The 70874-nt window shown below is 43.2% G+C and overlaps 7 protein-coding genes across 7 annotated transcripts; 6 read left to right on the top strand and 1 right to left on the bottom strand.

Annotated features, from left to right (window-relative positions):
* Window positions 1–15829: 15829 nt before the first annotated feature.
* On the bottom strand, window positions 15830–17432 carry LOC140376634 (uncharacterized). Its single transcript, XM_072462120.1, has 4 exons — window positions 17187–17432; window positions 16697–17116; window positions 16438–16592; window positions 15830–16326 (listed from the first exon to the last, which is right to left on the bottom strand). Exons 2-4 carry the CDS (start codon window positions 17114–17116, stop codon window positions 16062–16064), a joined length of 840 nt encoding a protein of 279 aa, XP_072318221.1. The 5' UTR covers window positions 17187–17432; the 3' UTR covers window positions 15830–16061.
* A 335-nt stretch (window positions 17433–17767) lies between these two features.
* LOC140376609 (histone H4) lies at window positions 17768–18112 on the top strand. The gene has a single exon (XM_072462092.1). It carries the CDS (start codon window positions 17776–17778, stop codon window positions 18085–18087), a length of 312 nt encoding a protein of 103 aa, XP_072318193.1. The 5' UTR covers window positions 17768–17775; the 3' UTR covers window positions 18088–18112.
* A 2896-nt stretch (window positions 18113–21008) lies between these two features.
* Window positions 21009–21698, top strand: LOC140376579 (histone H1-like). The gene has a single exon (XM_072462057.1). It carries the CDS (start codon window positions 21069–21071, stop codon window positions 21681–21683), a length of 615 nt encoding a protein of 204 aa, XP_072318158.1. The 5' UTR covers window positions 21009–21068; the 3' UTR covers window positions 21684–21698.
* Window positions 21699–22999: 1301 nt separating this feature from the next.
* LOC140376580 (histone H3) lies at window positions 23000–23447 on the top strand. The gene has a single exon (XM_072462058.1). The coding sequence runs from the start codon at window positions 23021–23023 to the stop codon at window positions 23429–23431; it is 411 nt and encodes a 136-aa protein (XP_072318159.1). The 5' UTR covers window positions 23000–23020; the 3' UTR covers window positions 23432–23447.
* A 1173-nt stretch (window positions 23448–24620) lies between these two features.
* Window positions 24621–25088, top strand: LOC140376582 (histone H2A-like). Its single transcript, XM_072462060.1, has one exon. The coding sequence runs from the start codon at window positions 24652–24654 to the stop codon at window positions 25027–25029; it is 378 nt and encodes a 125-aa protein (XP_072318161.1). The 5' UTR covers window positions 24621–24651; the 3' UTR covers window positions 25030–25088.
* A 2550-nt stretch (window positions 25089–27638) lies between these two features.
* LOC140376584 (histone H2B 1/2) lies at window positions 27639–28081 on the top strand. Its single transcript, XM_072462062.1, has one exon. It carries the CDS (start codon window positions 27639–27641, stop codon window positions 28011–28013), a length of 375 nt encoding a protein of 124 aa, XP_072318163.1. The 3' UTR covers window positions 28014–28081.
* A 660-nt stretch (window positions 28082–28741) lies between these two features.
* LOC140376613 (histone H4) lies at window positions 28742–29074 on the top strand. Its single transcript, XM_072462097.1, has one exon. The coding sequence runs from the start codon at window positions 28746–28748 to the stop codon at window positions 29055–29057; it is 312 nt and encodes a 103-aa protein (XP_072318198.1). The 5' UTR covers window positions 28742–28745; the 3' UTR covers window positions 29058–29074.
* The last annotated feature ends 41800 nt before the right edge of the window (window positions 29075–70874 follow it).

Genomic DNA, 70874 nt, shown 5'->3' with positions numbered 1-70874 from the left:
ACAGGGCCGCACTCTGTACGGCTTCGGAGGTTAAACGACACTTGACTGAACACGACAACAACAACAACGGCTCTTTTAAGAGCCACACACATGTGCAGAAGAGCATTATCTTTTCTCATGGTTACACCTCGTTTGATCCTAAATTATTAAAACTGGAAAAAGTAGAATAAAACCTTAGATCTACAGCGTGGCTATGAACTGTCTCAGATATATATTGTATTTTATATATATATATATATATATATATAAATGGGAGCTCTATCTGTGACTTAAATTCACAGATAAATGACCAGTGATCACATCCACCACCAGAGAGTGAAGATAATATGGGATTTAACTGGATTTAGACAGTTTTAACTTCTGGATATAAAGACAAAACAAGACTCAAGAGTACCTGAAATCACAGCCCTTTATCATTTATATGGTGATTATATGGATGAAATGGACTGAACTGAAGTAACTGGACATTTACAAAATGAAAAGACCAACTTTAGCAGTGAACCTGAAAATGGGCACTTGGAGGTAATATTGAATGTACTGGTCAACTAAATGTATTAGAACAAAATCATAACTTGATTTTGGGCCCAAAATGAGTCCAAGACATTGTAACATCTTTCTGTTGTCTTTAGTCCACATCCAGAGCTGTCACAGCCCAGACAACCCCCTCTGCTCAAAACAATCTTCTGCTTCTTTATGCATTATCTCCCCCCGGGATGGTAAATAAGTTGGGAAGTATGAACCCGCCCAAACGTTATGAACCTGAGACTGGCCGTTGGATATGGGCCTGAGTCCGTCAATCGATCATGTTTATATGTTTGCAGACTGTGAGGATGCAGAGTTTACAACCGGCCACTAGAGGCCTGTATAGTCCAAGCTCAGGGAGCCGAGTAAAAGACCTGAGGACGGGCGAGCAGAGAGTGTGGAGCACGGGACGTAACATCGATTAGTTTATACCTGGCAAAACATTCCATTTCCATAGCATTTATTACACGGCCCTCAGACCCACGGCCCTCAGATCCACGGCCCTCAGACCCACGGCCCTCAGAGGCCCTCAGACCCACGGCCCTCAGATCCACGGCCCTCAGAGGCCCTCAGAGGCCCTCAGACCCACGGCCCTCAGAGGCCCTCAGACCCACGGCCCTCAGACCCACGGCCCTCAGACCCACGGCCCTCAGAGGCCCTCAGACCCACGGCCCTCAGGCCCGTGGTGGTCATCAGTTTGATGATATGTTCAGTTATTAAACTCATGGATCATAGTTTTACGCCTGTAGGTTATTCGAGGCATTTGGGCTCACCCACGGCACCTCGCCCGTTCACGTCACCTACACGCGCTCTGATTGGTCTAGACCAGGGGGGTCAAACTCAATTGGGTCGCGGGCCGAACACAACGTAAAAAATAAAACAATACAAAATATAAGAAATAAATAGCTTTATAAAGCCTACGCTGTTTTTCAAGCAATTACTGGATCAATTAAAAGAAATTACAAACACGTTTGTTCTCATAAACTGAAATGTATTTAGAAAAACAAGTGTCATTTCACCAACTCTGAGCTTCAGTTTATGAGCATCACAACTTCAGAGTTGATCTACAGAGATAAACATTTAGTCTATTGTTAAATATAGTTAAATATTGTATTTGAATTAACAAAATAAACTTCTCAAGATCTAAAAAAACCTTTTAAAAGTACTAAGTAACATTTCCACTTCTGTGTAGTTCTCTGTAGTTCTCTGTAGTTCTCTGTAGTCATCTGTAGTTCTCTGTAGTTCTCTGTAGTCCTCTGTAGTTCTCTGTAGTTCTCTGTAGTCATCTGTAGTCCTCTGTAGTCCTCTGTAGTTCTCTGTAGTTCTCTGTAGTTCTCTGTAGTCATCTGTAGTTCTCTGTAGTTCTCTGTAGTCATCTGTAGTTCTCTGTAGTCATCTGTAGTCCTCTGTAGTTCTCTGTAGTCATCTGTAGTTCTCTGTAGTTCTCTGTAGTCATCTGTAGTCCTCTCTAGTCCTCTGTAGTTCTCTGTAGTCATCTGTAGTCCTCTGTAGTTCTCTGTAGTCATCTGTAGTCCTCTGTAGTCCTCTGTAGTTCTCTGTAGTTCTCTGTAGTCATCTGTAGTTCTCTGTAGTCATCTGTAGTCCTCTGTAGTTCTCTGTAGTCATCTGTAGTTCTCTGTAGTTCTCTGTAGTCCTCTGTAGTCATCTGTAGTCCTCTGTAGTTCTCTGTAGTCCTCTGTAGTTCTCTGTAGTTCTCTGTAGTCCTCTGTAGTTCTCTGTAGTCATCTGTAGTCCTCTGTAGTTCTCTGTAGTCATATGTAGTTCTCTGTAGTTATATGTAGTCATCTGTAGTTCTCTGTAGTTCTCTGTAGTTCTCTGTAGTCCTCTGTAGTTCTCTGTAGTCCTCTGTAGTTCGCTGTAGTCATCTGTAGTCCTATGTAGTTCTCTGTAGTCCTCTGTAGTTCTCTGTAGTCCTCTGTAGTCCTCTGTAGTTCTCTGTAGTCCTCTGTAGTTCTCTGTAGTCATATGTAGTTCTCTGTAGTTCTCTGTAGTTCTCTGTAGTCATCTGTAGTTCTCTGTAGTTCTCTGTAGTCCTCTGTAGTTCTCTGTAGTTCTCTGTAGTTCTCTGTAGTCCTCTGTAGTTCTCTGTAGTTCTCTGTAGTTCTCTGTAGTCCTCTGTAGTTCTCTGTAGTCCTCTGTAGTTCTCTGTAGTTCTCTGTAGTCATCTGTAGTCCTCTGTAGTTCTCTGTAGTTATCTGTATCATCTGTAGTCCTTTGTAGTTCTCTGTAGTCCTCTGTAGTTCTCTGTAGTTCTCTGTAGTCCTCTGTAGTTCTCTGTAGTCATCTGTAGTCCTCTGTAGTTCTCTGTAGTTCTCTGTAGTTCTCTGTAGTTCTCTGTAGTCATCTGTAGTCCTCTGTAGTCCTCTGTAGTTCTCTGTAGTTCTCCGTAGTTCTCTGTAGTTCTCTGTAGTTCTCTGTAGGTCTCTGTAGTTCTCTGTAGTTCTCTGTAGTTCTCTGTAGTTTTCTGTAGTTCTCTGTAGTCATCTGTAGTCCTCTGTAGTTCTCTGTAGTCATCTGTAGTTCTCTGTAGTTCTCTGTAGTCATCTGTAGTTCTCTGTAGTTCTCTGTAGTTCTCTGTAGTCATCTGTAGTCCTCTGTAGTTCTCTGTAGTCATCTGTAGTTCTCTGTAGTTCTCTGTAGTCATCTGTAGTTCTCTGTAGTCATCTGTAGTCCTCTGTAGTTCTCTGTAGTCATCTGTAGTTCTCTGTAGTTCTCTGTAGTCCTCTGTAGTCCTCTGTAGTCCTCTGTAGTCCTCTGTAGTCCTCTGTAGTTCTCTGTAGTCATCTGTAGTCCTCTGTAGTTCTCTGTAGTCATCTGTAGTCCTCTGTAGTCCTCTGTAGTTCTCTGTAGTTCTCTGTAGTCATCTGTAGTTCTCTGTAGTCATCTGTAGTCCTCTGTAGTTCTCTGTAGTCATCTGTAGTTCTCTGTAGTTCTCTGTAGTTCTCTGTAGTCCTCTGTAGTCATCTGTAGTCCTCTGTAGTTCTCTGTAGTCCTCTGTAGTTCTCTGTAGTTCTCTCTAGTCCTCTGTAGTTCTCTGTAGTCATCTGTAGTCCTCTGTAGTTCTCTGTAGTCATATGTAGTTCTCTGTAGTTCTCTGTAGTCATCTGTAGTTCTCTGTAGTTCTCTGTAGTTCTCTGTAGTCCTCTGTAGTTCTCTGTAGTCCTCTGTAGTTCTCTGTAGTCATCTGTAGTCCTATGTAGTTCTCTGTAGTTCTCTGTAGTCCTCTGTAGTTCTCTGTAGTCCTCTGTAGTCCTCTGTAGTTCTCTGTAGTCCTCTGTAGTTCTCTGTAGTCATATGTAGTTCTCTGTAGTTCTCTGTAGTTCTCTGTAGTCATCTGTAGTTCTCTGTAGTTCTCTGTAGTTCTCTGTAGTCCTCTGTAGTTCTCTGTAGTTCTCTGTAGTTCTCTGTAGTCCTCTGTAGTTATCTGTAGTTCTCTGTAGTTCTCTGTAGTCCTCTGTAGTTCTCTGTAGTCCTCTGTAGTTCTCTGTAGTTCTCTGTAGTCATCTGTAGTCCTCTGTAGTTCTCTGTAGTTCTCTGTATCATCTATAGTTCTCTGTAGTCATCTGTAGTCCTCTGTAGTTCTCTGTAGTTCTCTGTAGTTCTCTGTAGTCCTCTGTAGTCCTCTGTAGTTCTCTGTAGTTCTCTGTAGTTCTCTGTAGTTCTCTGTAGTTCTCTGTAGGTCTCAGTAGTTCTCTGTAGTTCTCTGTAGTTCTCTGTAGTTCTCTGTAGTTTTCTGTAGTTCTCTGTAGTCATCTGTAGTCCTCTGTAGTTCTCTGTAGTTCTCTGTAGGTCTCTGTAGTTCTCTGTAGTCCTCTGTAGTTCTCTGTAGTTCTCTGTAGTTATCTGTAGGTCTCTGTAGTCCTCTGTAGTTCTCTGTAGTTCTCTGTAGTCCTCTGTAGTTCTCTGTAGTCCTCTGTAGTTCTCTGTAGTTCTCTGTATTCCTCTGTAGTTCTCTGTAGTTCTCTGTAGTTCTCTGTAGTTCTCTGTAGTCATCTGTAGTCCTCTGTAGTCCTCTGTAGTTCTCTGTAGTCATCTGTAGTTCTCTGTAGTTCTCTGTAGTCCTCTGTAGTTCTCTGTAGTCCTCTGTAGTTCTCTGTAGTTATCTGTAGTTCTCTGTAGTCCTCTGTAGTTCTCTGTAGTCATCTGTAGTCCTCTGTAGTTCTCTGTAGTCATCTGTAGTTCTCTGTAGTTCTCTGTAGTTCTCTGTAGTTCTCTGTAGTCATCTGTAGTTCTCTGTAGTTCTCTGTAGTCCTCTGTAGTTCTCTGTAGTTCTCTGTAGTTCTCTGTAGTTCTCTGTAGTTCTCTGTAGTCATCTGTAGTCCTCTGTAGTCCTCTGTAGTTCTCTGTAGTTCTCTGTAGTTCTCTGTAGTCATCTGTAGTCCTCTGTAGTTCTCTGTAGTCATCTGTAGTTCTCTGTAGTTCTCTGTAGTCATCTGTAGTTCTCTGTAGTCATCTGTAGTCCTCTGTAGTTCTCTGTAGTCATCTGTAGTTCTCTGTAGTTCTCTGTAGTCATCTGTAGTCCTCTGTAGTCCTCTGTAGTTCTCTGTAGTCATCTGTAGTCCTCTGTAGTTCTCTGTAGTCATCTGTAGTCCTCTGTAGTCCTCTGTAGTTCTCTGTAGTTCTCTGTAGTCATCTGTAGTTCTCTGTAGTCATCTGTAGTCCTCTGTAGTTCTCTGTAGTCATCTGTAGTTCTCTGTAGTTCTCTGTAGTCCTCTGTAGTCATCTGTAGTCCTCTGTAGTTCTCTGTAGTCCTCTGTAGTTCACTGTAGTTCTCTGTAGTCCTCTGTAGTTCTCTGTAGTCATCTGTAGTCCTCTGTAGTTCTCTGTAGTCATATGTAGTTCTCTGTAGTTATCTGTAGTCATCTGTAGTTCTCTGTAGTTCTCTGTAGTTCTCTGTAGTCCTCTGTAGTTCTCTGTAGTTCTCTGTAGTTCTCTGTAGTTCTCTCTAGTCCTCTGTAGTTCTCTGTAGTCATCTGTAGTCCTCTGTAGTTCTCTGTAGTCATATGTAGTTCTCTGTAGTTCTCTGTAGTCATCTGTAGTTCTCTGTAGTTCTCTGTAGTTCTCTGTAGTCCTCTGTAGTTCTCTGTAGTCATCTGTAGTTCTCTGTAGTCATCTGTAGTCCTATGTAGTTCTCTGTAGTTCTCTGTAGTCCTCTGTAGTTCTCTGTAGTCCTCTGTAGTCCTCTGTAGTTCTCTGTAGTCCTCTGTAGTTCTCTGTAGTCATATTTAGTTCTCTGTAGTTCTCTGTAGTCCTCTGTAGTTCTCTGTAGTTCTCTGTAGTTCTCTGTAGTTCTCTGTAGTTCTCTGTAGTTCTCTGTAGTCCTCTGTAGTTCTCTGTAGTCCTCTGTAGTTCTCTGTAGTTCTCTGTAGTCATCTGTAGTCCTCTGTAGTTCTCTGTAGTTCTCTGTATCATCTGTAGTCCTTTGTAGTTCTCTGTAGTCCTCTGTAGTTCTCTGTAGTTCTCTGTAGTCCTCTGTAGTTCTCTGTAGTCATCTGTAGTCCTCTGTAGTTCTCTGTAGTTCTCTGTAGTTCTCTCTAGTTCTCTGTAGTCATCTGTAGTCCTCTGTAGTCCTCTGTAGTTCTCTGTAGTTCTCTGTAGGTCTCTGTAGTTCTCTGTAGTTCTCTGTAGGTCTCTGTAGTTCTCTGTAGTTCTCTGTAGTTTTCTGTAGTCATCTGTAGTCCTCTGTAGTTCTCTGTAGTTCTCTGTAGGTCTCTGTAGTTCTCTGTAGTCCTCTGTAGTTCTCTGTAGTTATCTGTAGGTCTCTGTAGTCCTCTGTTGTTCTCTGTAGTTCTCTGTAGTCCTCTGTAGTTCTCTGTAGTTCTCTGTATTCCTCTGTAGTTCTCTGTAGTTCTCTGTAGTTCTCTGTAGTTCTCTGTAGTCATCTGTAGTCCTCTGTAGTCCTCTGTAGTTCTCTGTAGTCATCTGTAGTTCTCTGTAGTTCTCTGTAGTCCTCTGTAGTCCTCTGTAGTTCTCTGTAGTCCTCTGTAGTTCTCTGTAGTTATCTGTAGTTCTCTGTAGTCCTCTGTAGTTCTCTGTAGTCCTCTGTAGTCCTCTGTAGTTCTCTGTAGTCATCTGTAGTTCTCTGTAGTTCTCTGTAGTTCTCTGTAGTCATCTGTAGTTCTCTGTAGTTCTCTGTAGTCCTCTGTAGTCATCTGTAGTCCTCTGTAGTTCTCTGTAGTCCTCTGTAGTTCTCTGTAGTTCTCTGTAGTCCTCTGTAGTTCTCTGTAGTCATCTGTAGTCCTCTGTAGTTCTCTGTAGTCATATGTAGTTCTCTGTAGTTATCTGTAGTCATCTGTAGTTCTCTGTAGTCATCTGTAGTTCTCTGTAGTCATCTGTAGTCCTCTGTAGTTCTCTGTAGTCATCTGTAGTTCTCTGTAGTTCTCTGTAGTCCTCTGTAGTCATCTGTAGTCCTCTGTAGTTCTCTGTAGTCCTCTGTAGTTCACTGTAGTTCTCTGTAGTCCTCTGTAGTTCTCTGTAGTCATCTGTAGTCCTCTGTAGTTCTCTGTAGTCATATGTAGTTCTCTGTAGTTATCTGTAGTCATCTGTAGTTCTCTGTAGTTCTCTGTAGTTCTCTGTAGTCCTCTGTAGTTCTCTGTAGTTCTCTGTAGTTCTCTGTAGTTCTCTCTAGTCCTCTGTAGTTCTCTGTAGTCATCTGTAGTCCTCTGTAGTTCTCTGTAGTCATATGTAGTTCTCTGTAGTTCTCTGTAGTCATCTGTAGTTCTCTGTAGTTCTCTGTAGTTCTCTGTAGTCCTCTGTAGTTCTCTGTAGTCATCTGTAGTTCTCTGTAGTCATCTGTAGTCCTATGTAGTTCTCTGTAGTTCTCTGTAGTCCTCTGTAGTTCTCTGTAGTCCTCTGTAGTCCTCTGTAGTTCTCTGTAGTCCTCTGTAGTTCTCTGTAGTCATATTTAGTTCTCTGTAGTTCTCTGTAGTCCTCTGTAGTTCTCTGTAGTTCTCTGTAGTTCTCTGTAGTTCTCTGTAGTTCTCTGTAGTCCTCTGTAGTTCTCTGTAGTCCTCTGTAGTTCTCTGTAGTTCTCTGTAGTCATCTGTAGTCCTCTGTAGTTCTCTGTAGTTCTCTGTATCATCTGTAGTCCTTTGTAGTTCTCTGTAGTCCTCTGTAGTTCTCTGTAGTTCTCTGTAGTCCTCTGTAGTTCTCTGTAGTCATCTGTAGTCCTCTGTAGTTCTCTGTAGTTCTCTGTAGTTCTCTCTAGTTCTCTGTAGTCATCTGTAGTCCTCTGTAGTCCTCTGTAGTTTTCTGTAGTTCTCTGTAGGTCTCTGTAGTTCTCTGTAGTTCTCTGTAGGTCTCTGTAGTTCTCTGTAGTTCTCTGTAGTTTTCTGTAGTCATCTGTAGTCCTCTGTAGTTCTCTGTAGTTCTCTGTAGGTCTCTGTAGTTCTCTGTAGTCCTCTGTAGTTCTCTGTAGTTCTCTGTAGTTATCTGTAGGTCTCTGTAGTCCTCTGTTGTTCTCTGTAGTTCTCTGTAGTCCTCTGTAGTTCTCTGTAGTTCTCTGTATTCCTCTGTAGTTCTCTGTAGTTCTCTGTAGTTCTCTGTAGTTCTCTGTAGTCATCTGTAGTCCTCTGTAGTCCTCTGTAGTTCTCTGTAGTCATCTGTAGTTCTCTGTAGTTCTCTGTAGTCCTCTGTAGTCCTCTGTAGTTCTCTGTAGTCCTCTGTAGTTCTCTGTAGTTATCTGTAGTTCTCTGTAGTCCTCTGTAGTTCTCTGTAGTCCTCTGTAGTCCTCTGTAGTTCTCTGTAGTCATCTGTAGTTCTCTGTAGTTCTCTGTAGTTCTCTGTAGTCATCTGTAGTTCTCTGTAGTCCTCTGTAGTTCTCTGTAGTCATCTGTAGTTCTCTGTAGTTCTCTGTAGTCATCTGTAGTTCTCTGTAGTTCTCTGTAGTTCTCTGTAGTCATCTGTAGTTCTCTGTAGTTCTCTGTAGTCATCTGTAGTTCTCTGTAGTTCTCTGTAGTTCTCTGTAGTTATCTGTAGGTCTCTGTAGTCCTCTGTAGTTCTCTGTAGTTCTCTGTAGTCCTCTGTAGTTCTCTGTAGTTCTCTGTATTCCTCTGTAGTTCTCTGTAGTTCTCTGTAGTTCTCTGTAGTTCTCTGTAGTCATCTGTAGTTCTCTGTAGTTCTCTGTAGTTCTCTGTAGTCATCTGTAGTTCTCTGTAGTTCTCTGTAGTTCTCTTTACACCTGAACTGACTCACCATTAAACACAAACACACGTGGAGCGTTTAAGGAGGTTAAGTTTCGCCTCAGGCCTTGAAAATATAGAATAAGTTGCATGAGCCACAGTTTCCATCAAACCAAACTCTTTCTCAAATCGTGGGCCAAATATTATGTACAAAATAAAACAATACAAAATGGCCACTGGGGGAGTCTGCGACATGCTGCAGCGAGCCACGCCCTATCCAGATATTATAATAGATCCATGCATGATGATCTGGTGCCGACCATAACTTTATTCACACGTATTTACGACATAATAAGCATCATGTTTAGCATTTTGTGGCGCTGGCTTCTTCCTGGTGTATTTGTCGATACACTTATGATGCTAATGTAGACTTATTTATGTTTGTTTTTCAGTTTCATTCGAACTTTTCACACCACAATTGTAAATCATTGTAAGCTGTCTTGATCTGCGTTTCAAATACACAACTATTCAACGCGTAGAGAGCAGATCTGAGAGCAGTACAGTATCTGTGTTAGAGATAATTGTGATGTAGAATGTACCAGCTTTAGCTCACACTTCCAGGTTTGTTCTCTACTGTTATTGTCTGTGTTAAGGATAACTGTTGTGTTATTTTAACATAACGGTTGTGTTATTTTAACATAACTGTTGTGTTATTTTAACATAACTGTTGTGTTATTTTAACATAACTGTTGTGTTATTTTAACATAACTGTTGTGTTATTTTAACATAACTGTTGTGTTATTTTAACTTAACTGTTGTGTTATTTTAACATAACTGTTGTGTTGTTTTAACATAACTGTTGTGTTATTTTACCATAACTGTTGTGTTATTTACCTGCCTTCTCTTACACGGTTTGTATGTCTGCAGTGCTTCTTCATTGTTGTCATTAAATAGTTTTCCTGACATTTAGTGTATTTTTTCAGTTACCGTTGCTAAATATACTTTAACCCTTCGGGGTCCGAAGCTTTTTTGGCCGTTCTTGGGTACCTTCAATTTTGCCCTGATATACTACATTAAGAAATGTTTACCAGACCAATGTTGGGTATCTTTTTTCCAGCACAACCTCATCAATATGTTCAGTTAGTTTTTCACTTTGACATACTATTTCAACATACTGGACCTAAACACACACAGAAAACACAAAGTCTAGAAAAATTATGTTTTTTTCATTATAAAACCCTCAAACATGCTCAACCAAGCGTTTAAAAAGGTTCAAAGTGAACCACAAGGTGCAAATATGAACATATAAAAGTATTCTTGTGATATATACAAGCAATAAACAACTATTTACAATAAAAAGTTGCTAAATCCACAGGCGTTTTTCTATTTGTGCTACAACAGTTTCTGTCCAAAATGACAGAGAGCCACATCACAGGCCTTGTACTTCCATGTGAGTGATGTTCAGAAGGAGCTCTAAACCAGGTCTAAACCAGGACTAAACCAGGACTAAACCAGGACTAAACCAGGACTAAACCAGGTCTAAACCAGGTCTAAACCAGGACTAAACCAGGTCTAAACCAGGACTAAACCAGGTCTAAACCAGGACTAAACCAGGACTAAACCAGGTCTAAACCAGGTCTAAACCAGGTCTAAACCAGGACTAAACCAGGACTAAACCAGGTCTAAACAAGGACTAAACCAGGTCTAAACCAGGACTAAACCAGGTCTAAACCAGGACTAAACCAGGTCTAAACCAGGACTAAACCAGGACTAAACCAGGTCTAAACCAGGTCTAAACCAGGACTAAACCAGGACTAAACCAGGACTAAACCAGGTCAAAACCAGGTCTAAACCAGGACTAAACCAGGACTAAACCAGGACTAAACCAGGTCTAAACCAGGTCTAAACCAGGACTAAACCAGGACTAAACCAGGACTAAACCAGTTCTAAACCAGGACTAAACCAGGACTAAACCAGGTCAAAACCAGGACTAAACCAGGACTAAACCAGGACTAAACCAGGACCAAACCAGGTCTAAACCAGGACTAAACCAGGACTAAACCAGGACTAAACCAAGACTAAACCAGTTCTAAACCAGGACTAAACCAGGACTAAACCAGGTCTAAACCAGGACTAAACCAGGACTAAACCAGGACTAAACCAGGTCTAAACCAGGACTAAACCAGGTCTAAACCAGGTCTAAACCAGGTCTAAACCAGGACTAAACCAGGACTAAACCAGGTCTAAACAAGGACTAAACCAGGTCTAAACCAGGACTAAACCAGGTCTAAACCAGGACTAAACCAGGTCTAAACCAGGACTAAACCAGGACTAAACCAGGACTAAACCAGGACTAAACCAGGTGTAAACCAGGTCTAAACCAGGACTAAACCAGGACTAAACCAGGACTAAACCAGGTCAAAACCAGGTCTAAACCAGGACTAAACCAGGACTAAACCAGGACTAAACCAGGTCTAAACCAGGTCTAAACCAGGACTAAACCAGGACTAAACCAGGACTAAACCAGTTCTAAACCAGGACTAAACCAGGACTAAACCAGGTCAAAACCAGGACTAAACCAGGACTAAACCAGGACTAAACCAGGACCAAACCAGGTCTAAACCAGGACTAAACCAGGACTAAACCAGGACTAAACCAGGACTAAACCAGGTGTAAACCAGGTCTAAACCAGGACTAAACCAGGACTAAACCAGGACTAAACCAGGTCAAAACCAGGTCTAAACCAGGACTAAACCAGGACTAAACCAGGACTAAACCAGGTCTAAACCAGGTCTAAACCAGGACTAAACCAGGACTAAACCAGGACTAAACCAGTTCTAAACCAGGACTAAACCAGGACTAAACCAGGTCAAAACCAGGACTAAACCAGGACTAAACCAGGACTAAACCAGGACCAAACCAGGTCTAAACCAAGACTAAACCAGTTCTAAACCAGGACTAAACCAGGACTAAACCAGGTCTAAACCAGGACTAAACCAGGACTAAACCAGGACTAAACCAGGTCTAAACCAGGACTATTTGTCATGTGACTAATGTTTACATTACTCGTGTGCGTCCTGAACATCCGGGTTAGCACAAGCTAACGTTTTTTTCAGATCCTTTTTATCACAAAAGACGACAAAGTTATTATAATAAATGCAACGCGCGCATAAAAGAGCGCATATTTTTCCGCACATTTTTAATGGAATTGAAATGATCATTACTTCGGTTTTATTAGGTGGATTTACACAAAACTTTACTCAGACGTAGCATGTTCATGAGTGTGAGTTGGTGGGCGGAGCATGTTCATGAGTGTGAGTTGGTGGGCGGAGCATGTTCATGAGTGTGAGTTGGTGGGCGGAGCATGTTCATGAGTGTGAGTTGATGGGCGGAGCATGTTCATGAGTGTGAGTTGGTGGGCGGAGCATGTTCATGAGTGTGAGTTGGTGGGCGGAGCATGTTCATGAGTGTGAGTTGATGGGCGGAGCATGTTCATGAGTGAGTTGGTGGGCGAGCCATCTCTAAGGACACTCGCACTCTTGATCACTCCCACAGCTACAGTTAGGCTCTTTGACAATGCCACTGAATTCCACTCCTTAAAGGATGCACTATCCTGTGCAAGCTTTATGATCACCTTACAGTCTCTGCTCTCACCCCGGATATCAATAGCTTCAGCCTCATCCTGCTGCTCATTCCCAGAACCCTCGGACGAGCTAAGGGACTTTTTACGTTTCCGGGCACGTGCAGGCAGAAAAGGCTGCTCCTCCACGCCGTCCAGAATGTCTTCCATCCCCGATCCACTCTCCTCCGCCATCTCCCGTCTCTCCAGACCGGGTGTTGAGCAAGGTTTATGTTGTTGTTGTTGTTTTATGGCGGTTGGCATCCAAGTGTTGCATTACCGCCAGACTTTATTCCTCAGACTTTGTGTTGTTGTTGTTGTTTTATGGCGGTTGGTTTCCAAGCGTTACATCGCCTTCCATTACTTTGGTGTTTCAAAGCCCATGAGTTCAAAGCACGTTATAACATCCTCTTCCTCCTCATCCTCAATGCTCATTCCATGGCTCGAGCCGAACAAGAATAAAGTCTTTACTACACATGTAGTACTTTTATGCAAGAATGCAGACACTCTCAATGGCTTCAACCATTGCACAATATCTAGTTAGGCCCGAGCGCCACAAGCTGGCGAGAGGCCTATTAATCTCGTAAGGCCGTGCGAAGCACGGCTGCGAAAGTGCGCACGTAGTGCGCACGAAATCGAGCGCGAAGCGCTCGCCCACTTCCAAACACTCACTAACACACTCCTTCACTCATGCACGCCCCGTGCATACTAATTAGTAGTAGGAAAATGGAACATTACCGTTGTAAACGGGCGAAGCCCGTGCAAAAGTGCGCACTAAACGAGCACTTTACATTGAGATGACGACCGCGAAGCGGTCGTCATCCCCATATAAAGCACTCATTTGCGCTAAGTAGCTCACGAATACGTTCCCCATCTCTTGCATGTTCCGTGCATATAAGCATGTAATGCAAAAATTGAACATTATTACTGTATAGAGGGCCAAAAACACAAAGTGGGCGGAGCCCACTCAAAATTAACGAAAGTACCCGTCAGTGACCAGGGACCCACACCATGAGGTAGGAAAGCGCGAGCGCTTTCCGAAAATGTATAGTTTATGATATTTGAAAAATGGGAAACATTGTTTTCGCATCGGAATATTATTCTTTCTTCTCGGGACCAACCCCCCTATTTTTCACCCAGTGAACATTGACGAAAAGTCACAAAAATGTTCACACCTCTAAAAATCGTGCCTCTCTACATTCTGGCTATTTCCCTTTTCTAAAATAAAAAAAATTGGCGCGTCAGCGCCCCCAAATGTACCAAAAATGCATTGAGAGATGGGAAATGACCCAAAAAAAATCTGATCGTAGAATCATGAAATTTGGCGCCGAGGTAGATGGTGACAAGAGAAGTAAAAAATATTATTACGGCAACGCCGTCCGCCCAACCAAATGTCGGCCATATTGCTTCAAAAATGGCTAAACATGACTTCGGAGTTTTTCCAAACGTCGTACTTTTACGAACTCCTCCCAGGGCGTTGGCCCTAAAAAGCTGAAATTTGGTGAAAATGCTACTGAGGAGTGGGACATCAAAAGTTATCCAAATTACATTGATACCTCTCACGGTCTCTGTGCGGCGAAGCCGCAAACTGTAGCTAGAATTTCAGAAATCTCCCATATTTAAAATTTCTGCCGTTTGCGCAGATAAAGTCCGAATTGCGTCAAATTAGAATCAGTTGTTAAACTCTTTGCCCTAAACCTACTTGAAGTGAAATAAATTCATTTGGCGCCACAGCGCCCCCTACAGATTTTATATGGAGGTTAAATGTTTAGTTTTGCGAAATTATATGAAATTTGACACACAACTCAATTTTAGCATCCCCATCAAAAAAGTCAATGAGACCCATGTCATAATTGTTATGGCGTTGCCGTAACGATGACCGAAACCTTTCATGTTATTCCAATGGGGAAATCGCCAGAACATGTTTACACTTTAGACTTTCACAAACTCCTCCCAGGGCGTCAGCCCTATTAACCTGAAATTTGGTGAGACTCATCTTCAGGGGTGGACCATCAAAAGTTATCCACATTTTCATTCAAAGAGTCACGGTGTCTGTGCGGCAAAGCCGCACATTTTGCCAAGAATTCAAAATAAAATTGCTTTTTGATGGTAAAACAAAGGGGAGAAGATGTGACAGCGTCACAGATTCAGCAGTAGGCGTAATAAAAGGACAATTGGGGCGCGTTAGCGCCCCCTCCTCTTGCGGCGTGGCGGCGGTGTGGCGGCGGCGTGGCGAGGGCCGATCATTGCCGCTTGCGGCTATATTTTATATATATTTTTGTAAAGGTGGATTTATTGGTAGGAGCTGTACGCCAAAAAGTTTTTTTTTTTCTTATGCCATGTGTTTATTTCTATACTGCACATTTTCAGTGATTCAATAGTGTCACTCAAATCCGAAACAATTAAAATGTATTTAATGAAGTTGATTGTTTTATCCCTTTATTGGAGGGAAAAAGGGATATTTTTTGTCGACTTTGAATTTGCTGAATTCACTCACACATATAATTTAGAATATGTTTACAGCAGAAGAGACAGTTTAGGTCTAAAACATGAGATCTGGATCGTGCTCCTCAAAAACATCTTCACCTTCTGTCTGCGCCTCCTTGTGGTTTGAATCAGAAATGTCTGTTCTATTGTTGTTTCGCTGCAGTAAGTTAGATTCAGATTTGACTGTAGATTGAGACATTTTGTTGTTTGAAGATAAAATTCCATCTAAATAATGTCAGCCTTTGCGATTTGATAATTGTGCCGAATCAAATGGTGATTGTCATATTTTGTGGTCTTATTGAGGACATTTGCAGAGGGTCTGGTGGATGTCGCCCTCTTGTGGCAGAACAGAGTAAGTTTCACACACGCTGCAGACTTGAATGTATAAGATTGATAATGATGAAGGTAAACTTTTAAAAGTGATCTCAGAGGATTTGACTGACGTTTTTTTAGAGAACTGTTTAATTGATCAAAATAGCTAGAATTATTTTTTTTCAATTCAAATTACTAAGTCTAGAATAAATAGAATATACAGGACTCTAAATATACTGCTCAGAATGGGCCACGTACACGTAACACAAAGCTTCTTATTCTATTTCTTCATCTTTATTTGAGGGGTCCCTTGGGATTACTTTAAATTAATAATTTGATCGATCACAGATTATTCATATTCTGGACATGATCGAGGCCGTCTCTAATGGACAGGAATACTGTCCATGTTCAGTTTTTCTGCAACATGTTCCAAGCAAAAGGCTCTGTGCAGGTGAAAGGACCAGGGCAGCAGTGATAGAGCCAGTGATTCTCTGGGTGATAAAGTACAAATACAGAGGCATTCATCCAAGCACAGTCACTACCAAAGACTCAAACTCCTAGTGGCCAGAGAAGTTTGTTCCACCTCTGAAGACCGTGAGTACATTATAGGTTTGAACAGTTAGTCAGTGTAAACTGTGACTACTGTCATTAGTCACACTGACATCTGGTATCTGTAGTTCTTCCCTCTACAGGTGTCACTGAAGACTCAAGAATTGTAGTGTTGTTAATATTGATGTAGTGTTATTTTCATTAGGACTTGAATCAGAATTACAAGGTACTTTATTAAAATGGAAATGCTTTGATTGAATAACATGCATTAATACACAGTGCAGTTTTAAGTCAGTAGACTTTGGAGGCAACACAATAAGTCAGAACTAGAGTAAAGTGAATTTAGTCCAGGCTGTTGGAGGGAGAGGCTGTGCATAAGGGCTAACATAGCAAGCAAGAGGTTGTGAAGGAGAGTCCAATTACATCAGAGATCACATCCGCATCCTCTTCCGCATATTCTTCTCTGTAGTGACTCTTGGAGCTGGGCATGTGATGTCTTTAGCCTGGTCAGCACAGAAAGGCCTGATTTTTTCATGCAGATAGGTCTGCCTGTCAAAGTTCAGTCCAGGTGGGACCAGGACAGGAAGACAGTCAACCGGAGGCAGATCAGCTGAATTGCGCAGTAGCTGAAATTCCACAGGTTCTGCTTCACAGTGACTTTTTGCAAGCACCACACCTGGTCTCTCGGCATCAAAGCTGTAAACAATTAACAGGACATTTAAGAAATAGCAAACTATTTATCATAAAACACCATCATTAACCAATTAATTTTATATGAACACAATATGAGAGTTTCAATATAAACACCTGAAGTGCTGATAACTCTTGATCTTTGGAAGCCGTCTGAAGAAGGGACTCAGATGCTTCTGCCAGTCCAAGTTCTTGACAAACACTTTGCCATCCGCCGTTCCAACAAGCTGTGGGATATTGAGGTGAGACTCAGGAGAGCTGTTTTCCACTACCTGATGACAAGAGCGACAAATGTAAAAAAAATGAGAACAGAAGAAAAATAAGTTTTGCCAGGCTAATGTTTACACATTATAGTAGTCAAATAATATAAACTAACCTGAGCGATGTCTTCCAGAGTGTCGACCCTGGTCTTCATGTATGCTCGCTTGATAAGTCCAAAGCCACAATCAGGGGAGAATTTGGTGTGTCCAGCAATGGGGAAGTGGATGTCCATTGTGTGGTGAAGCTTGTGTCCAACACGCCAGGCAGCATACCACAACATGAAACTGTTTTTGTTTTGGCCACTGCAGTTGTCACAATGAAGATCCACGTATTTTTCTCCAACACCAAAGTTGTTGAAGAAATGATGCATGTAGCTTATGACTTCATTGCTTCCCTTACTTGACGACATGCCTTCATCGATCAGGAAATTGACCTGCTTCTGCATCCCTTCACAGGAGACACCAAAAAGGCCACATTGTCGTGGAGACAGGAAATACATTGGCCCCGGCTGCAGAGGGTTTGAGGGAAAGTGCATCTGTAGAAGACAGAGAGAGATTAGATTAAGACATGTGACATTTGATTAAGACATTTGTGTTTATTCATACAGTAACTGTCTAATATAGTTGTGATTCTGCATTTGCACTATTATTCTGCGACTCGGTTCAATGCTTCTACAGTAGTGCTAAAGCCAGAGCGTGAGCCAGAATAAGTAGCCATGTGTATCGCTTTGTGCAGCTGATTGGTCGAAAAATAACAAAAGCGCTGCAGCAGTTCATATGGAAATTAGGTAACACGTTTATAATGAGGCGTACACTGTGATAGTAATACGCGCGCCGAAAAACACGACCAAAAACAACAGCACACTTCCGGTTACCCACAATGCCCCGCTCTCTCTTAAAGGGTCAGCCAGGCCGGTAACACAGTTCAGCATATTAATATTAATGTGGAGTATATTTATGCTGTGAACAGTGCATACTTAGATAAATACAGCTTTATTGTCATAAAAGTCATAAAAGCATTGTCGAAAAAAGCAAAAGTATTGTTTTTTCCGGGACATCTCCCCTTCGCCCGTTCCTATTGGTGGAAGAACTGCCCCGCCACAGACTGTCTTCACCTACGTCCGGAAAAGCAGTTTAAATTCCATGGAGCGGCCACTGGTGCCACATCCGACTCTTCTACTACGAAACAGTAAACATGAGTGGACGCGGCAAAGGAGGAAAAGGACTCGGTAAAGGAGGCGCCAAGCGCCACCGCAAAGTTCTCCGTGACAACATCCAGGGCATCACCAAGCCCGCTATCCGCCGTCTGGCTCGCCGCGGCGGCGTGAAGCGTATCTCCGGTCTGATCTACGAGGAGACCCGCGGAGTGCTCAAGGTTTTCCTGGAGAACGTGATCCGTGACGCCGTCACCTACACCGAGCACGCCAAGAGGAAGACCGTGACCGCCATGGACGTGGTGTACGCCCTGAAGAGACAGGGCCGCACTCTGTACGGCTTCGGAGGTTAAACGACACTTGACTGAACACGACAACAACAACAACGGCTCTTTTAAGAGCCACACACATGTGCAGAAGAGCAACTTCTAGACTTTCGCGTTTCCACCCGCAGAATTGTCACATCAATGTAAACGAATCTCTTAAAGCAAATCTAGAAATAATCGTGTCATTAAACCATTCTCTAAATCACGCGCGAGTCGTTTCTCACTTGACAAAAACTGAGTGTTTTGTGCTTAACAAAGCTACTTTACTGAATTCACTAAAACCGTCAGCAGACGATCTGGTTGATGTCGCCATCTTGTGTATGATGAAGGTAAACTTTCAAAAGTCATCTCAGTTCTCTAACATCAAATGCAATGGTATTTATTTTTATCTTTATTTTTTCAGTGCTTTTCAAACTTCCTATAAGTGATCTGTTCTCTTCCTCTGTATCGTCCTGCGTTGCATCAATGAAATTTCCCCATGTGGGACAATAACGGAATATCTTATCTCATCTTAAATCTTCTGCTTATTAATGGATCTAAGAGCCACACACAGAACATGAAGAGAAACCTTCTGGTCCGAATGAGACACTAATCCTGCTTTACAGGGGAAACATAGTATATAATTCTTTATAAATTTAATGTCTTAAGTAAAATATTGCATTACCTCCAACAAGTCTATAATATGAATATTGTTGCTTATCTGCAGTTTATTTATGAAAATGCTTCAAATTCAAAACTGAAGCGTCTGGATCAGAGGAAAACAAAGACCTCAGGAACTGTAAATGACACAATACAACATTATTTAATAAATGGGAAAACGGACAAATAACTTTGCAATTAAGAATAATTATATTTTATTTTTGTTTTCAAAACTAATTTGTTATGTTCAATCTGTACATTTCATCAAAATCAGAAACATGTGGGTGTGTCCCTCATTCGTCCAGGAGTGTTCCATTGTAGTTCTGACTCTGATACGTTTCGACTCATCCGAGTCTAGATGACTACAACTGAATATTTTTCTACATTAATTAATTTAGACATGAAACTTTAAGAACTCCTTGGGTGGGGAACCTCAAACTCTGGAAAAAGATGGTGGGCAGGGACAAACTTATATATGGTGATTTTACTCATTAACATAAACTGGATTTACAGAGGCTTAACTTCTGAAATGCTATACAAACTAATAATAGAGGCAATTTATGGTGCTGAAAAATTCATCTATAAACGTTGTAACTGTCAGTAAATAGTTAATGCATTTTTGTTTCATAGATGGGATTGATTATCACGCACATGCAGGAAAGGCAGAACCAGTGCCACGCTGAAGGCAGCACAAGCAATAGCCCAGCCCAATGATCAAGGAACCTTTTGTATGAAAAAATGATGTGATTGCGAATTTGTGTCATGTTAACTATATCAAGTCATAAACAGCATGAAATGCACTTATATGGTACCAGCACGTAAAAGACCTCCGCAGTGACAGGCGGCCACGAGGTAGCTGTTTGTATTATACTGTGTTTAACAATGATTATGGGGAGTGTCTAAATGTACTGTTTTTGTTCTGTCTGTAATTTTCACGGCGTTTTACTATCAAAAAGGCTAATAAATATCTCGAGATCCATGTGCAGCGTTGTTTCTGAGGAGCTACAAACGTAATCAAGCGTCTAAATACGTTTCCTGACCTTAGGCTGATGGCAGTGAACACATAAAGTTGTTGCTGCTTTTTTAATATTGAGGAACTTAGTTTTTTTAAAGTTTATATTCACTTTCAAGCGTCATCTAAGTTTTTCTTATGCCTTTGTCTTTTTGATGATAAACCAGAATTGGACAATTATAAAAGCCACGTTGGCTTCATTTGGATCATCATCAAAAACACCTTCAATCAATATTTAATACTTCTGTTTAAAAGGCCTCGATTGTTACAGCTGTCCTTAGACAATGGAGCGGTATATATTTTTAACACTTTTTGTTTTTTTTATTTTGACAATTTGACACCAGGAAATGATCATTAACATATGATCACTTATGGTCGTATCATAACTGTTTGTAAAATATATGATCCTATTATATTATAGCACAATCTCCACTTATTTGTGTTGGTTTGGGTTTTAATCCAAAACTGAACATCTCACTTTACATCTTAATACTTAATTTGTCATGCACCGTTGGTAACTCATGTATAAAATGTGCCCGGGCATGGACGTATACTTTGACTGTCATCTGTTTTTAAGGCAAATGTTCCATTACTTAATGTATAACTGAGCCATCAGTGATTTACCTACAATATTGTGCTTGTACTTACAATGCCTGTGTACATCAAATACATTATATCCTTCTAACACAAATTCAGCAATTAACCAAGTCGCCATGGTTTGAAATGTACATGTTGATTTCTGATATTCCTTAATTTGTTCCAAAACCTTTCTCCACACAGTTTCCACACATCACACTCGTGTAAACACATATAGTTATGTACATGAACAGAATTATACCATTGCCCCAGCGCAGACTGACACAGAAAGGCTCCTCAGCTTTGTGTTTACTACCGCCACAAACTCGGTTAATTACAACTAAACACTGAAGCCACACTACAAGTTTAGTTTGTGTATTTACTCCTTGACATCTCTTTTGTTTGTCTAAATACAAATAGTTTCTTATGTATCAAAGTTTAGTCCACTTTAAAGCTAAATGTAGGAAAAAGTCGATGCCGAGTGTCTCGCTGGTGTGGACATGGCCAGGGTTTGATGGCTCGTTCTTAAAAACACAAGACTCTGTCAGTCTATGACTGCATTAGACAACTAGATGTGACTTTGTTCTAAAGATTCGTGTCAAATAGTTTGCAAAAAATTAGTCACGTTACTGTATTTTTAACTCTAAACTGCGAAGAGAAAACACAAAGCGGAGCCGGCGCCGCTCAGCAGAGAGGGTTGAGTCTCTACGGTTCTCATGTCCGTTATAAGGATCCTCCGCGCGCGCCCCGGCTCCAGACACAGATCTAACCGACACGAATCATGGCAGAGACCGCTCCCGCAGCAGCCCCGGCTCCGGCCAAAGCCAAGGCCCCCAAGAAGAAGGCCGCGGCCAAGAAGAAGGACGCGGGCCCCAGCCTCACGAAGCTGATCACCGACGCCATCGCCGAGTCCAAGGAGCGCAAGGGCACTTCCGTGGCCGCGGTGAAGAAGGCGCTGGCGGCAAAGGGCGTCGATGTGGCGAAAGCCAACAAGCGCATCAACACCACTCTGAAGAAGATGGTGGCCTCAGGCACCGTGAGCCAGACCAAGGGCACGGGGGCCTCCGGCTCCTTCAAACTGGCCACGAAGGAGGCCAAGCCCAAGACCGCAGCGAAGAAGAAGAGCCCCGTTAAAGCCAAGAAGCCCGCGGCGGCGGCGAAGAAGGCAGCTTCCCCCAAGAAGAAGGTGGTGAAGAAGGCGCCCGCCAAGAAGGCCAAGTCCCCGGCCAAGAAAGCGGCGAAGAAGCCCGCCAAGAGCCCCAAGAAAGTGGCAGCCAAGAAGCCCGCCAAGAGCCCCAAGAAAGCTGCGCCCAAGAAGGCCGCCAAGGCAGTGAAGAAGAGCCCCGCGAAGAAGGCCCCCGCAAAGAAGGCCCCGGCAAGGAAGGCCAAGAAGTAAAGTCACAGCGACCACCACGACCCTCAAAAGGCTCTTTTAAGAGCCACCACTCTCTCTAAAGAGCAGCTCTTCCCTTGAATATCAATGTTGCAGAATCACAATCACAGTAATCATGAAACACATTATGTTTATTACTGGGAGAGTCAGTTTGGTTTCAGGAAAGAACGACCTACATCTTTAGCACTTCCACAGAAAACAGAACATATCACCACAGCAATTGAAAATAAACAGCGCTCTAGCAGTTTATATCGACCTCAAAAAGAACTTCCAAACCATAGACCATATTCATAGAAGACAATTACAGGGATTGCAGGGGGCGCCACAATGACAATATCTGTGGCTCGGGTAAAACTTTGGGACTCATTGGATTGTCACTCAAAAACATCACCTAAGCTCTCTATATTTATCAGTTTAAAGCAACAACAAAATCATATTAATTTGAAAAGGGAAAAAAAATGACTGAACCATTGAAGTGTGGCATGTCGTAAATGAGAAACGTTAAACAAGTTGTCTTAAACAAAATGTGTTCAAAACCATCTTGTTTTGTTGTTGTTTTTATATATTTGTTTTCTTCTCTGCTCCTTTTTGATTGTGCTGGTCATTTCTGTGAACGTAAATAGCACAACATTGACACAAAACGGTTCTTCTGTGAGACTCACCCACAGAAGAACAGAATTATAATACAATACTATAGTACTTTACAAGGCAGTGCAATAGGCACGTTGTCTTGCTTTATTTCATCAGTTTCACGTTTTTATACATTTATAAAAATAGTATATATTTTGTATTTTTTATTATTATGTTTTCAATATTCTCTGTCCATGAAACAGCTGTAAATAAGAGTGTCACTATTGTTATTATATAGTATAAGAGCTTTTTTTATAAGAGCTTTTCGAGTTGTTTTCATCCGTTATTTTTCACTTCTGTACCTACTTTGTGTTGCAACAGTGGAATTTCCACATTGTGGGACAAATAAAGGCTTGTGATCTTATATCACTACAATATATTATTCTATGTGATCCTGAAACATGGACGCATTGTGACGTTTTTGACGAACAAAGTGTTTAATATGTTTGATGAGGACAACTCAAAATGAACTGTTACAGTTTCAAAAGCCTTGAAGAAACTCAAACTAAAATCTGATCACGTTATTTATGAAGTTATAGAATGAAAGGGACAGAACACGGGGCGCGTGGGACAGAGGCGTGGTTAATGTTTGAATTCAGAGCGCGAGCCCAGCTCAGCCAATCGGCTTCGCCCTGGTTGTATAAAGCCCGCTGCCGCTGGCTGAGAGAGCAAAGAGTTTCAGGTTTGACACTGACCCAAGAGCAGAGAAAATGGCCAGAACGAAGCAGACAGCGCGTAAATCCACCGGAGGAAAGGCTCCCAGGAAGCAGCTCGCCACCAAGGCGGCCCGCAAGAGCGCCCCGGCCACCGGCGGCGTCAAGAAGCCTCACCGTTACAGGCCCGGCACCGTGGCCCTGAGGGAGATCCGCCGCTACCAGAAGTCCACCGAGCTGCTCATCCGCAAGCTGCCCTTCCAGCGCCTCGTCAGGGAGATCGCCCAGGACTTCAAGACCGACCTGCGCTTCCAGAGCTCTGCCGTCATGGCTCTGCAGGAGGCCAGCGAGGCCTACCTGGTGGGTCTGTTCGAGGACACCAACCTGTGCGCCATCCACGCCAAGAGAGTGACCATCATGCCCAAGGACATCCAGCTGGCCCGACGCATCCGCGGAGAGAGGGCTTAAACTGACCCCGAGTGAACCCAAAGCAACGGCTCTTTTAAGAGCCACCAACACATTCTAAGAGCCACACTTGACCAGAACATTGCTTGGAATCCTAAATAGGGCCACCTTTAAAAAACATATTAAATACCAACTCAATTATGTGAAACTGTCATGTTCATGTGCAATTATACTCTCAAGCAATTAAGGCCAAGTTCATGTGCCTATAACTGATGTAAATAAGAGTGTACGTAACTGTATTAGTATTTAGTCTTATTCTAGCTAGTTTTACTTTACTTTTATTTATGGTTTTCCTCCATTCCCTATTAAGATATGAGAGGAGTTTTGTTCTATAAGAAGTTTTTTTTCTCATACTTCCTAAAGTTAATTCAGCCTAACACGTATGTTATATCATATATTTATAAGACATTTTTTTTTTTGCCATTGCCAATGAACTGAATTCACGAACATAAGATTAAGATAAACCTTTAATAATCCACACAGTGGGGAAATGTCAGTGTTACAACATAGGTACAGAAGTGAGACATCAGATAACTTACACTTTTAATAGTTAAGATATTCCTTTATTGTCCCACATGGGGAAATTTCATTGGTGCAACGTTGGTAGATACAGATCACTTATAGGAAGTCTGAAAAACACTTTCAGTAGAAGATCTCCTATAAATAAATAAAAACTCCCATAGACAAATAAATAAATACATAAATACCATTGCATGTGATCACGACAGTAATTGCACATGCATATGTGTCACGACAGCACATAGACTGCACATGCATTTCACAGTAATTGCAATTCATGTGCAAATAGAGGAGCCCTTACAAAAGGAAAAAAAGAAAAACCTTATATTCTTAACAAAAGTAAAAAAATAAATGAAACAAAAATGTACAATGATAAAACAACTTTTATAAACTCAAAACGAAAAACAATTCTAATCTGCTACAGGATACAATTATCAACATTACAATTTAGTAGTAGTGTTATAGCCACAGTGTTGTTCCCCATTGTAAGTTCTCTTGTCCTAAATGTACAGTCGTGAACTTGAATGTATTGTTTCATGTATTGTTACTTTGGTAAAGCGGAGAGGATATCCGTGCTCTGATTGGAGAATCAAACTAACGCTCAGCCGACCAATCAGAAGTCAGCACTGCTGCTATATATACCGCCTGTGAGCGGCCACAGAGAACAGTTTCTCCCTCGTGTGAAATCATCTGATACTACAAACATGTCTGGAAGAGGAAAGGGCGCCGGTAAAGCCAGAGCAAAGGCAAAGAGCCGCTCCTCCAGAGCCGGGCTGCAGTTCCCCGTGGGCCGTGTGCACAGGCTGCTGAGGAAGGGTAACTACGCCCAGCGCGTCGGAGCCGGAGCTCCCGTCTACCTGGCCGCGGTGCTCGAGTACCTGACCGCTGAGATCCTGGAGTTGGCCGGTAACGCCGCCAGAGACAACAAGAAGACCAGGATCATCCCCCGCCACCTGCAGCTGGCCGTCCGCAACGACGAGGAGCTGAACAAGCTGCTGGGAGGAGTGACCATCGCCCAGGGAGGCGTGCTGCCCAACATCCAGGCCGTGCTCCTGCCCAAGAAGACCGAGAAGGCCAAGTAAAGCCAGACCCGGATAACAACACAACGGCTCTTTTAAGAGCCACCCACTCCAGAGAAGGAAACAAAACTGTTGCCTGATTTCTAACTGAAACTTGTTTGCAGGTCAACTTGTCCACATTTTAGTGACTTACAAATGGGTGAGAATATGTCAAACATGGCAAAGAAAATAATTGTCAAACGTCTCACTGGTCAAAACTAACAGTGATGAATTGGTCAAATCCCAAAACTAAAAGCCTGTTAAATATTCCAACAACCGAATTGAATTAAACCATATAAATTATAAAGTGCTGTGATTTCAGGTACTCTTGAGTCTTGTTTTGCTTTGTCTGTCCAAAAGTTAAAACTTGTCTAAATCCAGTTAAATGCCATATTATCTTCGCTCTCTAGTGGTGGATTTGATCACTGACGGTCATTTAACTGTGTATTCAAGTCACAGACAAAGCTCCCATTTATATATATATATATATATTACATTTTTTTACGATTAAATAAACACAATTTTGATTGTTTTGTTTCATTTAGCAAAACCCTACACACAATTAGCACAACCACAAACCCAATTAGCAAAACACCTTAGCTCCTTTGCAAAATGAACCACTCTTGTAAAAACTCTTCACTAATTGATCAAAACCATATTTTTTTACCATATGAAACACACATGTTGCATATGACTTATCTATGTTTGCACCAGTTACACACCAGTTACACACCAGTTACACACCAGATACACACAAGTTACACACCAGTTACACACCAGATACACACCAGTTACACACCAGTTACACACCAGATACACACCAGATACACACCAGTTACACACCAGTTACACACCAGATACACACCAGATACACACCAGTTACACACCAGTTACACACCAGATACACACCAGATACACACCAGTTACACACCAGATACACACAAGTTACACACCAGTTACACACCAGATACACACCAGTTACACACCAGTTACACACCAGATACACAACAGATACACACCAGTTACACACCAGATACACACCAGATACACACCAGATACACACCAGATACACACCAGATACACACAAGTTACACACCAGTTACACACCAGATACACTCCAGTTACACGCCAGTTACACACCAGTTACACACCAGATACACACCAGTTACACACCAGTTACACACCAGATACACTCCAGTTACACACCAGTTACACACCAGTTACACACCAGATACACACCAGTTACACACCAGATACACTCCAGTTACACACCAGTTACACACCAGATACACACCAGATACACACCAGTTACACTCCAGATACACACCAGTTACACACCAGATACACTCCAGTTACACACCAGTTACACACCAGATACACACCAGTTACACACCAGATACACACAAGTTACACACCAGTTACACACCAGATACACTCCAGTTACACACCAGTTACACACCAGTTACACACCAGTTACACACCAGTTACACACCAGATACACACCAGTTACACACCAGTTACACTCCAGATACACACCAGTTACACACCAGTTACACTCCAGATACACTCCAGTTACACACCAGTTACACACCAGATACACACCAGTTACACACCAGATACACTCCAGTTATACACCAGTTACACACCAGATACACTCCAGTTACACACCAGTTACACACCAGATGGGTGTGGTCATTTGGCTCATGGGTGTGGTCATTTGGCACATGGGTGTGGTCATTTGACAGTCAGTGCTTTAGCATTGCAAAGAAGTGACATTTTGATAAACTTCTGTGTCTTAAATACATACAAGTGTGTTCAGTGTTGTAAATCACTGTGTGTGTTGTTTTGCACAAAGTGTGAACTGACTTATTGTGTTACAGTGGTGCAGATCTGAGGCCCAGTTTTGCTCCTTGACTGTAAGGTTTTGATAATTGGGCTAAACTTTAGATTTTAGTGTTTATTCAATAGTAAAAACAACTATAATATTAGTTAAAGTTTGTAGATCCCACAAGCACTTCTGTGAAAGAACTGTGTTTGTTAATTGTGTGGTTTGCAGTTATTTTTGTTGAGTTGTTTAATACACAGTAAAGTACCATCAGTGATGAGATCAACTGCTTTGAAAATACATTTACTGTATCAGAAAACAAAATAAACACGTGTTCTAACTAAGAAAGGGTTAGGGTCAATTACAGAATTCACAGACTGGGAAATGCTTTGGCATCAAAGGTGCAACATACAATGTAAAATATATGAAAAAGGGAATGCATAATATTTTGTATTTACAAACAACTGGATTGAAGCTATGAATTTACCTTGTAATTATTTCTTGTGATTTAGTAAGAATTGAGCATTATTATCAATATGTGTACTTTTGGTTTTATTAAATGATAGTTCTGAATTTAGTAGTTTCATCTGAGATTTTCTTTTCTTTTTTTTTATTTAGATATTTTAGAAATCCTTTAGTTCTTTATTTCAATATTTCCCAGAGGAATTGTAAAAGAGAAAACACCACTTCTTATAATCCACCAATCAGCTTCGAGGAACAGCACAGCTTATCTGCATGAGGCTTGCTTTAAACGGCGGGGCGGCGCGCTCTCAAGTCATTCGTCCGTCTGTCCTCAGAACAGCTCACGATGCCTGAACCCGCCAAGGCCGCGCCCAAGAAGGGCTCCAAGAAAGCCGTGACCAAGACCGCTGGAAAAGGCGGCAAGAAGAGGAGAAAGTCCAGGAAGGAGAGCTACGCCATCTACGTGTACAAGGTGCTGAAGCAGGTCCACCCCGACACCGGCATCTCCTCCAAGGCCATGGGCATCATGAACTCTTTCGTCAACGACATCTTCGAGAGGATCGGCGGAGAGGCCTCCCGCCTGGCGCACTACAACAAGCGCTCCACCATCACCTCCAGAGAGATCCAGACCGCCGTGCGCCTCCTGCTGCCCGGAGAGCTGGCCAAGCACGCCGTGTCCGAGGGCACCAAGGCCGTGACCAAGTACACCAGCTCCAAGTAAACCCCAGTGTGCTCCAACCTTTCAACAACGGCCCTTCTCAGGGCCACCCACATCTGACAAAGATGAACGTCTACCACTTGCATTTATTTATTTATTTTTATATAATATATATATATATATATATATATATATATATAAAGGTCTCCACCCAGAGTAAAATTAGGTTGGTTAAACCGCTCTAAATTTGCAACGTCTAGTTAAATTCAAAGATTGTTTGACGGACTTGAAATGAATCATGCTCTGAATAAAGCAGTAAACTAAATATGTAAAGTTAGTTACTGGAGTGTTATACTCTATTGTAAATGGAAATGTTAAGTATTCATTCACAAATGTTACAACCTCGTAGATGAGCATATTTAATGTAGGCCCATATTATTAATAATGTATATACTTAGATTTTTGTGAAATGTTTCAAAAGTGGAAAGATGAGCACTTACGCACTTTATTGTGGAGTTAATTGTATGCTGTGAATGAACAGTATTTTCATTTAAGTGAAAGGGCATCGTTTTTCAGTTTGTTAATATCGTGAGAAATGTGTACGTTTTTTTCTTTTAAGACTAAAAAAAGCAAAAGTATTGTTCTGCGTAAACGACCTTTGGGAGGCACGTTCCTATTGGTGGAAGAACGGCCACGCCCACAGACTGTCTTCACCTGCGTCCGCAAAAGCAGGATAAACACCATTGGAGCGGCCGTTAGAGCCACATCTGACTCTTCCACCAAGAAACAGTAAACATGAGTGGACGCGGCAAAGGAGGAAAAGGACTCGGTAAAGGAGGCGCCAAGCGCCACCGCAAAGTTCTCCGTGACAACATCCAGGGCATCACCAAGCCCGCTATCCGCCGTCTGGCTCGCCGCGGCGGCGTGAAGCGTATCTCCGGTCTGATCTACGAGGAGACCCGCGGAGTGCTCAAGGTTTTCCTGGAGAACGTGATCCGTGACGCCGTCACCTACACCGAGCACGCCAAGAGGAAGACCGTGACCGCCATGGACGTGGTGTACGCCCTGAAGAGACAGGGCCGCACTCTGTACGGCTTCGGAGGTTAAACGACACTTGACTGAACACGACAACAACAACAACGGCTCTTTTAAGAGCCACACACATGTGCAGAAGAGCATTATCTTTTCTCATGGTTACACCTCGTTTGATCCTAAATTATTAAACCTGGAAAAAGTAGAATAAAACCTTAGATCTACAGCGTGGCTATGAACTGTCTCAGATATATATTGTATTTTTTATATATATATATAAATGGGAGCTCTATCTGTGACTTAAATTCACAGATAAATGACCAGTGATCACATCCACCACCAGAGAGTGAAGATAATATGGGATTTAACTGGATTTAGACAGTTTTAACTTCTGGATATAAAGACAAAACAAGACTCAAGAGTACCTGAAATCACAGCCCTTTATCATTTATATGGTGATTATATGGATGAAATGGACTGAACTGAAGTAACTGGACATTTACAAAATGAAAAGACCAACTTTAGCAGTGAACCTGAAAATGGGCACTTGGAGGTAATATTGAATGTACTGGTCAACTAAATGTATTAGAACAAAATCATAACTTCGTCCCTGGATGTCTTGGGCCCAAAATGAGTCCAAGACATTGTAACATCTTTCTGTTGTCTTTAGTCCACATCCAGAGCTGTCACAGCCCAGACAACCCCCTCTGCTCAAAACAATCTTCTGCTTCTTTATGCATTATCTCCCCCCGGGATGGTAAATAAGTTGGGAAGTATGAACCCGCCCAAACGTTATGAACCTGAGACTGGCCGTTGGATACGGGCCTGAGTCCGTCAATCGATCATGTTTATATGTTTGCAGACTGTGAGGATGCAGAGTTTACAACCGGCCACTAGAGGCCTGTATAGTCCAAGCTCAGGGAGCCGAGTAAAAGACCTGAGGACGGGCGAGCAGAGAGTGTGGAGCACGGGACGTAACATCGATTAGTTTATACCTGGCAAAACATTCCATTTCCATAGCATTTATTACACGGCCCTCAGACCCACGGCCCTCAGACCCACGGCCCTCAGACCCACGGCCCTCAGAGGCCCTCAGACCCACGGCCCTCAGACCCACGGCCCTCAGAGCCCCTCAGAGGCCCTCAGAGGCCCTCAGACCCACGGCCCTCAGGCCCGTGGTGGTCATCAGTTTGATGATATGTTCAGTTATTAAACTCATGGATCATAGTTTTACGCCTGTAGGTTATTCGAGGCATTTGGGCTCACCCACGGCACCTCGCCCGTTCACGTCACCTACACGCGCTCTGATTGGTCTAGACCAGGGGGGTCAAACTCAATTGGGTCGCGGGCCGAACACAACGTAAAAAATAAAACAATACAAAATATAAGAACTAAATAGCTTTATAAAGCCTACGCTGTTTTTCAAGCAATTACTGGATCAATTAAAAGAAATTACAAACACGTTTGTTCTCATAAACTGAAATGTATTTAGAAAAACAAGTGTCATTTCACCAACTCTGAGCTTCAGTTTATGAGCATCACAACTTCAGAGTTGATCTACAGAGATAAACATTTAGTCTATTGTTAAATATAGTTAAATATTGTATTTGAATTAACAAAATAAACTTCTCAAGATCTAAAAAAACCTTTTAAAAGTACTAAGTAACATTTCCACTTCTGTGTAGTCCTCTGTAGTTCTCTGTAGTTCTCTGTAGTTCTCTGTAGTCCTCTGTAGTTCTCTGTAGTTCTCTGTAGTCCTCTGTAGTCATCTGTAGTCCTCTGTAGTTCTCTGTAGTCATCTGTAGTTCTCTGTAGTTCTCTGTAGTCATCTGTAGTCCTCTGTAGTCCTCTGTAGTTCTCTGTAGTCATCTGTAGTCCTCTGTAGTTCTCTGTAGTCATCTGTAGTCCTCTGTAGTCCTCTGTAGTTCTCTGTAGTTCTCTGTAGTCATCTGTAGTTCTCTGTAGTCATCTGTAGTCCTCTGTAGTTCTCTGTAGTCATCTGTAGTTCTCTGTAGTTCTCTGTAGTCCTCTGTAGTCCTCTGTAGTTCTCTGTAGTCCTCTGTAGTTCTCTGTAGTTCTCTGTAGTCCTCTGTAGTTCTCTGTAGTCATCTGTAGTCCTCTGTAGTTCTCTGTAGTCATATGTAGTTCTCTGTAGTTATCTGTAGTCATCTGTAGTTCTCTGTAGTTCTCTGTAGTTCTCTGTAGTCCTCTGTAGTTCTCTGTAGTCCTCTGTAGTTCTCTGTAGTTCTCTGTAGTCATCTGTAGTCCTCTGTAGTTCTCTGTAGTTCTCTGTATCATCTGTAGTCCTTTGTAGTTCTCTGTAGTCCTCTGTAGTTCTCTGTAGTTCTCTGTAGTCCTCTGTAGTTCTCTGTAGTCATCTGTAGTCCTCTGTAGTTCTCTGTAGTTCTCTGTAGTTCTCTGTAGTCATCTGTAGTCCTCTGTAGTCCTCTGTAGTTCTCTGTAGTTCTCCGTAGTTCTCTGTAGTTCTCTGTAGTTCTCTGTAGGTCTCTGTAGTCATCTGTAGTTCTCTGTAGTTTTCTGTAGTTCTCTGTAGTTCTCTGTAGTTCTCCGTAGTTCTCTGTAGTTCTCTGTAGGTCTCTGTAGGTCTCTGTAGTTCTCTGTAGTTCTCTGTAGTTCTCTGTAGTTTTCTGTAGTTCTCTGTAGTCATCTGTAGTTCTCTGTAGTTCTCTGTAGTCATCTGTAGTCCTCTGTAGTTCTCTGTAGTTCTCTGTAGGTCTCTGTAGTTCTCTGTAGTTCTCTGTAGTTCTCTGTAGTCATCTGTAGTCCTCTGTAGTCCTCTGTAGTTCTCTGTAGTCATCTGTAGTTCTCTGTAGTTCTCTGTAGTCCTCTGTAGTCCTCTGTAGTTCTCTGTAGTCCTCTGTAGTTCTCTGTAGTTATCTGTAGTTCTCTGTAGTCCTCTGTAGTTCTCTGTAGTTCTCTGTAGTTCTCTGTAGTCCTCTGTAGTTCTCTGTAGTTATCTGTAGTTCTCTGTAGTCCTCTGTAGTTCTCTGTAGTCCTCTGTAGTTCTCTGTAGTCATCTGTAGTCCTCTGTAGTTCTCTGTAGTCATATGTAGTTCTCTGTAGTTATCTGTAGTCATCTGTAGTTCTCTGTAGTTCTCTGTAGTTCTCTGTAGTCCTCTGTAGTTCTCTGTAGTCCTCTGTAGTTCTCTGTAGTTCTCTGTAGTCATCTGTAGTCCTCTGTAGTTCTCTGTAGTTCTCTGTATCATCTGTAGTCCTTTGTAGTTCTCTGTAGTCCTCTGTAGTTCTCTGTAGTTCTCTGTAGTCCTCTGTAGTTCTCTGTAGTCATCTGTAGTCCTCTGTAGTTCTCTGTAGTTCTCTGTAGTTCTCTGTAGTTCTCTGTAGTCATCTGTAGTCCTCTGTAGTCCTCTGTAGTTCTCTGTAGTTCTCCGTAGTTCTCTGTAGTTCTCTGTAGTTCTCTGTAGGTCTCTGTAGTCATCTGTAGTTCTCTGTAGTTTTCTGTAGTTCTCTGTAGTTCTCTGTAGTTCTCCGTAGTTCTCTGTAGTTCTCTGTAGGTCTCTGTAGGTCTCTGTAGTTCTCTGTAGTTCTCTGTAGTTCTCTGTAGTTTTCTGTAGTTCTCTGTAGTCATCTGTAGTTCTCTGTAGTTCTCTGTAGTCATCTGTAGTCCTCTGTAGTTCTCTGTAGTTCTCTGTAGGTCTCTGTAGTTCTCTGTAGTTCTCTGTAGTTCTCTGTAGTCATCTGTAGTCCTCTGTAGTCCTCTGTAGTTCTCTGTAGTCATCTGTAGTTCTCTGTAGTTCTCTGTAGTCCTCTGTAGTCCTCTGTAGTTCTCTGTAGTCCTCTGTAGTTCTCTGTAGTTATCTGTAGTTCTCTGTAGTCCTCTGTAGTCATCTGTAGTCCTCTGTAGTTCTCTGTAGTCCTCTGTAGTTCTCTGTAGTTCTCTCTAGTCCTCTGTAGTTCTCTGTAGTCATCTGTAGTCCTCTGTAGTTCTCTGTAGTCATATGTAGTTCTCTGTAGTTCTCTGTAGTCATCTGTAGTTCTCTGTAGTTCTCTGTAGTTCTCTGTAGTCCTCTGTAGTTCTCTGTAGTCCTCTGTAGTTCTCTGTAGTCATCTGTAGTCCTATGTAGTTCTCTGTAGTTCTCTGTAGTCCTCTGTAGTTCTCTGTAGTCCTCTGTAGTCCTCTGTAGTTCTCTGTAGTCCTCTGTAGTTCTCTGTAGTCATATGTAGTTCTCTGTAGTTCTCTGTAGTTCTCTGTAGTCATCTGTAGTTCTCTGTAGTTCTCTGTAGTTCTCTGTAGTCCTCTGTAGTTCTCTGTAGTTCTCTGTAGTTCTCTGTAGTCCTCTGTAGTTATCTGTAGTTCTCTGTAGTTCTCTGTAGTCCTCTGTAGTTCTCTGTAGTCCTCTGTAGTTCTCTGTAGTTCTCTGTAGTCATCTGTAGTCCTCTGTAGTTCTCTGTAGTTCTCTGTATCATCTATAGTTCTCTGTAGTCATCTGTAGTCCTCTGTAGTTCTCTGTAGTTCTCTGTAGTTCTCTGTAGTCCTCTGTAGTCCTCTGTAGTTCTCTGTAGTTCTCTGTAGTTCTCTGTAGTTCTCTGTAGTTCTCTGTAGGTCTCAGTAGTTCTCTGTAGTTCTCTGTAGTTCTCTGTAGTTCTCTGTAGTTTTCTGTAGTTCTCTGTAGTCATCTGTAGTCCTCTGTAGTTCTCTGTAGTTCTCTGTAGGTCTCTGTAGTTCTCTGTAGTCCTCTGTAGTTCTCTGTAGTTCTCTGTAGTTATCTGTAGGTCTCTGTAGTCCTCTGTAGTTCTCTGTAGTTCTCTGTAGTCCTCTGTAGTTCTCTGTAGTCCTCTGTAGTTCTCTGTAGTTCTCTGTATTCCTCTGTAGTTCTCTGTAGTTCTCTGTAGTTCTCTGTAGTTCTCTGTAGTCATCTGTAGTCCTCTGTAGTCCTCTGTAGTTCTCTGTAGTCATCTGTAGTTCTCTGTAGTTCTCTGTAGTCCTCTGTAGTTCTCTGTAGTCCTCTGTAGTTCTCTGTAGTTATCTGTAGTTCTCTGTAGTCCTCTGTAGTTCTCTGTAGTCATCTGTAGTCCTCTGTAGTTCTCTGTAGTCATCTGTAGTTCTCTGTAGTTCTCTGTAGTTCTCTGTAGTTCTCTGTAGTCATCTGTAGTTCTCTGTAGTTCTCTGTAGTCCTCTGTAGTTCTCTGTAGTTCTCTGTAGTTCTCTGTAGTCATCTGTAGTCCTCTGTAGTCCTCTGTAGTTCTCTGTAGTTCTCTGTAGTTCTCTGTAGTCATCTGTAGTCCTCTGTAGTTCTCTGTAGTCATCTGTAGTTCTCTGTAGTTCTCTGTAGTCATCTGTAGTTCTCTGTAGTCATCTGTAGTCCTCTGTAGTTCTCTGTAGTCATCTGTAGTTCTCTGTAGTTCTCTGTAGTCATCTGTAGTCCTCTGTAGTCCTCTGTAGTTCTCTGTAGTCATCTGTAGTCCTCTGTAGTTCTCTGTAGTCATCTGTAGTCCTCTGTAGTCCTCTGTAGTTCTCTGTAGTTCTCTGTAGTCATCTGTAGTTCTCTGTAGTCATCTGTAGTCCTCTGTAGTTCTCTGTAGTCATCTGTAGTTCTCTGTAGTTCTCTGTAGTCCTCTGTAGTCATCTGTAGTCCTCTGTAGTTCTCTGTAGTCCTCTGTAGTTCACTGTAGTTCTCTGTAGTCCTCTGTAGTTCTCTGTAGTCATCTGTAGTCCTCTGTAGTTCTCTGTAGTCATATGTAGTTCTCTGTAGTTATCTGTAGTCATCTGTAGTTCTCTGTAGTTCTCTGTAGTTCTCTGTAGTCCTCTGTAGTTCTCTGTAGTTCTCTGTAGTTCTCTGTAGTTCTCTCTAGTCCTCTGTAGTTCTCTGTAGTCATCTGTAGTCCTCTGTAGTTCTCTGTAGTCATATGTAGTTCTCTGTAGTTCTCTGTAGTCATCTGTAGTTCTCTGTAGTTCTCTGTAGTTCTCTGTAGTCCTCTGTAGTTCTCTGTAGTCATCTGTAGTTCTCTGTAGTCATCTGTAGTCCTATGTAGTTCTCTGTAGTTCTCTGTAGTCCTCTGTAGTTCTCTGTAGTCCTCTGTAGTCCTCTGTAGTTCTCTGTAGTCCTCTGTAGTTCTCTGTAGTCATATTTAGTTCTCTGTAGTTCTCTGTAGTCCTCTGTAGTTCTCTGTAGTTCTCTGTAGTTCTCTGTAGTTCTCTGTAGTTCTCTGTAGTTCTCTGTAGTCCTCTGTAGTCCTCTGTAGTTCTCTGTAGTCCTCTGTAGTTCTCTGTAGTCATATTTAGTTCTCTGTAGTTCTCTGTAGTCCTCTGTAGTTCTCTGTAGTTCTCTGTAGTTCTCTGTAGTTCTCTGTAGTTCTCTGTAGTCCTCTGTAGTTCTCTGTAGTCCTCTGTAGTTCTCTGTAGTTCTCTGTAGTCATCTGTAGTCCTCTGTAGTTCTCTGTAGTTCTCTGTATCATCTGTAGTCCTTTGTAGTTCTCTGTAGTCCTCTGTAGTTCTCTGTAGTTCTCTGTAGTCCTCTGTAGTTCTCTGTAGTCATCTGTAGTCCTCTGTAGTTCTCTGTAGTTCTCTGTAGTTCTCTCTAGTTCTCTGTAGTCATCTGTAGTCCTCTGTAGTCCTCTGTAGTTCTCTGTAGTTCTCTGTAGGTCTCTGTAGTTCTCTGTAGTTCTCTGTAGGTCTCTGTAGTTCTCTGTAGTTCTCTGTAGTTTTCTGTAGTCATCTGTAGTCCTCTGTAGTTCTCTGTAGTTCTCTGTAGGTCTCTGTAGTTCTCTGTAGTCCTCTGTAGTTCTCTGTAGTTCTCTGTAGTTATCTGTAGGTCTCTGTAGTCCTCTGTAGTTCTCTGTAGTTCTCTGTAGTCCTCTGTAGTTCTCTGTAGTTCTCTGTATTCCTCTGTAGTTCTCTGTAGTTCTCTGTAGTTCTCTGTAGTTCTCTGTAGTCATCTGTAGTCCTCTGTAGTCCTCTGTAGTTCTCTGTAGTCATCTGTAGTTCTCTGTAGTTCTCTGTAGTCCTCTGTAGTCCTCTGTAGTTCTCTGTAGTCCTCTGTAGTTCTCTGTAGTTATCTGTAGTTCTCTGTAGTCCTCTGTAGTTCTCTGTAGTCCTCTGTAGTCCTCTGTAGTTCTCTGTAGTCATCTGTAGTTCTCTGTAGTTCTCTGTAGTTCTCTGTAGTCATCTGTAGTTCTCTGTAGTCCTCTGTAGTTCTCTGTAGTCATCTGTAGTTCTCTGTAGTTCTCTGTAGTCATCTGTAGTTCTCTGTAGTTCTCTGTAGTTCTCTGTAGTCATCTGTAGTTCTCTGTAGTTCTCTGTAGTTCTCTTTACACCTGAACTGACTCACCATTAAACACAAACACACGTGGAGCGTTTAAGGAGGTTAAGTTTCGCCTCAGGCCTTGAAAATATAGAATAAGTTGCATGAGCCACAGTTTCCATCAAACCAAACTCTTTCTCAAATCGTGGGCCAAATATTATGTACAAAATAAAACAATACAAAATGGCCACTGGGGGAGTCTGCGACATGCTGCAGCGAGCCACGCCCTATCCAGATATTATAATAGATCCATGCATGATGATCTGGTGCCGACCATAACTTTATTCACACGTATTTACGACATAATAAGCATCATGTTTAGCATTTTGTGGCGCTGGCTTCTTCCTGGTGTATTTGTCGATACACTTATGATGCTAATGTAGACTTATTTATGTTTGTTTTTCAGTTTCATTCGAACTTTTCACACCACAATTGTAAATCATTGTAAGCTGTCTTGATCTGCGTTTCAAATACACAACTATTCAACGCGTAGAGAGCAGATCTGAGAGCAGTACAGTATCTGTGTTAGAGATAATTGTGATGTAGAATGTACCAGCTTTAGCTCACACTTCCAGGTTTGTTCTCTACTGTTATTGTCTGTGTTAAGGATAACTGTTGTGTTATTTTAACATAACGGTTGTGTTATTTTAACATAACTGTTGTGTTATTTTAACATAACTGTTGTGTTATTTTAACATAACTGTTGTGTTATTTTAACATAACTGTTGTGTTATTTTAACATAACTGTTGTGTTATTTTAACTTAACTGTTGTGTTATTTTAACATAACTGTTGTGTTGTTTTAACATAACTGTTGTGTTATTTTACCATAACTGTTGTGTTATTTACCTGCCTTCTCTTACACGGTTTGTCTGCAGTGCTTCTTCATTGTTGTCATTAAATAGTTTTCCTGACATTTAGTGTATTTTTTCAGTTACCGTTGCTAAATATACTTTAACCCTTCGGGGTCCGAAGCTTTTTTGGCCGTTCTTGGGTACCTTCAATTTTGCCCTGATATACTACATTAAGAAATGTTTACCAGACCAATGTTGGGTATCTTTTTTCCAGCACAACCTCATCAATATGTTCAGTTAGTTTTTCACTTTGACATACTATTTCAAGATACTGGACCTAAACACACACAGAAAACACAAAGTCTAGAAAAATTATGTTTTTTTCATTATAAAACCCTCAAACATGCTCAACCAAGCGTTTAAAAAGGTTCAAAGTGAACCACAAGGTGCAAATATGAACATATAAAAGTATTCTTGTGATATATACAAGCAATAAACAACTATTTACAATAAAAAGTTGCTAAATCCACAGGCGTTTTTCTATTTGTGCTACAACAGTTTCTGTCCAAAATGACAGAGAGCCACATCACAGGCCTTGTACTTCCATGTGAGTGATGTTCAGAAGGAGCTCTAAACCAGGTCTAAACCAGGACTAAACCAGGACTAAACCAGGACTAAACCAGGACTAAACCAGGTCTAAACCAGGTCTAAACCAGGACTAAACCAGGTCTAAACCAGGACTAAACCAGGTCTAAACCAGGACTAAACCAGGACTAAACCAGGTCTAAACCAGGTCTAAACCAGGTCTAAACCAGGACTAAACCAGGACTAAACCAGGTCTAAACAAGGACTAAACCAGGTCTAAACCAGGAATAAACCAGGTCTAAACCAGGACTAAACCAGGTCTAAACCAGGACTAAACCAGGACTAAACCAGGACTAAACCAGGACTAAACCAGGTCTAAACCAGGTCTAAACCAGGACTAAACTAGGACTAAACCAGGACTAAACCAGGTCAAAACCAGGTCTAAACCAGGACTAAACCAGGACTAAACCAGGACTAAACCAGGTCTAAACCAGGTCTAAACCAGGACTAAACCAGGACTAAACCAGGACTAAACCAGTTCTAAACCAGGACTAAACCAGGACTAAACCAGGTCAAAACCAGGACTAAACCAGGACTAAACCAGGACTAAACCAGGACCAAACCAGGTCTAAACCAGGACTAAACCAGGACTAAACCAGGACTAAACCAAGACTAAACCAGTTCTAAACCAGGACTAAACCAGGACTAAACCAGGTCTAAACCAGGACTAAACCAGGACTAAACCAGGACTAAACCAGGTCTAAACCAGGACTAAACCAGGTCTAAACCAGGTCTAAACCAGGTCTAAACCAGGACTAAACCAGGACTAAACCAGGTCTAAACAAGGACTAAACCAGGTCTAAACCAGGACTAAACCAGGTCTAAACCAGGACTAAACCAGGTCTAAACCAGGACTAAACCAGGTCTAAACCAGGACTAAAGCAGGTCTAAACCAGGTCTAAACCAGGTCTAAACCAGGACTAAACCAGGACTAAACCAGGTCAAAACCAGGTCTAAACCATGTCTAAACCAGGACTAAACCAGGTCTAAACCAGGACTAAACCAGGACTAAACCAGTTCTAAACCAGGACTAAACCAGGTCTAAACCAGGACTAAACCAGGTCTAAACCAGGACTAAACCAGGACTAAACCAGGACTAAACCAGGTCTAAACCAGGACTAAACCAGGACTAAACCAGGACTAAACCAGGTAAAACCAGGTCTAAACCAGGACTAAACCAGGACTAAACCAGGACTAAACCAGGTCAAAACCAGGTCTAAACCAGGTCTAAACCAGGACTAAACCAGGTCTAAACCAGGACTAAACCAGGACTAAATCAGGTCTAAACCAGGACTAAACCAGGACTAAACCAGTTCTAAACCAGGACTAAACCAGGTCTAAACCAGGACTAAACCAGGTCTAAACCAGGACTAAACCAGGACTAAACCAGGACTAAACCAGGTCTAAACCAGGACTAAACCAGGACTAAACCAGGACTAAACCAGGTAAAACCAGGTCTAAACCAGGACTAAACCAGGTCAAAAACAGGTCTAAACCAGCAATAAACCAGGACTAAACCAGGTCTAAACTAGGACTGAACCAGGACTAAAGCAGGTCTAAACCAGGACTAAACCAGGACTAAACCAGTTCTAAACCAGGACTAAACCAGGTCTAAACCAGGACTAAACCAGGTCTAAACCAGGACTAAACCAGGTCTAAACCAGGACTAAACCAGGACTAAACCAGGACTAAACCAGGTAAAACCAGGTCTAAAACAGGACTAAACCAGGTCAAAACCAGGTCCAAACCAGCAATAAACCAGGACTAAACCAGGTCTAAACTAGGACTGAACCAGGACTAAAGCAGGTCTAAACCAGGTCTAAACCATTTCTAAACCAGGACTAAATCAGGACTAAACCAGGTCTAAACCAGGACTAAACCAGGTCTAAACCAGGACAAAACCAGGACTAAACCAGGACTAAACCAGGTCTAAACCAGGACTAAACCAGGACTATACCAGGTCTAAATCAGGACTAAACCAGGACTAAAAAAAGACTAAACCAGGTCTAAACCAGGTCTAAACCAGGACTAAACCAGGACTAAACCAGGTCTAAACCAGGTCTAAACCAGGACTAAACCAGGTCTAAACCAGGACTAAACCAGGACTAAACCAGGACTAAACCAGGTCTAAACCAGGTCTAAACAAGGACTAAACCAGGTCTAAACCAGGACTAAACCAGGATTAAAGCAGGTCTAAACCAGGACTAAACCAGGACTAAACCAGGACTAAAGCAGGTCTAAACCAGGACTAAACCAGGACTAAACCAGGACTGAACCAGGACTAAACCAGGATTAAAGCAGGTCTAAACCAGGACTAAACCAGGACTAAACCAGGACTAAAGCAGGTCTAAACCAGGACTAAACCAGGACTAAACCAGGACTAAACCAGGACTAAAGCAGGTCTAAACCAGGACTAAACCAGGACTAAACCAGGACTAAACCAGGTCTAAACCAGGACTAAACCAGGACTAAACCAGGACTAAACCAGGTCTAAACCAGGACTAAACCAGGTCTAAACCAGGACTAAAGCAGGTCTAAACCAGGTCTAAACCAGGTCTAAACCAGGACTAAACCAGGACTAAACCAGGTCAAAACCAGGTCTAAACCAGGTCTAAACCAGGACTAAACCAGGTCTAAACCAGGACTAAACCAGGACTAAACCAGTTCTAAACCAGGACTAAACCAGGTCTAAACCAGGACTAAACCAGGTCTAAACCAGGACTAAACCAGGACTAAACCAGGACTAAACCAGGTCTAAACCAGGACTAAACCAGGACTAAACCAGGACTAAACCAGGTAAAACCAGGTCTAAACCAGGACTAAACCAGGACTAAACCAGGACTAAACCAGGTCAAAACCAGGTCTAAACCAGGTCTAAACCAGGACTAAACCAGGTCTAAACCAGGACTAAACCAGGACTAAACCAGTTCTAAACCAGGACTAAACCAGGTCTAAACCAGGACTAAACCAGGTCTAAACCAGGACTAAACCAGGACTAAACCAGGACTAAACCAGGTCTAAACCAGGACTAAACCAGGACTAAACCAGGACTAAACCAGGTAAAACCAGGTCTAAACCAGGACTAAACCAGGTCAAAACCAGGTCTAAACCAGCAATAAACCAGGACTAAACCAGGTCTAAACTAGGACTGAACCAGGACTAAAGCAGGTCTAAACCAGGTCTAAACCAGGTCTAAACCAGGACTAAATCAGGACTAAACCAGGTCTAAACCAGGACTAAACCAGGTCTAAACCAGGACTAAACCAGGACTAAACCAGGACTAAACCAGGTCTAAACCAGGACTAAACCGGGACTATACCAGGTCTAAACCAGGACTAAACAGGGACTAAACCAGGTCCAAACCAGGTCTAAACCAGGACTAAACCAGGACTAAACCAGGTCTAAATCAGGACTAAACCAGGACTAAAACAGGACTAAACCAGGTCTAAACCAGGTCTAAACCAGGACTAAACCAGGACTAAACCAGGTCTAAACCAGGTCTAAACCAGGACTAAACCAGGTCTAAACCAGGACTAAACCAGGACTAAACCAGGACTAAACCAGGTCTAAACCAGGTCTAAACAAGGACTAAACCAGGTCTAAACCAGGACTAAACCAGGACTGAACCAGGACTAAACCAGGATTAAAGCAGGTCTAAACCAGGACTAAACCAGGACTAAACCAGGACTAAAGCAGGTCTAAACCAGGACTAAACCAGGACTAAACCAGGTCAAAACCAGGTCTAAACCAGGACTAAACCAGGTCTAAACCAGGACTAAACCAGGTCCAAACCAGGACTAAACCAGGACTAAACCAGGAATAAACCAGGACTAAACCAGGTCTAAACCAGGACTAAACCAGGACTAAACCAGGACTAAACCAGGTCAAAACCAGGTCAAAAACCAGGACTAAACCAGGACTAAACCAGGTCTAAACCAGGTCTAAACCAGGACTAAACCTGGACTAAACCAGGACTAAACCAGTTCTAAACAAGGACTAAACCAGGACTAAACCAGGTCAAAACCAGGACTAAACCAGGACTAAACCAGGACTAAACCAGGACTAAACCAGGACCAAACCAGGTCTAAACCAGGACCAAACCAGGACTAAACCAGGACTAAACCAGGTCTAAACCAGGTCTAAACCAGGACTAAACCAGGTCTAAACCAGGACTAAACCAGGTCTAAACCAGGACTAAACCAGGTCTAAACAAGGACTAAACCAAGTCCAAACCAGGACTAAACCAGGTCTAAACCAGGACTAAACCAGGACTAAACCAGGACTAAACCAGGTCTAAACCAGGACTAAACCAGGACTAAACCAGGACTAAACCAGGTCTAAACCAGGTCTAAACCAGGACTAAACCAGGACTAAACCAGGACTAAACCAGGTCTAAACCAGGTCTAAACCAGGACTAAACCAGGACTAAACCAGGTCTAAACAAGGACTAAACCAGGACTAAACCAGGTCTAAACCAGGAATAAACCAGGACTAAACCAGGTCTAAACCAGGTCTAAACCAGGACTAAACCAGATCTAAAACCAGGACTAAACCAGGACTAAACCAGGTCCAAACCAGGTCTAAACCAGGACTAAACCAGGTCTAAACCAGGACTAAACCAGGTCTAAACCAGGACTAAACCAGGACTAAACCAGGTCTAAACCAGGACTAAACCAGGTCTAAACCAGGTCTAAACCAGGACTAAACCAGGACTAAACCAGGTCAAAACCAGGTCTAAACCAGGTCTAAACCAGGACTAAACCAGGTCTAAACCAGGACTAAACCAGGACTAAACCAGGTCTAAACAAGGACTAAACCAGGTCTAAACCAGGACTAAACCAGGTCTAAACCAGGACTAAACCAGGACTAAACCAGGTCTAAACCAGGTCTAAACCAGGACTAAACCAGGACTAAACCAGGACTAAACCAGGTCAAAACCAGGTCTAAACCAGGACTAAACCAGGACTAAACCAGGACTAAACCAGGTCCAAACCAGGTCTAAACCAGGACTAAACCAGGACTAAACCAGTTCTAAACCAGGACTAAACCTGGACTAAACCAGGTCAAAACCAGGTCAAAACCAGGACTAAACCAGGACTAAACCAGGACTAAACCAGGACTAAACCAGGACCAAACCAGGTCTAAACCAGGACTAAACCAGGACTAAACCAGTTCTAAACCAGGACTAAACCAGGTCTAAACCAGGACTAAACCAGAACTAAACCAGTTCTAAACCAGGACTAAACCAGGTCTAAACCAGGACTAAACCTGGACTAAACCAGGACTAAACCAGGTCTAAACCAGGACTAAACCAGGACTATACCAGGTCTAAACCAGGACTAAACAGGGACTAAACCAGGTCCAAACCAGGTCTAAACCAGGACTAAACCAGGACTAAACCAGGTCTAAACCAGGACTAAACCAGGACTAAAACAGGACTAAACCAGGTCTAAACCAGGTCTAAACCAGGACTAAACCAGGACTAAACCAGGTCTAAACCAGGACTAAACCAGGACTAAACCAGGACTAAACCAGGTCTAAACCAGGTCTAAACCAGGACTAAACCAGGTCTAAACCAGGACTAAACCAGGACTAAACAAGGACTAAACCAGGACTAAACCAGGACTAAACCAGGTCTAAACAAGGACTAAACCAGGAATAAACCAGGTCTAAACCAGGAATAAACCAGGACTAAACCAGGTCTAAACCAGGTCTAAACCAGGACTAAACCAGGTCTAAACCCGGACTAAACCAGGTCTAAACCAGGACTAAACCAGGACTAAACCAGGTCTAAACCAGGTCTAAACCAGGACTAAACCAGGTCTAAACCAGGACTAAACCAGGACTAAACCAGGTCTAAACCAGGACTAAACCAGGTCTAAACCAGGTCTAAACCAGGTCTAAACCAGGTCTAAACCAGGACTAAACCAGGTCTAAACCAGGACTAGACCAGGACTAAACCAGGTCTAAACCAGGACTAAACCAGGACTAAACCAGGACTAAACCAGGTCTAAACCAGGTCTAAACCAGGACTAAACCAGGACTAAACCAGGACTAAACCAGGTCAAAACCAGGTCTAAACCAGGTCTAAACCAGGACTAAACCAGGACTAAACCAGGACTAAACCAGGACTAAACCAGGTCTAAACCAGGTCTAAACCAGGACTAAACCAGGACTAAACCAGGACTAAACCAGTTCTAAACCAGGACTAAACCAGGACTAAACCAGGTCAAAACCAGGACTAAACCAGGACTAAACCAGGACTAAACCAGGACCAAACCAGGTCTAAACCAGGACTAAACCAGGACTAAACCAGGACTAAACCAAGACTAAACCAGTTCTAAACCAGGACTAAACCAGGACTAAACCAGGTCTAAACCAGGACTAAACCAGGACTAAACCAGGACTAAACCAGGTCTAAACCAGGACTAAACCAGGACTAAACCAGTTCTAAACCAGGACTAAACCAGGTCTAAACCAGGACTAAACCAGGTCTAAACCAGGACTAAACCAGGACTAAACCAGGACTAAACCAGGTCTAAACCAGGACTAAACCAGGACTAAACCAGGACTAAACCAGGTAAAACCAGGTCTAAACCAGGACTAAACCAGGTCAAAACCAGGTCTAAACCAGCAATAAACCAGGACTAAACCAGGTCTAAACTAGGACTGAACCAGGACTAAAGCAGGTCTAAACCAGGTCTAAACCATTTCTAAACCAGGACTAAATCAGGACTAAACCAGGTCTAAACCAGGACTAAACCAGGTCTAAACCAGGACTAAACCAGGACTAAACCAGGACTAAACCAGGTCTAAACCAGGACTAAACCAGGACTATACCAGGTCTAAACCAGGACTAAACAGGGACTAAACCAGGTCCAAACCAGGTCTAAACCAGGACTAAACCAGGACTAAACCAGGTCTAAATCAGGACTAAACCAGGACTAAAACAGGACTAAACCAGGTCTAAACCAGGTCTAAACCAGGACTAAACCAGGACTAAACCAGGTCTAAACCAGGTCTAAACCAGGACTAAACCAGGTCTAAACCAGGACTAAACCAGGACTAAACCAGGACTAAACCAGGTCTAAACCAGGTCTAAACAAGGACTAAACCAGGTCTAAACCAGGACTAAACCAGGACTGAACCAGGACTAAACCAGGATTAAAGCAGGTCTAAACCAGGACTAAACCAGGACTAAACCAGGACTAAAGCAGGTCTAAACCAGGACTAAACCAGGACTAAACCAGGACTGAACCAGGACTAAACCAGGATTAAAGCAGGTCTAAACCAGGACTAAACCAGGACTAAACCAGGACTAAAGCAGGTCTAAACCAGGACTAAACCAGGACTAAACCAGGACTAAACCAGGACTAAAGCAGGTCTAAACCAGGACTAAACCAGGACTAAACCAGGACTAAACCAGGTCTAAACCAGGACTAAACCAGGACTAAACCAGGACTAAACCAGGTCTAAACCAGGACTAAACCAGGTCTAAACCAGGACTAAAGCAGGTCTAAACCAGGTCTAAACCAGGTCTAAACCAGGACTAAACCAGGACTAAACCAGGTCAAAACCAGGTCTAAACCAGGTCTAAACCAGGACTAAACCAGGTCTAAACCAGGACTAAACCAGGACTAAACCAGTTCTAAACCAGGACTAAACCAGGTCTAAACCAGGACTAAACCAGGACTAAACCAGGACTAAACCAGGTCTAAACCAGGACTAAACCAGGACTAAACCAGGACTAAACCAGGTAAAACCAGGTCTAAACCAGGACTAAACCAGGACTAAACCAGGACTAAACCAGGTCAAAACCAGGTCTAAACCAGGTCTAAACCAGGACTAAACCAGGTCTAAACCAGGACTAAACCAGGACTAAACCAGTTCTAAACCAGGACTAAACCAGGTCTAAACCAGGACTAAACCAGGTCTAAACCAGGACTAAACCAGGACTAAACCAGGACTAAACCAGGTCTAAACCAGGACTAAACCAGGACTAAACCAGGACTAAACCAGGTAAAACCAGGTCTAAACCAGGACTAAACCAGGTCAAAACCAGGTCTAAACCAGCAATAAACCAGGACTAAACCAGGTCTAAACTAGGACTGAACCAGGACTAAAGCATGTCTAAACCAGGTCTAAACCAGGTCTAAACCAGGACTAAACCAGGACTAAACCAGGTCAAAACCAGGTCTAAACCAGCAATAAACCAGGACTAAACCAGGTCTAAACTAGGACTGAACCAGGACTAAAGCATGTCTAAACCAGGACTAAACCAGGTCTAAACCAGGACTAAACCAGGTCTAAACCAGGACTAAACCAGGACTAAACCAGGACTAAACCAGGTCTAAACCAGGACTAAACCAGGACTATACCAGGTCTAAACCAGGACTAAACAGGGACTAAACCAGGTCCAAACCAGGTCTAAACCAGGACTAAACCAGGACTAAACCAGGTCTAAATCAGGACTAAACCAGGACTAAAACAGGACTAAACCAGGTCTAAACCAGGTCTAAACCAGGACTAAACCAGGACTAAACCAGGTCTAAACCAGGTCTAAACCAGGACTAAACCAGGTCTAAACCAGGACTAAACCAGGACTAAACCAGGACTAAACCAGGTCTAAACCAGGTCTAAACAAGGACTAAACCAGGTCTAAACCAGGACTAAACCAGGACTGAACCAGGACTAAACCAGGATTAAAGCAGGTCTAAACCAGGACTAAACCAGGACTAAACCAGGACTAAAGCAGGTCTAAACCAGGACTAAACCAGGACTAAACCAGGACTGAACCAGGACTAAACCAGGATTAAAGCAGGTCTAAACCAGGACTAAACCAGGACTAAACCAGGACTAAAGCAGGTCTAAACCAGGACTAAACCAGGACTAAACCAGGACTAAACCAGGACTAAAGCAGGTCTAAACCAGGACTAAACCAGGACTAAACCAGGACTAAACCAGGTCTAAACCAGGACTAAACCAGGACTAAACCAGGACTAAACCAGGTCTAAACCAGGACTAAAGCAGGTCTAAACCAGGACTAAACCAGGACTAAACCAGGACTAAACCAGGTCAAAACCAGGTCTAAACCAGGTCTAAACCAGGACTAAACCAGGTCTAAACCAGGACTAAACCAGGACTAAACCAGGTCTAAACAAGGACTAAACCAGGTCTAAACAAGGACTAAACCAGGACTAAACCAGGACTAAACCAGGTCTAAACCAGGTCTAAACCAGGACTAAACCAGGTCTAAACCAGGACTAAACCAGGACTAAACCAGTTCTAAACCAGGACTAAACCAGGTCTAAACCAGGACTAAACCAGGTCTAAACCAGGACTAAACCTGGACTAAACCAGGACTAAACCAGGTCTAAACCAGGACTAAACCAGGACTAAACCAGGACTAAACCAGGTATAAAACAGGTCTAAACCAGGACTAAACCAGGGCTAAACCAGGTCAAAACCAGGTCTAAACTAGGACTAAACAGGGACTAAACCAGGTCCAAACCAGGTCTAAACCAGGTCTAAACCAGGACTAAACCAGGTCTAAACCAGGACTAAACCAGGACTAAAACAGGACTAAAACAGGTCTAAACCAGGTCCAAACCAGGACTAAACCAGGACTAAACCAGGACTAAACCAGGTCTAAACCAGGACTAAACCAGGTCTAAACCAGGACTAAACCAGGACTAAACCAGGACTAAACCAGGTCTAAACCAGGACTAAACCAGGACTAAACCAGGACTAAACCAGGTATAAACCAGGTCTAAACCAGGACTAAACCAGGTCAAAACCAGGTCTAAACCAGCAATAAACCAGGACTAAACCAGGTCTAAACCAGGACTAAACCAGGACTAAACCAGGACTAAACCAGGACTAAACAAGGACTAAACCAGGTCTAAACCAGGACTAAACCAGGACTAAACAAGGTCTAAACAAGGACTAAACAAGGACTAAACCAGGTCTAAACCAGGAATAAACCAGGACTAAACCAGGTCTAAACCAGGTCTAAACCAGAACTAAACCAGGTCTAAACCCGGACTAAACCAGGTCTAAACCAGGACTAAACCAGGACTAAACCAGGTCTAAACCAGGTCTAAACCAGGACTAAACCAGGTCTAAACCAGGACTAAACCAGGACTAAACCAGGTCTAAACCAGGACTAAACCAGGTCTAAACCAGGTCTAAACCAGGACTAAACCAGGTCAAAACCAGGACTAAACCAGGACTAAACCAGGTCTAAACCAGGTCTAAACCAGGACTAAACCAGGTCTAAACCAGGACTAAACCAGGTCTAAACCAGGACTAAACCAGGACTAAACCAGTTCTAAACCAGGACTAAACCAGGTCTTAACCAGGACTAAACCTGGACTAAACCAGGACTAAACCAGGTCTAAACCAGGACTAAACCAGGACTAAACCAGGACTAAACCAGGTATAAACCAGGTCTAAACCAGGACTAAACCAGGACTAAACCAGGTCAAAACCAGGTCTAAACTAGGACTAAACAGGGACTAAACCAGGTCCAAACCAGGTCTAAACCAGGTCTAAACCAGGACTAAACCAGGTCTAAACCAGGACTAAACCAGGACTAAACCAGGACTAAACCAGGTCTAAACCAGGTCCAAACCAGGACTAAACCAGGACTAAACCAGGACTAAACCAGGTCTAAACCAGGACTAAACCAGGTCTAAACCAGGACTAAACCAGGACCAAACCAGGACTAAACCAGGTCTAAACCAGGACTAAACCAGGACTAAACCAGGACTAAACCAGGTATAAACCAGGTCTAAACCAGGACTAAACCAGGTCAAAACCAGGTCTAAACCAGCAATAAACCAGGACTAAACCAGGTCTGAACCAGGACTAAACCAGGACTAAACCAGGACTAAACCAGGACTAAACCAGGACTAAACAAGGACTAAACCAGGACTAAACCAGGTCTAAACAAGGACTAAACCAGGTCTAAACAAGGACTAAACCAGGACTAAACCAGGACTAAACCAGGTCTAAACCAGGTCTAAACCAGGACTAAACCAGGACTAAACCAGGTCTAAACCAGGACTAAACCAGGTCTAAACCAGGACTAAACCAGGACTAAAACAGGACTAAACCAGGACTAAACCAGTTCTAAACAGGACTAAACCAGGTCTAAACCAGGACTAAACCAGGTCTAAACCAGGACTAAACCTGGACTAAACCAGGACTAAACCAGGTCTAAACCAGGACTAAACCAGGACTAAACCAGGACTAAACCAGGTATAAAACAGGTCTAAACCAGGACTAAACCAGGGCTAAACCAGGTCAAAACCAGGTCTAAACTAGGACTAAACAGGGACTAAACCAGGTCCAAACCAGGTCTAAACCAGGTCTAAACCAGGACTAAACCAGGTCTAAACCAGGACTAAACCAGGACTAAAACAGGACTAAAACAGGTCTAAACCAGGTCCAAACCAGGACTAAACCAGGACTAAACCAGGACTAAACCAGGTCTAAACCAGGACTAAACCAGGTCTAAACCAGGACTAAACCAGGACTAAACCAGGACTAAACCAGGTCTAAACCAGGACTAAACCAGGACTAAACCAGGACTAAACCAGGTATAAACCAGGTCTAAACCAGGACTAAACCAGGTCAAAACCAGGTCTAAACCAGCAATAAACCAGGACTAAACCAGGTCTAAACCAGGACTAAACCAGGACTAAACCAGGACTAAACCAGGACTAAACAAGGACTAAACCAGGTCTAAACCAGGACTAAACCAGGACTAAACCAGGTCTAAACAAGGACTAAACAAGGACTAAACCAGGTCTAAACCAGGAATAAACCAGGACTAAACCAGGTCTAAACCAGGTCTAAACCAGAACTAAACCAGGTCTAAACCCGGACTAAACCAGGTCTAAACCAGGACTAAACCAGGACTAAACCAGGTCTAAACCAGGTCTAAACCAGGACTAAACCAGGTCTAAACCAGGACTAAACCAGGACTAAACCAGGTCTAAACCAGGACTAAACCAGGTCTAAACCAGGTCTAAACCAGGACTAAACCAGGTCAAAACCAGGACTAAACCAGGACTAAACCAGGTCTAAACCAGGTCTAAACCAGGACTAAACCAGGTCTAAACCAGGACTAAACCAGGTCTAAACCAGGACTAAACCAGGACTAAACCAGTTCTAAACCAGGACTAAACCAGGTCTAAACCAGGACTAAACCTGGACTAAACCAGGACTAAACCAGGTCTAAACCAGGACTAAACCAGGACTAAACCAGGACTAAACCAGGTATAAACCAGGTCTAAACCAGGACTAAACCAGGACTAAACCAGGTCAAAACCAGGTCTAAACTAGGACTAAACAGGGACTAAACCAGGTCCAAACCAGATCTAAACCAGGTCTAAACCAGGACTAAACCAGGTCTAAACCAGGACTAAACCAGGACTAAACCAGGTCTAAACCAGGTCCAAACCAGGACTAAACCAGGACTAAACCAGGACTAAACCAGGTCTAAACCAGGACTAAACCAGGTCTAAACCAGGACTAAACCAGGACCAAACCAGGACTAAACCAGGTCTAAACCAGGACTAAACCAGGACTAAACCAGGTATAAACCAGGTCTAAACCAGGACTAAACCAGGTCAAAACCAGGTCTAAACCAGCAATAAACCAGGACTAAACCAGGTCTGAATCAGGACTAAACCAGGACTAAACCAGGACTAAACCAGGACTAAACCAGGACTAAACAAGGACTAAACCAGGTCTAAACCAGGACTAAACCAGGACTAAACCAGGTCTAAACAAGGACTAAACAAGGACTAAACCAGGTCTAAACCAGGAATAAACCAGGACTAAACCAGGTCTAAACCAGGTCTAAACCAGAACTAAACCAGGTCTAAACCCGGACTAAACCAGGTCTAAACCAGGACTAAACCAGGACTAAACCAGGTCTAAACCAGGTCTAAACCAGGTCTAAACCAGGACTAAACCAGGACTAAACCAGGTCTAAACCAGGACTAAACCAGGTCTAAACCAGGTCTAAACCAGGACTAAACCAGGACTAAACCAGGTCAAAACCAGGTCTAAACCAGGTCTAAACCAGGACTAAACCAGGTCTAAACCAGGACTAAACCAGTCCTAAACCAGGTCTAAACAAGGACTAAACCAGGTCTAAACCAGGTCTAAACCAGGACTAAACCAGGTCTAAACCAGGACTAAACCAGGACTAAACCAGGACTAAACCAGGACTAAACCAGGTCTAAACCAGGTCTAAACCAGGACTAAACCAGGTCTAAACCAGGACTAAACTTGGACTAAACCAGGACTAAACCAGGTCTAAACCAGGACTAAACCAGGACTAAACCAGGACTAAACCAGGTATAAACCAGGTCTAAACCAGGACTAAACCAGGACTAAACCAGGTCAAAACCAGGTCTAAACCAGCAATAAACCAGGACTAAACCAGGTCTAAACTAGGACTGAACCAGGACTAAAGCAGGTCTAAACCAGGTCTAAACCAGGTCTAAACCAGGAATAAATCAGGACTAAACCAGGTCTAAACCAGGACTAAACCAGGTCTAAACCAGGTCTAAACCAGGACTAAACCAGGTCTAAACCAGGGCTAAACCAGGACTAAACCAGGACTAAACCAGGTCTAAACCAGGACTAAACCAGGACTATACCAGGTCTAAACCAGGACTAAACAGGGACTAAACCAGGTCCAAACCAGGACTATACCAGGTCTAAACCAGGACTAAACAGGGACTAAACCAGGTCCAAACCAGGTCTAAACCAGGTCTAAACCAGGACTAAACCAGGTCTAAACCAGAACTAAACCAGGACTAAAACAGGACTAAACCAGGTCTAAACCAGGTCCAAACCAGGACTAAACCAGGACTAAACCAGGACTAAACCAGGACTAAACCAGGTCTAAACCAGGTCTAAACCAGGACTAAACCAGGACTAAACCAGGTCTAAACCAGGACTAAACCAGGACTAAACCAGGTCTAAACCAGGACTAAACCAGGACTAAACCAGGACTAAACCAGGACTAAACCAGGTCTAAACCAGGACTAAACCAGGACTAAACCAGGACTAAACAAGGACTAAACCAGGACTAAACCAGGTCTAAACAAGGACTAAACCAGGTCTAAACCAGGTCTAAACCAGGACTAAACAAGGACTAAACCAGGACTAAACCAGGTCTAAACAAGGACTAAACCAGGTCTAAACCAGGTCTAAACCAGGACTAAACCAGGTCTAAACCCGGACTAAACCAGGTCTAAACCAGGACTAAACCAGGACTAAACCAGGTCTAAACCAGGTCTAAACCAGGACTAAACCAGGTCTAAACCAGGACTAAACCAGGACTAAACCAGGTCTAAACCAGGACTAAACCAGGTCTAAACCAGGACTAAACCAGGTCTAAACCAGGTCTAAACAAGGACTAAACCAGGTCTAAACCAGGACTAAACCAGGTCTAAACCAGGACTAAACCAGGACTAAACCAGGACTAAACCAGGACTAAACCAGGTCTAAACCAGGACTAAACCAGGACTAAACCAGGACTAAACCAGGACTAAACCAGGTCTAAACCAGGACTAAACCAGGACTAAACCAGGACTAAACCAGTTCTAAACCAGGACTAAACCAGGTCTAAACCAGGACTAAATCAGGACTAAACCAGGACTAAACCAGGTCTAAACCAGGACTAAACCAGGACTAAACCAGGACTAAACCAGGTCTAAACCAGGTCTAAACCAGGTCAAAACCAGGACTAAACCAGGACTAAACCAGGACTAAACCAGGACCAAACCAGGTCTAAACCAGGACTAAACCAGGACTAAACCAGGACTAAACCAGGACTAAACCAGGTCAAAACCAGGTCTTAACCAGGACTAAACCAGGTCTAAACCAGGACTAAACCAGGTCTAAACCAGGACTAAACCAGGACTAAACCAGGTCTAAACAAGGACTAAACCAAGTCTAAACCAGGACTAAACCAGGTCTAAACCAGGACTAAACCAGGACTAAACCAGGACTAAACCAGGTCTAAACCAGGTCTAAACCAGGACTAAACCAGGACTAAACCAGGTCAAAACCAGGTCTAAACCAGGACTAAACCAGGACTAAACCAGGTCTAAACCAGGACTAAACCAGGACTAAACCAGGTCTAAACAAGGACTAAACCAGGACTAAACCAGGTCTAAACCAGGTCTAAACCAGGAGTAAACCAGGACTAAACCAGGTCTAAACCAGGTCTAAACCAGGACTAAACCAGGACTAAACCAGGACTCAACCAGGTCTAAACCAGGACTAAACCAGGACTAAACCAGGTCCAAACCAGGTCTAAACCAGGACTAAACCAGGACTAAACCAGGACTAAACCATGACTAAACCAGGTCCAAACCAGGACTAAACCAGGACTAAACCAGGTCTAAACCACGACTAAACCAGGTCTAAACCAGGTCTAAACCAGGACTAAACCAGGATTAAACCAGGTCAAAACCAGGTCTAAACCAGGTCAAAACCAGGTCTAAACTAGGACTAAACCAGGTCTAAACAAGTACTAAACCAGGTCTAAACCAGGTCTAAACCAGGACTAAACCATGACTAAACCAGGTCAAAACCAGGACTAAACCAGGACTAAACCAGGACTAAACCAGGTCTAAACCAGGACTAAACCAGGACTAAACCAGGTCAAAACCAGGTCTAAACCAGCAATAAACCAGGACTAAACCAGGTCTAAACTAGGACTGAACCAGGACTAAAGCAGGTCTAAACCAGGTCTAAACCAGGTCTAAACCAGGTCTAAACCAGGACTAAATCAGGACTAAACCAGGTCTAAACCAGGACTAAACCAGGTCTAAACCAGGACTAAACCAGGACTAAACCAGGACTAAACCAGGTCTAAACCAGGACTAAACCAGGACTATACCAGGTCTAAACCAGGACTAAACAGGGACTAAACCAGGACTAAACCAGGTCTAAACCAGGACTAAACCAGGACTAAACCAGGACTAAACCAGGTCTAAACCAGGACTAAACCAGGTCTAAACCAGGACTAAACCAGGACTAAACAAGGACTAAACCAGTTCTAAACCAGGACTAAACCAGGACTAAACCAGGTCTAAACCAGGACTAAACCAGGACTAAACCAGGACTAAACCAGGCCTAAACCAGGACTAAACCAGGCCTAAACCAGGACTAAACCAGGTATAAACCAGGTCTAAACCAGGACTAAACCAGGTCAAAACCAGGTCTAAACCAGCAATAAACCAGGACTAAACCAGGTCTAAACTAGGACTGAACTAGGACTAAAGCAGGTCTAAACCAGGTCTAAACCAGGACTAAATCAGGACAAAACCAGGTCTAAACCAGGACTAAACCAGGACTAAACCAGGACTAAAGCAGGTCTAAACCAGGACTAAACCAGGTCTAAACCAGGTCTAAACCAGGACTAAACCAGGTCTAAACCAGGACTAAACCAGGTCTAAACCAGGACTAAACCAGGACTAAACCAGGTCTAAACAAGGACTAAACCAGGTCTAAACCAGGACTAAACCAGGTCTAAACCAGGACTAAACCAGGACTAAACCAGGACTAAACCAGGACTAAACCAGGTCTAAACCAGGTCTAAACCAGGACTAAACCAGGACTAAACCAGGACTAAACCAGGTCAAAACCAGGTCTAAACCAGGACTAAACCAGGACTAAACCAGGACTAAACCAGGTTTAAACCAGGTCTAAACCAGGACTAAACCAGGACTAAACCAGGACTAAACCAGTTCTAAACCAGGACTAAACCAGGACTAAACCAGGTCAAAACCAGGACTAAACCAGGACTAAACCAGGACTAAACCAGGACCAAACCAGGACTAAACCAGGACTAAACCAGGACTAAACCAAGACTAAACCAGGTCTAAACCAGGACTAAACCAGGACTAAACCAGGTCTAAACCAGGACTAAACCAGGACTAAACCAGGACTAAACCAGGTCTAAACCAGGACTAAACCAGGTCTAAACCAGGACTAAACCAGTTCTAAACCAGGTCTAAACCAGGTCTAAACCAGGTCTAAACCAGGACTAAATCAGGACTAAACCAGGTCTAAACCAGGACTAAACCAGGTCTAAACCAGGACTAAACCAGGACTAAACCAGGACTAAACCAGGTCTAAACCAGGACTAAACCGGGACTATACCAGGTCTAAACCAGGACTAAACAGGGACTAAACCAGGTCCAAACCAGGTCTAAACCAGGACTAAACCAGGACTAAACCAGGTCTAAATCAGGACTAAACCAGGACTAAAACAGGACTAAACCAGGTCTAAACCAGGTCTAAACCAGGACTAAACCAGGACTAAACCAGGTCTAAACCAGGTCTAAACCAGGACTAAACCAGGACTAAACCAGGACTAAACCAGGACTAAACCAGGTCTAAATCAGGACTAAACCAGGACTAAAACAGGACTAAACCAGGTCTAAACCAGGTCTAAACCAGGACTAAACCAGGACTAAACCAGGACTAAACCAGGTCTAAACCAGGACTAAACCAGGACTAAACCAGGACTAAACCAGGTCTAAACCAGGTCTAAACAAGGACTAAACCAGGTCTAAACCAGGACTAAACCAGGACTGAACCAGGACTAAACCAGGATTAAAGCAGGTCTAAACCAGGACTAAACCAGGACTAAACCAGGACTAAAGCAGGTCTAAACCAGGACTAAACCAGGACTAAACCAGGTCAAAACCAGGTCTAAACCAGGACTAAACCAGGTCTAAACCAGGACTAAACCAGGTCCAAACCAGGACTAAACCAGGACTAAACCAGGAATAAACCAGGACTAAACCAGGTCTAAACCAGGACTAAACCAGGACTAAACCAGGACTAAACCAGGTCAAAACCAGGTCAAAAACCAGGACTAAACCAGGACTAAACCAGGTCTAAACCAGGTCTAAACCAGGACTAAACCTGGACTAAACCAGGACTAAACCAGTTCTAAACAAGGACTAAACCAGGACTAAACCAGGTCAAAACCAGGACTAAACCAGGACTAAACCAGGACTAAACCAGGACTAAACCAGGACCAAACCAGGTCTAAACCAGGACCAAACCAGGACTAAACCAGGACTAAACCAGGTCTAAACCAGGTCTAAACCAGGACTAAACCAGGTCTAAACCAGGACTAAACCAGGTCTAAACCAGGACTAAACCAGGTCTAAACAAGGACTAAACCAAGTCCAAACCAGGACTAAACCAGGTCTAAACCAGGACTAAACCAGGACTAAACCAGGACTAAACCAGGTCTAAACCAGGACTAAACCAGGACTAAACCAGGACTAAACCAGGTCTAAACCAGGTCTAAACCAGGACTAAACCAGGACTAAACCAGGACTAAACCAGGTCTAAACCAGGTCTAAACCAGGACTAAACCAGGACTAAACCAGGTCTAAACAAGGACTAAACCAGGACTAAACCAGGTCTAAACCAGGAATAAACCAGGACTAAACCAGGTCTAAACCAGGTCTAAACCAGGACTAAACCAGGTCTAAACCAGGACTAAACCAGGACTAAACCAGGTCCAAACCAGGTCTAAACCAGGACTAAACCAGGTCTAAACCAGGACTAAACCAGGTCTAAACCAGGACTAAACCAGGACTAAACCAGGTCTAAACCAGGACTAAACCAGGTCTAAACCAGGACTAAACCAGGTCAAAACCAGGTCTAAACCAGGTCTAAACCAGGACTAAACCAGGTCTAAACCAGGACTAAACCAGGACTAAACCAGGTCTAAACAAGGACTAAACCAGGTCTAAACCAGGACTAAACCAGGTCTAAACCAGGACTAAACCATGACTAAACCAGGACTAAACCAGGACTAAACCAGGTCTAAACCAGGTCTAAACCAGGACTAAACCAGGACTAAACCAGGACTAAACCAGGTCAAAACCAGGTCTAAACCAGGACTAAACCAGGACTAAACCAGGACTAAACCAGGTCCAAACCAGGTCTAAACCAGGACTAAACCAGGACTAAACCAGTTCTAAACCAGGACTAAACCTGGACTAAACCAGGTCAAAACCAGGTCAAAACCAGGACTAAACCAGGACTAAACCAGGACTAAACCAGGACTAAACCAGGTCTAAACCAGGACTAAACCAGAACTAAACCAGTTCTAAACCAGGACTAAACCTGGTCTAAACCAGAACTAAACCAGTTCTAAACCAGGACTAAACCAGGTCTAAACCAGGACTAAACCTGGACTAAACCAGGACTAAACCAGGTCTAAACCAGGACTAAACCAGGACTATACCAGGTCTAAACCAGGACTAAACAGGGACTAAACCAGGTCCAAACCAGGTCTAAACCAGGACTAAACCAGGACTAAACCAGGTCTAAACCAGGACTAAACCAGGACTAAAACAGGACTAAACCAGGTCTAAACCAGGTCTAAACCAGGACTAAACCAGGACTAAACCAGGTCTAAACCAGGACTAAACCAGGTCTAAACCAGGACTAAACCAGGACTAAACCAGGACTAAACCAGGTCTAAACCAGGTCTAAACCAGGACTAAACCAGGTCTAAACCAGGACTAAACCAGGACTAAACAAGGACTAAACCAGGACTAAACCAGGACTAAACCAGGTCTAAACAAGGACTAAACCAGGAATAAACCAGGTCTAAACCAGGAATAAACCAGGACTAAACCAGGTCTAAACCAGGTCTAAACCAGGACTAAACCAGGTCTAAACCCGGACTAAACCAGGTCTAAACCAGGACTAAACCAGGACTAAACCAGGTCTAAACCAGGTCTAAACCAGGACTAAACCAGGTCTAAACCAGGACTAAACCAGGACTAAACCAGGTCTAAACCAGGACTAAACCAGGTCTAAACCAGGTCTAAACCAGGTCTAAACCAGGTCTAAACCAGGACTAAACCAGGTCTAAACCAGGACTAAACCAGGTCTAAACTAGGACTAGACCAGGACTAAACCAGGTCTAAACCAGGACTAAACCAGGACTAAACCAGGACTAAACCAGGTCTAAACCAGGTCTAAACCAGGACTAAACCAGGACTAAACCAGGACTAAACCAGGTCAAAACCAGGTCTAAACCAGGACTAAACCAGGACTAAACCAGGACTAAACCAGGACTAAACCAGGTCTAAACCAGGTCTAAACCAGGACTAAACCAGGACTAAACCAGGACTAAACCAGTTCTAAACCAGGACTAAACCAGGACTAAACCAGGTCAAAACCAGGACTAAACCAGGACTAAACCAGGACTAAACCAGGACCAAACCAGGTCTAAACCAGGACTAAACCAGGACTAAACCAGGACTAAACCAAGACTAAACCAGTTCTAAACCAGGACTAAACCAGGACTAAACCAGGTCTAAACCAGGACTAAACCAGGACTAAACCAGGACTAAACCAGGTCTAAACCAGGACTAAACCAGGACTAAACCAGTTCTAAACCAGGACTAAACCAGGTCTAAACCAGGACTAAACCAGGTCTAAACCAGGACTAAACCAGGACTAAACCAGGACTAAACCAGGTCTAAACCAGGACTAAACCAGGACTAAACCAGGACTAAACCAGGTAAAACCAGGTCTAAACCAGGACTAAACCAGGTCAAAACCAGGTCTAAACCAGCAATAAACCAGGACTAAACCAGGTCTAAACTAGGACTGAACCAGGACTAAAGCAGGTCTAAACCAGGTCTAAACCATTTCTAAACCAGGACTAAATCAGGACTAAACCAGGTCTAAACCAGGACTAAACCAGGTCTAAACCAGGACTAAACCAGGACTAAACCAGGACTAAACCAGGTCTAAACCAGGACTAAACCAGGACTATACCAGGTCTAAACCAGGACTAAACAGGGACTAAACCAGGTCCAAACCAGGTCTAAACCAGGACTAAACCAGGACTAAACCAGGTCTAAATCAGGACTAAACCAGGACTAAAACAGGACTAAACCAGGTCTAAACCAGGTCTAAACCAGGACTAAACCAGGACTAAACCAGGTCTAAACCAGGTCTAAACCAGGACTAAACCAGGTCTAAACCAGGACTAAACCAGGACTAAACCAGGACTAAACCAGGTCTAAACCAGGTCTAAACAAGGACTAAACCAGGTCTAAACCAGGACTAAACCAGGACTGAACCAGGACTAAACCAGGATTAAAGCAGGTCTAAACCAGGACTAAACCAGGACTAAACCAGGACTAAAGCAGGTCTAAACCAGGACTAAACCAGGACTAAACCAGGACTGAACCAGGACTAAACCAGGATTAAAGCAGGTCTAAACCAGGACTAAACCAGGACTAAACCAGGACTAAAGCAGGTCTAAACCAGGACTAAACCAGGACTAAACCAGGACTAAACCAGGACTAAAGCAGGTCTAAACCAGGACTAAACCAGGTCTAAACCAGGACTAAACCAGGACTAAACCAGGACTAAACCAGGTCTAAACCAGGACTAAACCAGGTCTAAACCAGGACTAAAGCAGGTCTAAACCAGGTCTAAACCAGGTCTAAACCAGGACTAAACCAGGACTAAACCAGGTCAAAACCAGGTCTAAACCAGGTCTAAACCAGGACTAAACCAGGTCTAAACCAGGACTAAACCAGGACTAAACCAGTTCTAAACCAGGACTAAACCAGGTCTAAACCAGGACTAAACCAGGTCTAAACCAGGACTAAACCAGGACTAAACCAGGACTAAACCAGGTCTAAACCAGGACTAAACCAGGACTAAACCAGGACTAAACCAGGTAAAACCAGGTCTAAACCAGGACTAAACCAGGACTAAACCAGGACTAAACCAGGTCAAAACCAGGTCTAAACCAGGTCTAAACCAGGACTAAACCAGGTCTAAACCAGGACTAAACCAGGACTAAACCAGTTCTAAACCAGGACTAAACCAGGTCTAAACCAGGACTAAACCAGGTCTAAACCAGGACTAAACCAGGACTAAACCAGGACTAAACCAGGTCTAAACCAGGACTAAACCAGGACTAAACCAGGACTAAACCAGGTAAAACCAGGTCTAAACCAGGACTAAACCAGGTCAAAACCAGGTCTAAACCAGCAATAAACCAGGACTAAACCAGGTCTAAACTAGGACTGAACCAGGACTAAAGCATGTCTAAACCAGGTCTAAACCAGGTCTAAACCAGGACTAAACCAGGACTAAACCAGGTCAAAACCAGGTCTAAACCAGCAATAAACCAGGACTAAACCAGGTCTAAACTAGGACTGAACCAGGACTAAAGCATGTCTAAACCAGGACTAAACCAGGTCTAAACCAGGACTAAACCAGGTCTAAACCAGGACTAAACCAGGACTAAACCAGGACTAAACCAGGTCTAAACCAGGACTAAACCAGGACTATACCAGGTCTAAACCAGGACTAAACAGGGACTAAACCAGGTCCAAACCAGGTCTAAACCAGGACTAAACCAGGACTAAACCAGGTCTAAATCAGGACTAAACCAGGACTAAAACAGGACTAAACCAGGTCTAAACCAGGTCTAAACCAGGACTAAACCAGGACTAAACCAGGTCTAAACCAGGTCTAAACCAGGACTAAACCAGGTCTAAACCAGGACTAAACCAGGACTAAACCAGGACTAAACCAGGTCTAAACCAGGTCTAAACAAGGACTAAACCAGGTCTAAACCAGGACTAAACCAGGACTGAACCAGGACTAAACCAGGATTAAAGCAGGTCTAAACCAGGACTAAACCAGGACTAAACCAGGACTAAAGCAGGTCTAAACCAGGACTAAACCAGGACTAAACCAGGACTGAACCAGGACTAAACCAGGATTAAAGCAGGTCTAAACCAGGACTAAACCAGGACTAAACCAGGACTAAAGCAGGTCTAAACCAGGACTAAACCAGGACTAAACCAGGACTAAACCAGGACTAAAGCAGGTCTAAACCAGGACTAAACCAGGACTAAACCAGGACTAAACCAGGTCTAAACCAGGACTAAACCAGGACTAAACCAGGACTAAACCAGGTCTAAACCAGGACTAAAGCAGGTCTAAACCAGGACTAAACCAGGACTAAACCAGGACTAAACCAGGTCAAAACCAGGTCTAAACCAGGTCTAAACCAGGACTAAACCAGGTCTAAACCAGGACTAAACCAGGACTAAACCAGGTCTAAACAAGGACTAAACCAGGTCTAAACAAGGACTAAACCAGGACTAAACCAGGACTAAACCAGGTCTAAACCAGGTCTAAACCAGGACTAAACCAGGTCTAAACCAGGACTAAACCAGGACTAAACCAGGACTAAACCAGGACTAAACCAGTTCTAAACCAGGACTAAACCAGGTCTAAACCAGGACTAAACCAGGTCTAAACCAGGACTAAACCTGGACTAAACCAGGACTAAACCAGGTCTAAACCAGGACTAAACCAGGACTAAACCAGGACTAAACCAGGTATAAAACAGGTCTAAACCAGGACTAAACCAGGGCTAAACCAGGTCAAAACCAGGTCTAAACTAGGACTAAACAGGGACTAAACCAGGTCCAAACCAGGTCTAAACCAGGTCTAAACCAGGACTAAACCAGGTCTAAACCAGGACTAAACCAGGACTAAAACAGGACTAAAACAGGTCTAAACCAGGTCCAAACCAGGACTAAACCAGGACTAAACCAGGACTAAACCAGGTCTAAACCAGGACTAAACCAGGACTAAACCAGGACTAAACCAGGACTAAACCAGGTCTAAACCAGGACTAAACCAGGACTAAACCAGGACTAAACCAGGTATAAACCAGGTCTAAACCAGGACTAAACCAGGTCAAAACCAGGTCTAAACCAGCAATAAACCAGGACTAAACCAGGTCTAAACCAGGACTAAACCAGGACTAAACCAGGACTAAACCAGGACTAAACAAGGACTAAACCAGGTCTAAACCAGGACTAAACCAGGACTAAACAAGGTCTAAACAAGGACTAAACAAGGACTAAACCAGGTCTAAACCAGGAATAAACCAGGACTAAACCAGGTCTAAACCAGGTCTAAACCAGAACTAAACCAGGTCTAAACCCGGACTAAACCAGGTCTAAACCAGGACTAAACCAGGACTAAACCAGGTCTAAACCAGGTCTAAACCAGGACTAAACCAGGACTAAACCAGGTCTAAACCAGGACTAAACCAGGTCTAAACCAGGTCTAAACCAGGACTAAACCAGGTCAAAACCAGGACTAAACCAGGACTAAACCAGGTCTAAACCAGGTCTAAACCAGGACTAAACCAGGTCTAAACCAGGACTAAACCAGGTCTAAACCAGGACTAAACCAGGACTAAACCAGTTCTAAACCAGGACTAAACCAGGTCTAAACCAGGACTAAACCTGGACTAAACCAGGACTAAACCAGGTCTAAACCAGGACTAAACCAGGACTAAACCAGGACTAAACCAGGTATAAACCAGGTCTAAACCAGGACTAAACCAGGACTAAACCAGGTCAAAACCAGGTCTAAACTAGGACTAAACAGGGACTAAACCAGGTCCAAACCAGGTCTAAACCAGGTCTAAACCAGGACTAAACCAGGTCTAAACCAGGACTAAACCAGGACTAAACCAGGACTAAACCAGGTCTAAACCAGGTCCAAACCAGGACTAAACCAGGACTAAACCAGGACTAAACCAGGTCTAAACCAGGACTAAACCAGGTCTAAACCAGGACTAAACCAGGACCAAACCAGGACTAAACCAGGTCTAAACCAGGACTAAACCAGGACTAAACCAGGACTAAACCAGGTATAAACCAGGTCTAAACCAGGACTAAACCAGGTCAAAACCAGGTCTAAACCAGCAATAAACCAGGACTAAACCAGGTCTGAACCAGGACTAAACCAGGACTAAACCAGGACTAAACCAGGACTAAACAAGGACTAAACCAGGACTAAACCAGGTCTAAACAAGGACTAAACCAGGTCTAAACAAGGACTAAACCAGGACTAAACCAGGACTAAACCAGGTCTAAACCAGGTCTAAACCAGGACTAAACCAGGACTAAACCAGGTCTAAACCAGGACTAAACCAGGTCTAAACCAGGACTAAACCAGGACTAAACCAGGACTAAACCAGGACTAAACCAGTTCTAAACCAGGACTAAACCAGGTCTAAACCAGGACTAAACCAGGTCTAAACCAGGACTAAACCTGGACTAAACCAGGACTAAACCAGGTCTAAACCAGGACTAAACCAGGACTAAACCAGGACTAAACCAGGTATAAAACAGGTCTAAACCAGGACTAAACCAGGGCTAAACCAGGTCAAAACCAGGTCTAAACTAGGACTAAACAGGGACTAAACCAGGTCCAAACCAGGTCTAAACCAGGTCTAAACCAGGACTAAACCAGGTCTAAACCAGGACTAAACCAGGACTAAAACAGGACTAAAACAGGTCTAAACCAGGTCCAAACCAGGACTAAACCAGGACTAAACCAGGACTAAACCAGGTCTAAACCAGGACTAAACCAGGTCTAAACCAGGACTAAACCAGGACTAAACCAGGACTAAACCAGGTCTAAACCAGGACTAAACCAGGACTAAACCAGGACTAAACCAGGTATAAACCAGGTCTAAACCAGGACTAAACCAGGTCAAAACCAGGTCTAAACCAGCAATAAACCAGGACTAAACCAGGTCTAAACCAGGACTAAACCAGGACTAAACCAGGACTAAACCAGGACTAAACAAGGACTAAACCAGGTCTAAACCAGGACTAAACCAGGACTAAACCAGGTCTAAACAAGGACTAAACAAGGACTAAACCAGGTCTAAACCAGGAATAAACCAGGACTAAACCAGGTCTAAACCAGGTCTAAACCAGAACTAAACCAGGTCTAAACCCGGACTAAACCAGGTCTAAACCAGGACTAAACCAGGACTAAACCAGGTCTAAACCAGGTCTAAACCAGGACTAAACCAGGTCTAAACCAGGACTAAACCAGGACTAAACCAGGTCTAAACCAGGACTAAACCAGGTCTAAACCAGGTCTAAACCAGGACTAAACCAGGTCAAAACCAGGACTAAACCAGGACTAAACCAGGTCTAAACCAGGTCTAAACCAGGACTAAACCAGGTCTAAACCAGGACTAAACCAGGTCTAAACCAGGACTAAACCAGGACTAAACCAGTTCTAAACCAGGACTAAACCAGGTCTAAACCAGGACTAAACCTGGACTAAACCAGGACTAAACCAGGTCTAAACCAGGACTAAACCAGGACTAAACCAGGACTAAACCAGGTATAAACCAGGTCTAAACCAGGACTAAACCAGGACTAAACCAGGTCAAAACCAGGTCTAAACTAGGACTAAACAGGGACTAAACCAGGTCCAAACCAGATCTAAACCAGGTCTAAACCAGGACTAAACCAGGTCTAAACCAGGACTAAACCAGGACTAAACCAGGTCTAAACCAGGTCCAAACCAGGACTAAACCAGGACTAAACCAGGACTAAACCAGGTCTAAACCAGGACTAAACCAGGTCTAAACCAGGACTAAACCAGGACCAAACCAGGACTAAACCAGGTCTAAACCAGGACTAAACCAGGGCTAAACCAGGTATAAACCAGGTCTAAACCAGGACTAAACCAGGTCAAAACCAGGTCTAAACCAGCAATAAACCAGGACTAAACCAGGTCTGAATCAGGACTAAACCAGGACTAAACCAGGACTAAACCAGGACTAAACCAGGACTAAACAAGGACTAAACCAGGTCTAAACCAGGACTAAACCAGGACTAAACCAGGTCTAAACAAGGACTAAACAAGGACTAAACCAGGTCTAAACCAGGAATAAACCAGGACTAAACCAGGTCTAAACCAGGTCTAAACCAGAACTAAACCAGGTCTAAACCCGGACTAAACCAGGTCTAAACCAGGACTAAACCAGGACTAAACCAGGTCTAAACCAGGTCTAAACCAGGTCTAAACCAGGACTAAACCAGGACTAAACCAGGTCTAAACCAGGACTAAACCAGGTCTAAACCAGGACTAAACCAGGTCTAAACCAGGTCTAAACCAGGACTAAACCAGGACTAAACCAGGTCAAAACCAGGTCTAAACCAGGTCTAAACCAGGACTAAACCAGGTCTAAACCAGGACTAAACCAGTCCTAAACCAGGTCTAAACAAGGACTAAACCAGGTCTAAACCAGGTCTAAACCAGGACTAAACCAGGTCTAAACCAGGACTAAACCAGGACTAAACCAGGACTAAACCAGGACTAAACCAGGTCTAAACCAGGTCTAAACCAGGACTAAACCAGGTCTAAACCAGGACTAAACTTGGACTAAACCAGGACTAAACCAGGTCTAAACCAGGACTAAACCAGGACTAAACCAGGACTAAACCAGGTATAAACCAGGTCTAAACCAGGACTAAACCAGGACTAAACCAGGTCAAAACCAGGTCTAAACCAGCAATAAACCAGGACTAAACCAGGTCTAAACTAGGACTGAACCAGGACTAAAGCAGGTCTAAACCAGGTCTAAACCAGGTCTAAACCAGGAATAAATCAGGACTAAACCAGGTCTAAACCAGGACTAAACCAGGTCTAAACCAGGTCTAAACCAGGACTAAACCAGGTCTAAACCAGGGCTAAACCAGGACTAAACCAGGACTAAACCAGGTCTAAACCAGGACTAAACCAGGACTATACCAGGTCTAAACCAGGACTAAACAGGGACTAAACCAGGTCCAAACCAGGACTATACCAGGTCTAAACCAGGACTAAACAGGGACTAAACCAGGTCCAAACCAGGTCTAAACCAGGTCTAAACCAGGACTAAACCAGGTCTAAACCAGAACTAAACCAGGACTAAAACAGGACTAAACCAGGTCTAAACCAGGTCCAAACCAGGACTAAACCAGGACTAAACCAGGACTAAACCAGGACTAAACCAGGTCTAAACCAGGTCTAAACCAGGACTAAACCAGGACTAAACCAGGTCTAAACCAGGACTAAACCAGGACTAAACCAGGTCTAAACCAGGACTAAACCAGGACTAAACCAGGACTAAACCAGGACTAAACCAGGTCTAAACCAGGACTAAACCAGGACTAAACCAGGACTAAACAAGGACTAAACCAGGACTAAACCAGGTCTAAACAAGGACTAAACCAGGTCTAAACCAGGTCTAAACCAGGACTAAACAAGGACTAAACCAGGACTAAACCAGGTCTAAACAAGGACTAAACCAGGTCTAAACCAGGTCTAAACCAGGACTAAACCAGGTCTAAACCCGGACTAAACCAGGTCTAAACCAGGACTAAACCAGGACTAAACCAGGACTAAACAAGGACTAAACCAGGACTAAACCAGGTCTAAACAAGGACTAAACCAGGTCTAAACCAGGTCTAAACCAGGACTAAACAAGGACTAAACCAGGACTAAACCAGGTCTAAACAAGGACTAAACCAGGTCTAAACCAGGTCTAAACCAGGACTAAACCAGGTCTAAACCCGGACTAAACCAGGTCTAAACCAGGACTAAACCAGGACTAAACCAGGTCTAAACCAGGTCTAAACCAGGACTAAACCAGGTCTAAACCAGGACTAAACCAGGACTAAACCAGGTCTAAACCAGGACTAAACCAGGTCTAAACCAGGACTAAACCAGGTCTAAACCAGGTCTAAACAAGGACTAAACCAGGTCTAAACCAGGACTAAACCAGGTCTAAACCAGGACTAAACCAGGACTAAACCAGGACTAAACCAGGACTAAACCAGGTCTAAACCAGGACTAAACCAGGACTAAACCAGGTCTAAACCAGGACTAAACCAGGACTAAACCAGGACTAAACCAGGTCTAAACCAGGACTAAACCAGGACTAAACCAGGACTAAACCAGTTCTAAACCAGGACTAAACCAGGTCTAAACCAGGACTAAACCAGGACTAAACCAGGACTAAACCAGGTCTAAACCAGGACTAAACCTGGACTAAACCAGGACTAAACCAGGACTAAACCAGGACTAAACCAGGTCTAAACCAGGTCTAAACCAGGACTAAACCAGGACTAAACCAGGACTAAACCAGGACTAAACCAGGTCTAAACCAGGACTAAACCAGGTCTAAACCAGGACTAAACCAGGACTAAACCAGGTCTAAACCAGGTCTAAACCAGGACTAAACCAGGACTAAACCAGGACTAAACCAGTTCTAAACCAGGACTAAACCAGGACTAAACCAGGTCAAAACCAGGACTAAACAAGGACTAAACCATGACTAAACCAGGACTAAACCAGGACCAAACCAGGTCTAAACCAGGACTAAACTAGGACTAAACCAGGACTAAACCAGTTCTAAACCAGGACTAAACCAGGACTAAACCAGGTCTAAACCAGGACTAAACCAGGTCTAAACCAGGTCTAAACCAGGTCAAAACCAGGACTAAACCAGGACTAAACCAGGACTAAACCAGGACCAAACCAGGTCTAAACCAGGACTAAACCAGGACTAAACCAGGACTAAACCAGGACTAAACCAGGTCAAAACCAGGTCTTAACCAGGACTAAACCAGGTCTAAACCAGGACTAAACCAGGTCTAAACCAGGACTAAACCAGGACTAAACCAGGTCTAAACAAGGACTAAACCAAGTCTAAACCAGGACTAAACCAGGTCTAAACCAGGACTAAACCAGGACTAAACCAGGACTAAACAAGGTCTAAACCAGGTCTAAACCAGGACTAAACCAGGACTAAACCAGGTCAAAACCAGGTCTAAACCAGGACTAAACCAGGACTAAACCAGGTCTAAACCAGGACTAAACCAGGACTAAACCAGGTCTAAACAAGGACTAAACCAGGACTAAACCAGGTCTAAACCAGGTCTAAACCAGGAATAAACCAGGACTAAACCAGGTCTAAACCAGGTCTAAACCAGGACTAAACCAGGACTAAACCAGGACTCAACCAGGTCTAAACCAGGACTAAACCAGGACTAAACCAGGTCCAAACCAGGTCTAAACCAGGACTAAACCAGGACTAAACCAGGACTAAACCAGGACTAAACCAGGTCTAAACCAGGACTAAACCAGGACTAAACCAGGTCTAAACCACGACTAAACCAGGTCTAAACCAGGTCTAAACCAGGACTAAACCAGGATTAAACCAGGTCAAAACCAGGTCTAAACCAGGTCAAAACCAGGTCTAAACTAGGACTAAACCAGGTCTAAACAAGTACTAAACCAGGTCTAAACCAGGTCTAAACCAGGACTAAACCATGACTAAACCAGGTCAAAACCAGGACTAAACCAGGACTAAACCAGGACTAAACCAGGTCTAAACCAGGACTAAACCAGGACTAAACCAGGTCAAAACCAGGTCTAAACCAGCAATAAACCAGGAATAAACCAGGTCTAAACTAGGACTGAACCAGGACTAAAGCAGGTCTAAACCAGGTCTAAACCAGGTCTAAACCAGGTCTAAACCAGGACTAAATCAGGACTAAACCAGGTCTAAACCAGGACTAAACCAGGTCTAAACCAGGACTAAACCAGGACTAAACCAGGACTAAACCAGGTCTAAACCAGGACTAAACCAGGACTATACCAGGTCTAAACCAGGACTAAACAGGGACTAAACCAGGACTAAACCAGGTCTAAACCAGGACTAAACCAGGACTAAACCAGGACTAAACCAGGTCTAAACCAGGACTAAACCAGGTCTAAACCAGGACTAAACCAGGACTAAACAAGGACTAAACCAGTTCTAAACCAGGACTAAACCAGGACTAAACCAGGTCTAAACCAGGACTAAACCAGGACTAAACCAGGACTAAACCAGGCCTAAACCAGGACTAAACCAGGCCTAAACCAGGACTAAACCAGGTATAAACCAGGTCTAAACCAGGACTAAACCAGGTCAAAACCAGGTCTAAACCAGCAATAAACCAGGACTAAACCAGGTCTAAACTAGGACTGAACTAGGACTAAAGCAGGTCTAAACCAGGTCTAAACCAGGACTAAATCAGGACAAAACCAGGTCTAAACCAGGACTAAACCAGGTCTAAACCAGGTCTAAACCAGGACTAAACCAGGACTAAACCAGGACTAAACCAGGACTAAACCAGGTCTAAACCAGGACTAAACCAGGACTATACCAGGTCTAAACCAGGACTAAACAGGGACTAAACCAGGTCCAAACCAGGTCTAAACCAGGACTAAACCAGGACTAAACCAGGTCTAAATCAGGACTAAACCAGGACTAAAACAGGACTAAACCAGGTCTAAACCAGGTCTAAACCAGGACTAAACCAGGACTAAACCAGGTCTAAACCAGGTCTAAACCAGGACTAAACCAGGTCTAAACCAGGACTAAACCAGGACTAAACCAGGACTAAACCAGGTCTAAACCAGGTCTAAACCAGGACTAAACCAGGTCTAAACCCGGACTAATCCAGGTCTAAACCAGGACTAAACCAGGACTAAACCAGGTCTAAACCAGGACTAAACCAGGACTAAACCAGGACTAAAGCAGGTCTAAACCAGGACTAAACCAGGTCTAAACCAGGTCTAAACCAGGACTAAACCAGGTCTAAACCAGGACTAAACCAGGTCTAAACCAGGACTAAACCAGGACTAAACCAGGTCTAAACAAGGACTAAACCAGGTCTAAACCAGGACTAAACCAGGTCTAAACCAGGACTAAACCAGGACTAAACCAGGACTAAACCAGGACTAAACCAGGTCTAAACCAGGTCTAAACCAGGACTAAACCAGGACTAAACCAGGACTAAACCAGGTCAAAACCAGGTCTAAACCAGGACTAAACCAGGACTAAACCAGGACTAAACCAGGTTTAAACCAGGTCTAAACCAGGACTAAACCAGGACTAAACCAGGACTAAACCAGTTCTAAACCAGGACTAAACCAGGACTAAACCAGGTCAAAACCAGGACTAAACCAGGACTAAACCAGGACTAAACCAGGACCAAACCAGGACTAAACCAGGACTAAACCAGGACTAAACCAAGACTAAACCAGGTCTAAACCAGGACTAAACCAGGACTAAACCAGGTCTAAACCAGGACTAAACCAGGACTAAACCAGGACTAAACCAGGTCTAAACCAGGACTAAACCAGGTCTAAACCAGGACTAAACCAGTTCTAAACCAGTTCTAAACCAGGACTAAACCAGGTCTAAACCAGGACTAAACCAGGTCTAAACCAGGACTAAACCAGGACTAAACCAGGACTAAACCAGGTCTAAACCAGGACTAAACCAGGACTAAACCAGGACTAAACCAGGTATAAACCAGGTCTAAACCAGGACTAAACCAGGTCAAAACCAGGTCTAAACCAGCAATAAACCAGGACTAAACCAGGTCTAAACTAGGACTGAACCAGGACTAAAGCAGGTCTAAACCAGGTCTAAACCAGGACTAAATCAGGACTAAACCAGGTCTAAACCAGGACTAAACCAGGTCTAAACCAGGTCTAAACCAGGACTAAACCAGGACTAAACCAGGACTAAACCAGGTCTAAACCAGGACAAAACCAGGACTATACCAGGTCTAAACCAGGACTAAACAGGGACTAAACCAGGTCCAAACCAGGTCTAAACCAGGACTAAACCAGGACTAAACCAGATCTAAATCAGGACTAAACCATTACTAAAACAGGACTAAACCAGGTCTAAACCAGGTCTAAACCAGGACTAAACCAGGACTAAACCAGGTCTAAACCAGGTCTAAACCAGGACTAAACCAGGACTAAACCAGGACTAAACCAGGACTAAACCAGGTCTAAACCAGGACTAAACCAGGTCTAAACCAGGACTAAACCAGGACTAAACCAGGACTAAACCAGGATTAAAGCAGGTCTAAACCAGGACTAAACCAGGACTAAACCAGGACTAAAGCAGGTCTAAACCAGGACTAAACCAGGACTAAACCAGGACTAAAGCAGGTCTAAACCAGGACTAAACCAGGACTAAACCAGGACTAAACCAGGTCTAAACCAGGACTAAACCAGGACTAAACCAGGTCTAAACCAGGACTAAACCAGGTCTAAACCAGGACTAAAGCAGGTCTAAACCAGGTCTAAACCAGGTCTAAACCAGGTCTAAACTTGATCAACATGAAGTGTGCCCCTCATTTTGCTTCACAACAACTATATTACTGGCAATGA

The sequence above is a fragment of the Eucyclogobius newberryi genome, unplaced genomic scaffold (genome assembly GCF_026437365.1).
Source record: "Eucyclogobius newberryi isolate DKJ021-1_F unplaced genomic scaffold, fEucNew1.0.hap1 SCAF_37, whole genome shotgun sequence".
NCBI classification, from domain to species: Eukaryota; Metazoa; Chordata; class Actinopteri; order Gobiiformes; family Gobiidae; genus Eucyclogobius; species Eucyclogobius newberryi.
This window is presented reverse-complemented; position numbering and strand designations above follow the sequence as displayed.

Coding starts and splice junctions, on each gene's coding strand:
- LOC140376613 (XM_072462097.1), top strand. CDS start 28,746: ATGAGTGGACGCGGCAAAGGAGGAAAAGGACTCGGTAAAGGAGGCGCC.
- LOC140376580 (XM_072462058.1), top strand. CDS start 23,021: ATGGCCAGAACGAAGCAGACAGCGCGTAAATCCACCGGAGGAAAGGCT.
- LOC140376579 (XM_072462057.1), top strand. CDS start 21,069: ATGGCAGAGACCGCTCCCGCAGCAGCCCCGGCTCCGGCCAAAGCCAAG.
- LOC140376584 (XM_072462062.1), top strand. CDS start 27,639: ATGCCTGAACCCGCCAAGGCCGCGCCCAAGAAGGGCTCCAAGAAAGCC.
- LOC140376609 (XM_072462092.1), top strand. CDS start 17,776: ATGAGTGGACGCGGCAAAGGAGGAAAAGGACTCGGTAAAGGAGGCGCC.
- LOC140376582 (XM_072462060.1), top strand. CDS start 24,652: ATGTCTGGAAGAGGAAAGGGCGCCGGTAAAGCCAGAGCAAAGGCAAAG.
- LOC140376634 (XM_072462120.1), bottom strand. CDS start 17,116: ATGCACTTTCCCTCAAACCCTCTGCAGCCGGGGCCAATGTATTTCCTG. Junction 16,593..16,696: donor CTCTGGAAGACATCGCTCAG/GTTAGTTTATAT, acceptor TCTTGTCATCAG/GTAGTGGAAAACAGCTCTCC. Junction 16,327..16,437: donor AAGAGTTATCAGCACTTCAG/GTGTTTATATTG, acceptor AATTGTTTACAG/CTTTGATGCCGAGAGACCAG.